This window comes from Brachyistius frenatus, unplaced genomic scaffold, assembly GCF_029030835.1.
Source record: "Brachyistius frenatus isolate BFR_SWC_R1_liver_20210118 unplaced genomic scaffold, ASM2903083v1 Contig_139, whole genome shotgun sequence".
Lineage (NCBI taxonomy): Eukaryota > Metazoa > Chordata > Actinopteri > Embiotocidae > Brachyistius > Brachyistius frenatus.
This window is the reverse complement of record NW_027210738.1, coordinates 90,971-151,918: the sequence shown is the minus strand read 5'-3', so window position 1 is coordinate 151,918 and position 60,948 is coordinate 90,971. Positions and strand designations below refer to the sequence as shown.

Below are 60,948 nucleotides of genomic sequence, written 5' to 3'. Positions count from 1 at the left end.
GGCTGTCATGGACCAGCTGATTAAGCGAGCCGCTAACGAAGCGCGCTTGAGACTCCCCGTGGAAAAAATCTACGACATTAGCTCGAGGCTCACCGCCAAACTCTTGGCCAAAATCGAAGGTAGAGATCTTTACATCCCTCCCAAGAAGCTTAAAAAGCTCAACGAGGACATTTACAAGAAGCTTCACGTGATGTTCGACGGTCCAGGGAAGTCCATGTTTTTCTTGGGGTGCGACAATCCGGTGGTCGACGATAAAGTCACTTCTTCCATCCAAAAACATCTGATGGGGATCTTGTTGAAGAAAATGCCGGAAGAGCATCCGAGAACGAAGGAAGCAAAATTCAAACTGGGTCTGAATTGTCTTTGTCAGAGTTTCGCCATGCGGGTCGCCAACCAAGCAAGTTTATGCCTCCGCATCGACGAAATCGACGACATCAGTTTGCGGCTGTTTAACAAACTCTGGGCTAAAATCGAGGGCGAAGATTTTCACATCCCGCCAGAGAAGTTTCAAAACCTAGAAAAGGCCATGTACAAGGCTCTCAAAAAGGTTTTCGGCTCCCCGGAAATGCTTCTGCGTTTATTGAAGTCCGACGACGCCGCGAGCGAAGAGATGATCAATTGTATCATCAGACAGCTCCTGAAGACCGAACAAAAGGAACCCGGTCCCTTCGGGAGCTTCTTCTCGTCTCTGGGGGAAGCAGTTCGCAAGCCCTTCGGCCGCGGGGATCGAGTGGCCGTTGTGTAGGATAAACAACAACGGTCTCGGTCATCTCGGTGGACATCGCTGCTTGTCTGCTCCGGTTTCCTCCCACATTTAACTGACCGCTCATATCGCCATTGACAGGAAAGATGTTTGTATAACTCATGTATAATAACTCTTTTGTCCTTTTTACAGGACCACTCTGAACTTTGAATAAAACTGAAAAAAATTGCATTCAACGAGTTTAGATTTAATTTTGTTTTTGTTTTGGTGCGTTCGCTTGTACCCCAAAAAATGTTTCTCGCCAGTTAATCTGACACCAGGTATTTTTTTTCTAAGCATTACACGACTTTTCTAGTCTTTTGAAACGTGCTGCTGGAATTTAAAAATGAGCATATGTTGTTGTTTTGTTAAATAATACAATAAAATGTATTAATTTTAGTTTTCAGACTAGTTTCAATCAAAAAAAAAAAGGGGGCTTACAATATTTGCAAATCATCGTAATTGGTTCTTGTTTACATTTTACACAGCATCCTGACTTTTTGGAAAACAGGGTTGTGAATAAAAAGACCAATTGAATTTTAAAATAGCTTAATTAACAGGATTGACCTGAAAAGTTGAGCTTTTTGGCCTGTAAAAAAAAAAAAAAAAAAGAAGAATAAATTGTTATCTTTACATTTAAAATAGATAATACTTCCCCCTCAGTGTTAATCATTTCCGGGATTTAATTATGAGTTAAATTTTTTTTTTTTTTTAAATCTTTATCTAGTACGTTTATTATCTAAAAATCTTGAAACACGCTTGTGGGTGTGAGGCTGTATTTGCTTCAATGTTCTTCCGGTCCGTTGTCATCGCTACCGCCCCTCAGAAGAGGCCGCTGATTGGTCCCCACTGCAGCCCACCACCCCCTCCTCCCTCCTCCCCTCTCCAACAGCCCGCTCCGTGACAGCGACCCCTCCTTCACCATTCAACCGGACGGTCTTCACCGACGTCGCCGCCGTTTAACCGGATCAAACGGCCGTTATTTCTTCACGGTAAACGGTGGTTTCATTTCGCCGGCCCATTTTTTGTTTGTTTTTTTGAATACGTGTCGAGCGAAAGCCTGCCCTTTTTTTTTTTTCTTTTTTTTTTCCGCATTCAGGCACTCGGTCGGAGGGCAGACGCCAGAGAATAACAAGCCTTTTGTGTGTGTTTTTTTGTTTTTTTTGAACAAGCTCGTTAACTTTTGAGGACTTTTATAAAATAAATTAAGTAAATTAAAAGCTAAGCCGCGCGCGCCACACACACAAAAAACCCCAACAACCATAAAAAGTCGTGAGAGCGCGTGTCGGCGTGTTGTTGCCAAGTAACGTGTGCTCGGTCGATAATGGTGACTTTCTCGCTGGCAGTCAGACCTCTGGTTTCCCACCTCCACCGACAGCTCGTCCGACACCGGATAACGCCCGCCAGAAGATGCAACCTCACGGCGTGCTCCAGCAAATATGTGCTGTCTCAGAGTGAGTACATTTTTGACAAAAAAACAAACAACAAAAAAGAACCGAGTGTTGGCTGTGCGATCAGGTAAGGTTGCGGAGGCAGCTGCTAATTTTGTTGTTGTTGTTGTTGTCATACAGCTTCATAAGAGATGATTTTAATAATCGCAGACAGTTTCCGCAACTCTTGTGTTTGTGCACGTGCAATCGGCGTGACGGTGTCGCGGGTGTGTTTTCACGGTGGGATCACTTTTGTTGTCATCTGAACAACGTGTGCGCGGAGCGGTGGAAAGCTCGGACTGGGTTTCGGATCTGGGTCAATCCGTTTTTCTGTTGTTTCAGCTCTTTTCCAGCTCCAGGATTTCCAAACAAGTGTTAATACCCCTCCCCCCCCCTCTTTACCCCCCCTCTCCCCCTCCCCCTTGATCAATGCAAACAAGGGGCCCATCTGAAGCCCTTTGACCTCCATAGTTAGTGCTACCAGTCCAGGCTGGAGTGGTTCCAGGTCTGATGTGGTCCAGATTGGTACAAAATCAGTGAAATCTCACTCTTTTCTTAATTTTACCAAATAGAATTAAGGTTTTGCAAATCAACAGCTAGTTTTTTTTTTTTTTTTTTTTTTTTACATTTTTGAGCCTCTTTAGGATAATCAAGTTCAGGTTTTATCATGTCGTCCATCTCCAAGACGTCGAAATGTCTTTTTTTTTTGGGGGGGGGGTTACTTTTGCTAAAGGTTTTATATTATAAAGATTTAGGCTCTCTAGGATAATGTAGTACATGTTTAGTACAGTAGTTTTAGATCTAAACGAGGCCCAAGTGGTCTAAATGTAAATGTCAGGAAATGGTTCTGTTAAACCACAACCTTTTATTGTCTTTTATTTTATTGTCTTTTATTTTGGGCCTTTCATTGTCCCACCTCGTCAGCACAGTGTACGACCGTAACGAGGTCTGTTACATCATCATGGTATTAACATTATGTAACCTGTGGCAATATATCGCATGCAATTTCTTTTGAGTTTTCTTTTGAGTTTATGATGATTTGAGCTGATGTGGCCACGGAGTATATTCGAGACACCCAAACCGGTTCGACGAGTCCGAAAAACGTCCTCGCCGCGCCCGGTAATGTCGACAATCTCGATCAACTTGTCTCGCCGAATCAAAACAAACAAACATTTGGAATCAGGAAATGTGTTCTTTTTATGCTCGGCCGTGACAATTAAAAAAGTTTATATTTAACTTTAACTAGCTTGCTGTGCCCGGCTCGATCAGCCACAAAGCATTATGAGAAGGCGTTTTTTTTTTTTTTTTTGGTTTGTCTTGTGGTCCAATAGATGTTTTGTGATGTATTTGTTGAGACATTTCTACTTCTTCAGGTAAAAAAAAAACCCCACCTGACTCAAGGAAGTGATGACTTCTTTAGAAGTAGGGAGCCATACTGGTATCATTGCAACATGCACTATTCCCCGAGTGCAGCCTCGCAGGCACAACTTCAGACCGCGTACAAATTCCACCTCCCTCAGTGTTGTTTGTTAGAACCAGACGCACGGTCGGCCCAAAACACCGACCGTCTGTAATCCAACTCTGTGACTATAAAAGTTTTATGTAGAGTTCGTCAAGAGATGCCACAAACGCTGCCTGACAACCCAAATTCAGGGACCAATCCGCTCTCTGAGGCCTTTACCCGAATGTGACCTTTTTAATACAGAAAGTTTCAAGTTTCTCTTGAGGTTTTAAGATATTTTTTAATCCCAAAAACAGTTTTTGTTGGAACAGTTGTTTTTTTTTTTCCAGTGAAAACATGAGCAGGAATTAAAAACCCAATAACAAGAGATTCACATCAAAGAGCAATATATAATTTGATATTCCTGTAGTGAAATACCTTCATTTTACCTGGTACTATTTTTTGGTGTTGTCTTGGCGACCTGCCTCGCACATCTGACAAAGTACGCCTCTATTTATTTATTTATTTTTCTGTGAGCCCTTAAACTGTGATGCGTCTTCCTAACAAGATATTGGACATTTTCTACTGTTCCATCACATTTTTAGGTGCTTGCTTGTCTTCTGTGCTTCAACTCTTTATCAGTGATTTGTTGTAAAAAAATAAATAAAAAAAAAATTGTTTTTAAAAAGCGCCGTTTACCAGAGAATTGAAGGTTTTTCATTATTTCGTCCTGCGGTAAACGAGTGAAGCTCCACAGCAACGTCAGCATCTTTGCTGTAAAAGGGCAACACCTCCGCAGGTCCGACGGCTTTTTAATCCGGGGAATCGACCCCGCGATCAGGGTGACTTCCCGATGTCCCAGATGTCCGATAACCTCCAGGCATTTTTTTGTTGTTTTTTTTGGTCAGGAGCGACGCCGCGACAAAATCGGAAACGACCTCGCAGCCTCGCAATTACACCCCGAACGGCTTTCACGAGGCAGTAATTGCGTGTCCGTGCAAATAACAGAGTCAGGCGGCCGACTTCCCGCTGAAACCTTTGACGAAGATGAAGGTCATCTCCCAGTCAGACCTGTTCGACTTGGCTCTCAGCGGGAAAAAAAGAAAACTTTTGGCCTCGTTGCTGGATGAATGAAGAGCCAAAAGAACAATAGCTGCTTTTGTGTCCTCTTCACAGCTGCACTTTTCTTTCACCTGTAGATCTCAAACCATCTTTTTCAAGTCCAGTAAACAATTTAATGTTTGTTTTTTGGGGTGGATTTTTAAAGGCACACGAGCAAAGAAAAGGGAAAAGAGCAGAGTTGTTTTTTTTGGCGTAATTAGAAGTCAGGTCCGTTTGACAGACGTTGGCCCGAGTCAGCGGTTTTGACCGGCCAGAGGTCCCCGGTCTTGGTTCTCCTGCTGCGGAGGGGGAGCTGGGGGCGTGCCAGGACATTCCACTGTGTCACTTTCTGTACAGCCGGCCCACTTCTCTCTTATTTAGTAATATAAGGAAAGAAAAAAAAAAAAAGAGTCCGAGGGCTAGAAGGAAGTGCCGTCTCTCCTTTTTTCATTCAGTCGCTTCTAACAGCTCGAGGGAGAGGAAGGATTATTTTTTTTCCGTGTGGATTTTATTTTTCAAATTTTCTCATTACAAAATGAACTGTCTAACAATGCAGGAAGCAGCTGAGTGCAATATGAAGAGTAGGTGTCAGCATCTTTTTTTCTTTTTCTTGTCTTTTTCCCTTCACAGTGGACACGAGAACAGGAACTACGATTTAACTCTGAAATCTCTTTGACTTTTCTCTCTGGATTTCCTCCCTCTTCTTCTCCTCCTCCTCCTCCTCTTTCCTCTCTCCTCACCTCCAGTGCATCCCATGTGGCAGGGACCCCTCGCGATACCGGGAGGCGACCGCCAGTCGCCCGTCGACATCGTCGTGCGGAAGAGCGTCTTCGACTCGGAGCTGAAGCCTCTGGTCATCGACTACGACCCGCAGACGTGCCAGCAGATCTGGAACAACGGCTACTCCTTTCTGGTCGAGTACGACGACACCACGGACAAGTCCAGTAAGTCCTCAAGTCCATATATATATATATATATATATATATATATATTTAAACACAATGAAAATCTACCAGTAAATTACCCCAAAAGAAATGTAGAAGTTAAAATTCCTCATTGCGAACTACTAGGCTGGAAACTTTCAATCCAGAGAGGGGGAAACCTCAGTGGGGAGAATTTATGTTTTCATCTACACAAAAGGATTATCCCCCACCTCCCTTTCCCTCCCTTCCCGCCCCCTTTAAGAGCCTATGTGGGAGAATTCAGTCATCAATCCTCCACTCAAGAGTGCCACGTGGAGACGGTGTGACTCGCGTGACCTCATCCACAAAACCTACGACCCAGATGGTCTTTTTTTTGTGTCCGGAATAATTACTGGTCTTCACCGCCCAAAAAATAAGAAATAAAACCTTATGTCGGTAGAATTAAAAATGTACAAAGCAGCAGAAATAACCAGTTTATAGGTGCAACATGTTTTTTTTGTTTTGTTTTTTTCATTATGAGCTTAGTGTGTCACTGGGAGAACAAAAACAGCTTCATAGCAGTGAAATGTGGAGGATTTTATTTCCTTATAATACAAAGAAAGAAGCAATGATGTGGTGAATTCAATTTTCAGCCTTTTTAATTGCTTTTATTATTTTTTTTAAGTAAAAAAACATTTAGTTCCAGAATATATAGATAAAGAGGAGACCTTATCAGTTGGCAGTATTACCGGCATTGATAAGCAGTTTATGGTGGCGATAAAAACAAGATAAACTTTTTGGCTGTAACGGTTTCATGTTTTTGGTTTCGTTACGGTCCGAACAACCTGATCTTCAACAAGACGCTCTCTATGGGCGTCATTTCCTCTTTTTAAGGAGGACACAAATACTAGACAGAAAAAGGGATATGAGCTGGGGTTTTTTGTGTTTTTTTTATTCATTCAGTAAAACAGTAAAAATTGAAGTCAGAGTATGATGCATGTCCTTTCATTTTCCGGAGCAGCGCTGAAAGGGGGCCCCGTGCGAGATCAATTCAGGCTCTGTCAGTTCCACTTCCACTGGGGCGAGACCAACGCCTGGGGGTCGGAGCACACCGTGGACAGGAGGCTGTTCCCCGCCGAGGTACCGCGTCACGCTAACAACATGGAAACACGTAAACACAAAAAAACACAAACAGGAAGCTTGAATAAGGCTAGCAGGGGGAGCCAAACCGGCGTCGCATTGAACCACTCAATCAACACTGAATCTGTGGAATATCACGGATTAGATTATCATTTGCGCCGAGTCATGGAATATGATATTTACATTTTTGTTGCCATTTATCAAAATGTCATTTTCTTTTTTTTAAATTTATTTCACATTCCCTGTATTTCGTGATGCCTTCAAAGACCAGGCGTGAAGACTAGATGACAGTGGAAAAAAGCAAATTTTTAACTTTGGCCTGATGAAGATCGTTGGGCTTTCAGGACACGGAAGAAATAAGAGAATTATTTCTGTAATATCGTCAGGAAACATTAAGAAGGGGGCGGGGAAACTTTTTACACGTCCAGAGGCGATAGTGAGTCGCTGTTGCGTTCAGGTACGCTGTCCTCAGTTTGGTTGAATCGGATGTTTTAGTACCTGCCCTTTGTTAGTAGTTGAGTTGTTTTTTTTAAGTTGAAAATTATAAAGTTCGATTGAAAAAAATTAAATAAAAAAAGGCGTTAACCGATTAAGCCTTTAGTTAACGTAAAAATCTCTATCTTTATTATTTATCATTAGTTTCACTGAAGATCCTTTTTTAATTGTCTAAATGAGGTCAGTGAGCATGTCAAGTAAACACGATCATGAATCATATGTGAAGCTGATATTAAGAACACATTACAGTTGTATTTAAAGAGATAATAAATAAAACAAGGGCAGATCAAAGTGCTCCATCGAGGCCAAGAATTATACAAGACATCAAAATTTACATATTTCATTTACTGCAAAAGCAAACAAACGGAGCTCAAAGCACCAGCAGCAGCACCGGACCTCCCTGCTGCTGGATTAATGTAGCGTGCTCGGTACAGCAGCACCGCAGTCGTGTGTGTGTGTGTGTGTGTGTGTGTGTGTGTGTGTGTGTGTGTGTGTGTGTGTGTGTGTGTGTGTGTGTGTGTTATTGTGTAACTAAGCCACTGAATGGAAAAACAGTCAGATATGCAGCGCTCAAGAAAGCTCAGATTACAGTTTGCTCAAGTTCACAGCGACGTCCTACGAAACACAAACCGAGACACGAACGCCTACGTCCTGCAGAAGGGGTTCAATAGAGGCGGAAAAATATGCGACTAAATGAGTTATACGATGCAGCAAGTAGGTTTTGTTGTAAAAGAAATAAATAAATAAAAACTGCAGTTAGCTTTGGCTTTGGTTCGTGAGCGTCCGTTATGAAGCCTCGGATTTTTGGTCGCCGCCATCTTTGCTATTTCGGAGCGGCTTTGGAGCAGGAAGTGACCATATTTGGACGAGATGATGGGGAGGGGAAGGGGGGGTGGATCTGATTGGAAATCCGACGATACTACTTCCCCGCCCATCGATCAAGTAACCTAACTGCACCACAGGCCTGTCAATCAAATAGACACGCCCCCACAAAAACAGGTCTTTTTGAATCTTATTTTATAATAAATGACGGGATTATTTTCAGATGGACCTCCAGAAAACTAATAAGAAGGAGCGACTTTAATGAACAACACCGAGATAACTGATGGAGAAACTTTATTGACTGAGAATTTTATGAGAAGCTGAATGGGAGACCTCTAGTGGCCATCGGTGGTATTGCAGATTAAGGCACTTTCGCATCGGAATCATTTTTCAGAGCCGGAAGCTACGAACACTTTTATTTACAGCCTGTGGTTGTAATAAAATAGACTCCTCTTTACAGGTGGCACATTTAAAGCCTGTAAACCAGAGCGGCATCTTATTGAGAGCTTATAAAGAGCAGCTGACCAGAGTGTGTTCCAGAGTCTGCTCGGGTTTCTGTGCTGATTAAACGAAACATTATGAAGCTTTAAACAGACGAATGTCAAACCAGGCCGATGCAGAACGACGCGTTTAAGGGGTTAAAAGAAGAAACAAACAAACTGCTCTGTTGCAACAGGACAAATGTTCCCTTTTCCTTCTTTTAACTCCACTTTTATTGGTGCAGAACCGGCTTTGATCGGGTCCAGCCTCTGTTATGGTTTCATATATTTGGACGCAGTCTGTTGGTTTGGCATCATTGTGTTTTTTTTTTGTTGAAACTTTCATGTGGGAAAGTCTCTTTAAATTGAATTGTAAAGCCGGTTTCAGGCGTCCTTTGATCCGGCTGCGTTTCTACATGTCTTTTTATATCTTCAAAGCCGGACTCAAACTTTTAAGGGTGTGTTTTGCCTTTTTTTGAGATCGGTCCAGTCGTCGGGCTTCACGTTTGACCGCAGAACATCTATTTTCATGTTGTTCCATTACCTTCAGGCACGCTTATGTAACAAGTGTGTGTGTGTGTGTGTGTGTGTGTGTGTGTGTGTGTGTGTGTGTGTGTGTGTGTGTGTGTGTGTCCATCAGCTCCACTTGGTCCACTGGAACTCGGACAAGTACAGTCTGTTTGAGGAGGCGGTGATGGAGGACAACGGGCTGGCTGTGATTGGAGTTTTTCTCAAGGTACAAAGCGCGCACACACACACACACACACACACACACACACACACACACACACACACACACACACACACACACACACACACACCACTGATTTGTTCGTTAAAGATAGCGCTGTGTACATCACAGTCTCTTGAGCTTGATACGCACATCTGCCGCGTGACTACAAACCAGATTAAACGTCTTAATCCTTGTGTAGGTGGGAAAGAGACATGAGGGGCTGCAGAAGTTGGTCGACGCTCTGCCTGCAATCAGACACAAGGTCAGTCACGCACACACACACACACACACTTCTTAAGAAAGCTGTATTATACCCCCTCCACCCCACACAAAGACCATCACAAACCCCCCTTTTTAAAAGCTGCTGCTTTGTAGGAAGGTGGCGCCCTCTTGTGGTAGGAGTACCGACGAGCCTGTGGTAGCAGTAATAATAATAGTAATAAACTTTATTTTTAAAGCACCTTTCATACAAGAAATGCAGCTCAAAGTGATTCACAGCAAGAAAATGACACGCAGTGTTTCACATAAAAACAGATATAAAGGAACATTTAAAAATATAGAAAAGAAATGAGATGCATAAGAACAGATCAAATACATAAGATTAAACACAAATAGAGTTAAAATATAAAACAATCAGGTTCAGAAGCTCGGTGCATTAAAAAGCATGAAGACGAAGTCAAGAAGTTCTGAAGACGAGATGTGACTGGAAGGATTTATTGGTTTTAATTCCTAATGAAAACTTTTTTTTAAGATGATATCTTTGGGTTTTTATAGACAACAGTCTTTAGAGTTCAGAGAAAAGTTAAAGAAAAAAAAAAAGACATAGCCGAGCTACAGGTGGAAAAAAGAAGAGGATGGAGTACAAAAAGATTGATGTCAACAACAAGAACCTGACAGACTCCCAAAGATGTTTTTTTTTTAATGAAATCAGGTCATTTTTATGTTTATTTATGTGGTACATTGAATATATTGAAGCCATTAAAGACAAAATAAGTGATTAAAACATACTAAAAAAGAAATTAAAGATGTGCAAAGGATGTAAGAGCAGTGAATAAAAATATTTAATGCTAATATTAATACTTCAATACACAGAAGCACTTAGATGAGACCTTAAATTATCAACCTTTCATTTGTGAAGACATCCTGGGACATCCTTTTTTTTTTTTTAAAGGGGGTCATACCGTTCGATAGCGGCTGATTTGGAGGTCATAATTTCACATCATATCATATATAACTAATTATAAGATAAGATAAGACTTTTTGGGTTAATTTAGTCATTAAGTTTAATAATGTCTGATAAGGTTGGGGTTTGATATGTGCCACTTGTGATATAACGCTTATCGGAGAGATTACGCGCCGAATAAGGATCGTCTTACGATGGTTGTAGTATTAAAAATGAACGACACCGAAGCTCGTCACCGTTTTGGATTTTAGAAAAGAAAATTGTCGTAAAATTATGTTAATTTTTATAACGTGCTTTTTTTCGTGTTTTTCTCTGAACATTAAAAAAATAATCCAACATCGGTGCGGCTCGTTTTGAATACGTGTTTTGATGCCGCGTCAGCAGGACAGCGTCGTGGAGTTCTCCCGGTTCGACCCCGGCTGCCTGCTGCCGCCCAACATCGACGACTACTGGACGTACCACGGCTCTCTGACCACGCCCCCTCTGACCGAGTCCGTCACCTGGATCATCATGAAGCAGCACATCGAAGTCAGCCACGACCAGGTCTGTCCGTGATCCTCCACTTTCATCGGGGCGTGTTTTTAATTTTGTAAACAGGCACCTGCATGCTAACATGCCAACTATGAATATTATGGGAATTATTACGCCAATGCTGAAGTGCCTAAAAGTGCAATACCAATGAGGGCCACTAGTTGAAAAACAAAGTGTCCTTATGGTGTGATTCATTAAATTCCATCCTTGCAGATCTGCTGTGTAAGTGCGACTCCAGAACGACCACAAGAGGGCGCCTGTTGTCCTTTTGTTTTCCTTCAGTTGTGAAACTGGTTCTAGAACCAGTGTTTTTTTTGTAATGAACCTGACCTGACTCAGCCTGTGAAGAGGTTTGAATTAAACCTTTTTAACCCCCATTCAGCTGGCCGTCTTCCGGAGCCTCCTGTTCACCTCGGCCGAGGAGGAAGTCCAGAAGAGCATGGTGAACAACTTCCGCGTGCAGCAGCCTCTCCGCGGCCGCACCGTGCGCTCCTCCTTCAGTCCCTTCCTGCAGGAGGCGCCGTCGGCCGAGGGCGACAACAACCACTGATGCTGCAGGAGCCAGTACACACACACACACACACACACACACACACACACACACACACACACACACACACACACACACACACACACACACACACACACACACACACACACACACACACACACACTCTGTCCTGACTCACTGATCATGTTTCCCTCTGAGGAACTCCAGTCGTTCCCTTTCATAAACATGATTATTATTTTCATATTACAAACGGGGAACAACTTTACGCGAACGGTTGCTAGGGGCGACTCATAGTTGAGATTTCTTTATTTTTCACAGTTTTGGTTTCGACAAAACCAAAAAAAAACAACACAATAAGGGATTGTTGTTGCTGTGGAGGAAAAAAAAAAGATCAGTTTTATTAGTTTTTAATTAGCAGGAATGGTATTTATTGTATATTCAGAGTTTATGCAGATGCTGTATGGAGCAGTGTGCTGCTCTGATCTCCTTGTAAGGAGGCCGCTGTCAAAAGTTTACAGCACAACGCCCTCAATACAGAAAAATCCCAGAGGGATTTATACCACTATCATAAATCACAAATCTTCTCGTTGGATTTATTGTAAATTTTATGCCATTTTACACGTTTTTAAAAGGAAAAACAGAATGTATGTATTTTTTCCCCTTCATCTATTACAAAGAGATTTCATTTTTAACTTTTACATCTGACATTCAGAAAGCCTTCGAGTTTCTTTTTTTTTTTTTTTTTTTTTTAAATGCTAAAAACGCACAAACGTCGTATTTTTTTTTTTTTTTAGTTTTCTTTTCATCGTAGCACAAAGATTTATTCTGACTGAAACGAGCAGCTTCTGTTCTGTTCAGTCACCTCGAAGAACTCCCCGACCGAGGTGCCTTAAACGTTTCGGAAACTATCTCCGTCTTCCTTCGGGGCGGCGGCTCGTGTGCAGCAGGTGCTGCCGGATCAGCTGGCAGAGCAACTTCAACAGGGCTTGTTTTGTTTTTTTGTAGGTTTCCTTGGAGGCAGCAGATTTTTCTTTTTTTTCTTCTTTTTCTTTGGGGCCTAATTTTGGCCTCGAAATCTTTAAAATGCTTCCTTTAAAAAAATAAAATAAATAAAAGATAACAAAGGTGTTACCACGGTGATGGAAACCCTGTTTGAAGACGTCCTTCAGTGTCGGCGTTGTTCCGCATCTTAAAATCTGCAGTAAATCGAGCCGCCGACTCGGCAATTTAACGAGCGAGCTGACGCCGACGTTGCATCATCTGAAGCCCCCACCCCCACCACCCCCACCCCCCGACCCCGAGTTGCAACGCTGTGAAAGAGAGCCAGGAGGAGGCGTTTTTTTAGGGCTTTTAAGATAAAACGTCGGCACCGTGTCATCTCAGGGTTACTTCTTAATTCTTCCTCTGCCAACGTACAGCTGCGTCGAGGTCGTCGGGAGGGGTCAAAGGTCACGGTTGTCTCTGCAATTCTGACACTTCCCACACGACTTTTTTTTTTTCTCATTATATGACACTAACACGGAGACCCGGTTCTGCCTTCGTCCGGTACATCTGCATCCTTATTCACGCATTTGGAACCGACGTCTGCCTTCATATTTCATGTCGTCTTACTTCTTTTGTTCGTTTTTTTCATGGCTACAAAAAAAAAAGAAGAAATGCAGATTATTTTTCTGCATCACAGCTTTAGTTTACAGGAGTTTAAAATATTTTTCCGACTCGTCTTCACCGTCTATCTTTTATTTTTTTATTTTATTTTTTTCACTCCCGTAGCTCAGCGTGATGTTTGAGCAGGTGTACGTTGTGTGTACCGTCCACTGTGTATGTGCAGTGCATATTTTCACTGTTTATCTGTCCAGTGTGCGGCCCCACATTCTTGCCCCCCCTCCCTCCCCCTCTTTACAACGATGTAAATATGATTTTTAAAGATAATAACAGAGGATGTATAACAATAAAGTAATATGTGACGTACAAAAATAATGTGCTGTCTGTACTTTTATTTTGAAAACATACCCCTCCCCCCCCCCTTCTTGTTCCCGGAGCCGTCCCACCTGACCCAACTCCTCTCTGAGCCCCCCGAACCAGGTCAGGAGCACGCTTTCCAAAATAAAAACCGCTTCTAACTGCCTCGATCTGTCCCAGAACCGGTACCTTTGAAGCCCTCCTGACACAGATGAAGTTTGGTGGCCCCCGCCCAGACGCCTGGGGTCCTCCGGGGTGGGGTGTTTACATTGCGTCGGTGTGATCTGGTTCTCCATCTGATTCAAAACCAAAGAGAAGGCAATTTAAAAAAAATATATATATATATTTTAAGACGGCCTCTCAGAGGGTGTTTATTGTGCTTGGGAGGGAGGGGGAGAGGTTCGGGAGGGGGGGTCTGCTTGGGACACACCAGTCGGTCTCTGCTGGGCTTCCCCTGATTGTATGAACCTGGACAGACTGACTGGAGACCTCGGGGTGTGTGTGTGTGTGTGTGTGTGTGTGTGTGTGTGTGTGTGTGTGTGTGTGTGTGTGTGTGTGTGTGTGTGTGACTGGCGTCTCGTCTTTGAAGCGGCTGAATGAGAAAACTTTTTTTTATATAACCGCTGAATTAAAAACTCACCGAACTCTTTTTTTGTTTTTTTTCCTTTTGTTTTTACGAAAAACCTTTACAGAAAAAAATCTCATCGAAAAAAAAAAAAAAAGGGTTTCCTACGGTGGTTTAGAGACATTAAAAACATGAAATAGAAATTTCCCCTCGGGGATTAATAAAGTAAATACCAAACCAAACCCAACACTTTTGGTTTTTTACTTTTTTTATTTGTACCCCCCCTCACCCGCACTTCAGAGTTAATAAATAAAAATGCACCAACTGTTGTGTCAGCTGATCTTCGCAGGTGAAGCCGCCAGATCCGTTTCGCATTTATTGTGAAATGTTTTTCTTTTCTATTTGTGTTTTCTATTATTATTTATTAAAAATTTTACCCACCGATGTCATTTTGTTTCCTTTAGTTTTCAGCCCCGAGATCATTTTTTTTCTAACGATTTCATGTCTTGGTTTCCTTTGCGGAGACGCCGGTCGGCCGCCAATCGACGGCAGAAGAGCGATGAAGAGGAAGACGAGGAAGGTTTTCCTGCCGTCCTTCTGTTCTCTGCTCCTTTCTTTTTTCTTTTTTTAAATCAACACCCCTCCGCTTTCTCCACACAGATATAAACAGGAACATCCATCCAGAGGCCCTCCTCCCTCTGAACTCCACGCCAGCTGCTCTTCCTCCTGGTCTTCCTCACCTCCGAGCTCCTCTGATGTGTTTTGTTTGGTGTTTCAGAGATTCCAGACAAAAGGGGCCTCCGTCCGAGCAGATTCCTGTTTTGAGTCGAAAATGCGGCCCGAACTGGTTTCAGTCGGAGATGAAAAGTGAGTGCGACTCTTTCGGTGTCACGTTTCAGGCTGCGCTGAGAAAAAACGGTCAAATCTTGTGCCGCTTCTTTTTCTTTTTTTTTTCCAGAGATGATTAATCGTGTCATAAAATACACGTGACAGAAGTTGAAGCTGATAAAAACAAAATACAAAACAAACATAATTAAAAGTTCTTCATTCTTTAAAAAAAAAAAAATGGACACTAAATAAATGAATAAAATAGTGATTGAAATGAAGGAAATGAAGCATTAAAAGTGATGTTTTGCTTCCTTATAATTCAGGTCAACCACTTGACTTGATTTGATGTCCCGCCCTCCGAAAGCAGAAACCTTGACTGCACCACAGGCCTGTCAATCAAAGTGACACGCTCCCAAAAACACAGCATTTTGAGGCCTTGATATCTAATTAATGACGGGATTATTTTTATAAGGACCACCAGGAAACAACGACTTGAAGTAATGACACCATAAGAACTTGTGGAAGTAACTCTGTATTTCACGAGAACTTGAATAGGAGTTTATAGAGCCGGAGCCCCCTACTGGCACTTGGTAGTATTGCAGTTTTCTCCACTTTCGCATTGACGTAATTTTTTTTTAAGACCTGGACGTGACGTCTGCTTTTATATTCAGCAATAATTTTAATCAAAATTCATTGATTTAGTATTGGATCGGTTGATGATATTGACACCCTACAGTACTACAAAAACGATGAGCGGCACCGACCGGTCCGGACCAGATGTATATCGGGAGCTCGCGGGTCGTTGATATGTTTTGGGGCATTTGAGGGATTTCATTGGTCGGCCTTCATGCAGATTCCCTGGACGGGAAGTCTCCCACACCCCCGCTCCTCAGTATCACGTCTTTGTTTACGGAAACTTTTTTCTGTGAATCCCCCACCCTGTACCCACCTCCCCCCCACCACCACCACCACCCCACCACTCCCTCCACAGACACACACACACAACTTCCCAAAAAAATCAAATCCTTTCACTCCTTCGAAGTAGGCGGTCAGATGAATCATTTTTATTCACATTGAAACATTACAGTTATTCATAATGTGACCGTAAGGTCAAGAGCGATCAGGAAAAAAACTGCTGATGCTAAACATCCACAACAGCGAGTGTGTTTTCTGTATCATAAAGTAACAAAATCAAGACTGTTTCACATCGCGGCCTTGGTTTCTCGACAACTCGTGGCGCTTACTCAAGAGCCGGCTCTATATCAGCATAATATCTCCGCCGTCATTTTGCAAGAAGCATGTCAGTAATTTCACCACTTTGTTGGCAGCCATCGAGTGTTTTCGCGCACATGCTCGGACGCCACAAATGCAGACTCGAATACGAGCTGTTATACGAGCCTCCCATAAAAAAATAATTAAAAAAACCTAGAGGATTCAACAATGAACTAAAGTTATATATTTGAATGTGAATAAAAAGCAAATATGACGCTCTATGTAGTGTTGTAGAGATATTTTAAAGATTTTAAAAGATGTCCCTTTGCGGGTCAATAAAGTATATCTATTATCTATCTATTATCTATCTATCTATAGATGCCGCGTTCACGTTTACCAAGTTGTCGTAATGGAGAAAAGAAGCTGCGCCAGCCGTCTCGAACTACAAAACTCCGATTTCAATCGTCAGTTTTCTTCACGAGTTTTTTTTTTTTTTTTTTTTTTTTTTTCTCTCCGTGTTTCTTTAAACTAACGACATTCGTCAAAACCCGAAACACCTGATGTTAACGGATTCGAGGATATCGGCCGGAGAAGACTTCTGCATGTTCCCATGTCTCTTGGGGGGGTCTGTCTGTGGGGGGGAGCCGTTGCTAGGGGTAACCGAGGATGGCAGACTGGAGGTGGATTAAGGTGTATTTGCGATGCGGCCCGACCGGAGACGAGGATTCCCGCAATTCTTTCGGGCTTCGAGCGGACGGACGGAGACGATGTGAGCGCCGGACCTTCAGGCTGGAGTCGGCCAATAAACGCAGGTCGTGTCCACCTCCTCTGGGGAACAGGAAATTGTCTGTCTGCGGCCTCGAGTCGGTGGACGAGCTGCATGCATCGTAAGTATTGTAATGTTTTTATCTCACTCGGGGGAGGGGGGGGAGGGCCGGGGAGTCAGATTTATTTGTGTGTGTGTGTGTGTGTGCGACTGTCCTGGATGAACTCCCAGTGCTTTTTAGTTTCCAGATGCTCCGTTGTGACACGGCCGACTCCGACCGGCTGGTTTCTATATTTAAAGTTGTAACACTTGTTTGCGAAGCCGCGCTCCGGTCGGTCCACGTAAAAAAATAAAAAATAAAAAATACCACACCCTCCTCCGTCTCCTCCATTGCGTAATCAGTCTGGTTGGGGTGCAGCGTCTACAAGCGCAGTTTGTGGTTTACAGTCTGGCAGGCGATCTGCATTTTAACATAATTGTGATTGGCACGGGCGTGTAATATTTTTCTCGTGCGCACGAAGGTTCACATTTTGCGAATGCTGCTAACTTCTTGTCCATTTTCCAAAGAGGTCAAACTTGAGAAAAGAAAACTGACGTCACGATGTCAACGAGGGTTGCAACGATTGACGAGGAACAACTTATAGACTGAGTAAAAGTGGACGTCGTTTCCGGGTCTGAAAAATGAAGCCGATACTGAAGCGCCTTAAAGCTGCAATACCACCGAGCGCCACTAGAGGTCGGCACAAACAAAAAAAAAAAGCACCATAGACTCCCATTCAACTTCTCTCATAAAGGTCTAAGTCAATATATTTTTTCCACACGTTTTTTTTTTTTTTTTGTCGCCTAAAGTCGCTTCTTGTTGTGTTTTTGGGGGCGTGTCTGTTTGATTGACAGGTCTGTGGTGCAGTCAGGTTTCCGCTAACTACCGCCGCTTGGAGCAACGTCATCGGGCAAAACAAATGATCATTTCCCAGCATACCTTCTGACCCGGTAACTGAAAAGAAACAAGTCAAAGTGACCGGTAGAAATAATATCTTATTTATGTTGGGTTTTTTTTTTTTTTTTTTTAAATAAAAACATCTTTAGCAACATATCAATAAAGATATATGAAGATTTATATAAAATACACAATGACTCAAAACCATGTATTTTACACACTGAGGTGGGAAGGTTGCCACCCGTTGCTTATAATATCTTTCAGTGTATGCACACGGCATATGTCTCCCCTGAAACCTTTTATAGTGTGATGAAGCTTTGAACTCCATGAATGTCAAATAATAAACGCTTTTAAGTGTTGACTGTTTTGAACGTGAAAGAGTTTCAAACCCCCTCCCCCTCCCCCTCCTATTCCCTGCCTCCCCCCTGGGGTCTATTTTAAGAGCCTCTCTCTGAGATTACAACACCATGACGCCGGTCCAACAGGTTTGGGAGCTCGGCTTTGTACCAGCCGATACTGCACAGTAGCAGGCGGTATGACTTCGGGAAAATTCAAAAAAGGAACAAATCCCTTTGTTGTTTTATGCCGATGGTGACGAGTACACATGTCAAGAGAGGATGCTCGTTGCTCGGATGGATTACTGAACCGGTGTCCCGTTGCAGGAGCCTCTTTCTCTGAGGAGACGGTTAACATTTCTCGTTGGCAAGTTGTATCCAAACAACCACCAAAGAGACACAAAACAGCACTGGGGACGCGGACACTGCAAAAAGTTTCAACAACAAAAGAAAAAAGACGCAGTCAGCGAAACGAGAGATGTAAAAAAAAAAAAACGTAGATGCACAAAATGACCAGAAAGAGATTTAAAACTGGGTGAAAGAGAAGCGACTAAAAAGAGACGCAGGATGAACTCAGAGATGCTGATTTAATGCAGAGATAAAAAGAAACTTTAAGAGTCATTGAAGGGCCGACATCTAAAATGGCTGCAAAACGATGCAAAAAGAAACGGAGACGCAGAACGACGAAACGAGAGATACACGATGATCGGAAAGTGAAAACTTACAAAATAAAACAGATGCAAACCTTAAAAGACAAGCAAAACAACAACAAAGAGTCAAAACAACAACAGATCTGTTTGTCTCCTTCAGTCCGAGACACTTTAATGTGTCCACAAAGTCTGTATCCGTCCCCGATCTGGTCCCTCGAAGTCTGTACGGATGTAGGGAGGGGGCGCGGTGTAGTACCGGACCTCCGCCGCTAGAGGGCGGACGATAAACAAGAATGGACACGGGTATTAGGAGGCGCGATTGGAGGAGGGCCGGACTTGGAGGAGGAGGAGGTCCGTCGTGATGTCAATCTCCGTAGTTCCTTTGTACACTGACAGACTAGAGATACGAGGAGGCACGCTGCTCTGACTCACAGCAGCTCACACACGGAGAGGACTCCTCGTGGCTGAGCCCGGCCCCGAGCACCAGAGCTCCTCAAGCGGCACCGAGAGGCGGACCATCAAACCCCGGTGACAAGAGGGAGCGAGGGAGGGAGAGACGGAGAGGAGACGCGGGCCGAAGCCTTGAGGAAAAGAGGAAAATAATAATAATAATAATAAATAATAAAAAAAGAGGAAACAAGTCGGTCATGTCAGTGGTGAAGAAGAGGAACTCCAACTCTTCGGCGGACAGGGAGGAGGACAAGCAGGTCACGGAGAGGATGCTGTCCCCGGAGAAGGGGGGCTTCGACCGGGGCGATGCGGCGGGGGGCGACGTGAAGAGCCCCAACAGTGACGCCGCCGCCGCCGCCGCAGGGAAGGGAGAGGAGGACGGGGTCGCCCTGAAGAGGACCATCACCTTGCTGAACGGCGTGGCCATCATCGTGGGCACCATCATCGGCTCGGGCATCTTCGTCACCCCGACCGGCGTGGTGAGGGAGGCCGGCTCGGTGGGTCTGTCCCTGGTCGTGTGGGCGGTGTGCGGGGTCTTCTCCACGGTGGGAGCCCTGTGCTACGCGGAGCTGGGCACCACCATCAGCAAGTCCGGCGGGGACTATGCCTACATCCTGGAGGTGTACGGCCCCCTGCTGGCTTTCCTCAAACTCTGGATCGAGCTGCTCATCATCCGGCCGTCCTCCCAGTACATCGTCGCCTACGTGTTCGCCACGTACCTCCTCAAGCCCATATTCCCGGTGTGCCCGGTGCCGGAGTCCGGTGCCAAGGTGGTGGCCTGCCTCTGCATCCGTGAGTACCCGAGCCGGGCCGGTCCGGGCTTAGCCACGCTTTCCCCCTGCCGAGGATGATGCAACTACTTTAGGCGGTGTCGTTTTTTCTTTTGTTGTTGTTGTTGTTTTTTTTTCTTCTTCTTTTCTTTTTTCTATGTGTTTAAATATTTCACTTCCTGTGTTGAAAAACGGAGCACACCTGTGTGGGTCGAAGGGGCGCGCGAGCATACACACCGTATCCCACATACATCTTACGCACCACGTGCGATGCCGCAAACACACACACACACACACACACGCACGCGCGCGCGCGCGCGCACGAGTACAAAAGCATTCACGCCCGCAGCTTTAAAGACAGCGGTGACAAATGCCGCGATATTACATCAGCTGTTTAATGTTCAGTGAACATGTTTGGTTTTTAATTTCTTCGTTGTAACAATTTATTTAATTTTGCCACTTAAAAAATATATAAAAAAAAAAACATGCCGATATTAGCACATTTATTCTGAATTTGAAAGCATATAAAATCCATAATATTACTAAATATAAATATTTTAATACATTCAAATGAACTTAATTAGACGAGTTCAACTGTTACATTTGTGGTATTTGATCCTTAGTTATAAATTTAAGGATTTGCATGTTTTTTTTTGTTTTTACTGTTAATTTTTGCAGCATATTCGATATTCACCTTAAAATACGATCAATTTGAATGATTTTCAAAAACACGTGTTTTTGTCTTTTCTTTTCTTTTCTGCGCTTTGTTTTGGAGTTTTAACCAGATTAACTTCATACATGTTGCATCTGACATACAAGCCCCCCCCCTTCCCCCCCCACACACACAAACAAACATATCTTCAACTCTGCTTTAATACATGATTTCACATGACGGTGTGTGTGTGTGTGTGTGTGTGTGTGTGTGTGTGTGTGTGTGTGTGTGTGCGGCTACCAACTCTGGTGGCTAATCTTCAGGATGACTGGAGGCTAAATCCTGACTGAGACCACATGACAGAGCTGTGCGGTGTGAGGCTCAGTTATCTGTGTGTGTGTGTGTGTGTGTGCCTGTGTTGGGGTGGTCAGGGTCGCTATGGACCTCCGAGCCAGCTCCACACACACACACACACACACACACACACACACACACACACACACACACACACACACACACACACACACACACACACAGACCATTAAGTCTATTTCGGTGCAGCTCTTTGTTGCATCTGACCTGCTTCTGTGGGAATTTGTGCGATTCAGATCAGCGTGTGTCCCTTCGATTAAGTTTATGCACACGGCACGCCTTTTAATTGCCCAAGTATTAGCCACTTGTGTGTGTGTGTGTGTGTGTGTGTGTGTGTGTGTGTGTGTGTGTGTGTGTGTGTGTGTGTGTGTGTGTGTGTGTGTGTGTGTGTGTCCAGCCCTTCTTACTGTACTCTCTCTCTTTGTCCTTTTCGAACACAGAGCCTCATTGTGCCGTCTCGTCTTTTCTGTTGTGGCGCCGACCTGATTTAGGAGCTTTGCAAGAACCTGCTGCTTTAGTTAATCACTTTTAATGGGGTCCCGGGTTTTAATGGCCACTTCAGCGACTCTGGTGTGTGTGTGTGTGTGTGTGTGTGTGTGTGTGTGTGTGTGTGTGTGTGTGTGTGTGTGTGTGTGTGTGTGTGTGTGTGTGTGTGTGTGCGTGTGTGTGTGTGTGTGTGTGTGTGTGTGTGTGTGTGTGTGTGTGTGTGTGTGTGTGTGCGTGTGCAGGACCAGCACTGCGTATGAGCGTTTAAAAAAAGTTTTGTACAATTTTTTTTCATGTTTTCGGGGAGGACGGGACGAAGAAATAAACTTTCTAATCCACAATGTGACTTTACAAAAAGTCGAGAACCAGAAGCTCCAAAACGTTAAAAAAAAAAAAAAAAGTGTTTGATTATTGTAAAGATTAAAAAAACCAACATCTGCGGTAGAAACGAATGCTCCTTCTTAAAGTGCCCGCCTCTCTCTTGCCTCCGTCTCCACAGTGCTGCTGACCTTCGTGAACTGCTACAGCGTGAAGGCGGCCACCAGAGTGCAGGACTTCTTCGCCGCCGCCAAGCTGCTGGCGCTCGGGCTCATCATCATCATCGGCTTCATCAAGATCGGCCAAGGTACCGCAGATAGACTAACTCACTCAGTGTGTGTGTGTCGCACGGCCGCTCTGGAGGGGCGGACCAATCAGCGAGCGGTGTCGCTGGTTAACCTGCGTTTGTCCCGCCCCCTTTCCTTCACTGTGATTGGACGGCTGGCGACGAGCGGAGCGGCGATATTTTTAATTTCTTGTTGACCGGTAAAAAAAATAAAAATAAAAAATAAAATAAAATCGGTAAACGCTGAGCACCTGGTCAAGAGTTAAAACAATTTTAATAAATATGCTGTACTCAGGAAAAAAACACACTTTGATGGGAGGTGTCGAGTTTCGGCGCGTGCTGATTGGTTCAAATTAAACCGAGGTCGACGCCCACTTGGACGAACGACTGCAAACCGGAGGGTTGTTGGTATTCAAGCGGTGAAAGTGTGTTCTCGTTCACACCGGGTTAAATCCATAAATTCACACGCCAGGCTGATGTTAACATGAAAAGACGAGCATTATGGTTTTTGTTTTTGTCAAAGACTTTTAGATGAATAAAAGAAGCTCTTTGAAGTTGCGTCAAAGTCACATCATCGTTAGTTTGAGGAATCCACCTCGACAGGAAACGATTCAAAACTTGAAACTCTGAAAAGAAACAGTCGTTATTTCATAACTTTTGGGTTTTCAAATGACAAATTTGGACGTTTTGCAAGTTGCAAACGTGTTTCCTGTCAAAGTCATACATTCATGTAAAAAAGCGTTTTTCATGATCATTCAGTGTTCCTCTTTTGTTTATTCAAATGCAAATAAAATACAAATACAAAAACATGCAAAGCTGCCTTGCACATAGGACACTCAGTAGATTCAGTAGCACGCGCAGGAAACACCAGCTGAAACAGGAAGTGGTTAGCTCAACTGAGAGCTGCTGGCACCGCCTCCCTTTTATCCTCTTTTACGGAGCTTCAGTTGGTGAATTTGATTATTTAATTTCTCTGTGACATCCAGTTTCTAGTTGCTGCGCAGGAAGACTAAATGTTTAGTATTTGTTTGTTCTGATAAACAACAAACAAAATCAAATTATAATTTTCTTGGTGCGGCCTCAATCACACACACACACACACATTCAATTTTCTTTTTCTTTTTTAATCTCTTTGATCCGATGCGATCGCACCACATCCTCATTATGGCCGCGAGACGCAGGCAGAGGGGAAAAAAAACAAAAACCAGCACAATGACTCCTCAGTCGAGTTCGTTTTGGCCGTAGACGTCCACTCGTTAGCGACGTCTGGACGAACCCGTCGGCCCGAATTCGCTCTCTGAAAGGTGCGTCGTTAACACGGGCCGGCGGGAAGCGAGCTGCTGCCGTCTGCAGCTCTACCCGTCGAAGGTGGCGTGAAACCCATCTGCTTCCTGTCTGAACAGAAAACAAAGAGGTACATTAGAGTTGGGAGGTTTTTTTTCCCGCTCATAAAAAAAGAAGAAAACTAAAACAGGAACCTGACCTGCTCCCTCCAGCTGTGTTTTTTTTTTTTTCCTCTTCTATCCGGAGCGCTGAAACATGACCTCTGACCTCTCCGACCCCGACAACCGGACTTGAACTTTTAGCCGAAGGTTCGACTTTTGCTGACTCCGCATTTTATCGTCGTAGTCTTAACAAGAACACCAAACGGATAAATTAACCAAACTGTCTGAAATTTCAAATAACTGTAAAAAAAACAACAAAAAAAACAGTTTTGAGGTCTTTTTTTTTTTGTTTTGGTGATTTACGTACATTTCCCTTCATGAAGTAGATTGTTTTGTTCGTAAGGAATTAGAATTTCAGATCACAACAGCAAAGAGACAAAAGTAGGGACTTGCTTTAGCTTTTATTACATTCAATTTATATGCAAATAATCGATAATAAATATATATATTTTATAAGAGCCCGACATTTACAAGTAGAGTTTTGAAGCGTTAACGGACGGTGGGCGGAGACTTTTGAAGCCCCGCCTCCCGCCCAATCAAAAAATGTGAGCAAAATCAGACAAAGTAGATTTAAAAATGAAAAAAATAAAACAATTTTTATTTTTTTTATTTAAACATTTTTTTAATGTAGTTTTGAATTGACTCAGAAATGTTTTTTTTATAGTGTTTGCGTTAAAATTTCACCCTTAAAAAGTACGAACTGTTTGCAGGTAGTATGTAAACATGCTATTTCATCATAAAAAGAAAAAGGACGTGATTTGGACCGAGTACGCTTTCTTCTTCTTCTTCTTCTTCTTCTTCTTCTTCTTCTTCTTCTTCTTCTTCTTCCTTTTTGTGGGCGGAGCTTCAGGGCCACCGACTGCCTAGTCGACTCGGCCGATGTGAACCTATCGTCCGCCGCGCAAAGGATTGTGGGTCAGAACAGCCAGAGCAGCACGCTCGGCCTGCATACGGCAAAAATACGAGCGGATGTAGTAGGAACATCCTGGTACTTTTACGTTTAACATACTGGGACGTATTAAACCCAGACACACTGGAAAACCTGTAAAGCATCATATTTAGGACGCTTCTGCATCGGTTATCCAACCTTGAAAGGTCCGTTTGAGGGTTAAGGATGTCAGCGAGTATCCGTGTGTGTGTGTGTGTGTGTGTGTGTGTGTGTGTGTGTGTGTGTGTGTGTGTGTGTGTGTGTGTGTGTGTGTGTGTGTGTGTGTGTGTGTGTGTGTGTGTTCGCTTCATAAGGTCAAAGCCTGCCGGTGTCTCAGATTAGAGAGCGGTGTAATCTGATTAGCTCCAGTAAGGCTCCCGCTCCCTCAACCTTCATCCCGTCACTCTTCATCTGTAACAACAGCGTCGCCCTCCCTCCTTCTCTCGTCTTCATCTTCCTACACACACCTTGTTGTCTGTTAGCGGTTGAAGGTGAATCACCGCCACCTTCTGGCGGTAGAAGCGCATTACTTTAAGTCGCCGGTAAAAACAAGAGAAATGACACCGATACGATCATTGCATCAACTGTGATTTTTTTTTTATGACTTTTTGAGAATTATGACCCGTTTAATTTTTTTTTAATTTGTAGTTAGCAGTTTACGCTGCTTTTATGATTGTTTCCGAAGTGCTTTAAAACTGCAATACCACCGAGTACCACCAGAGGGTCAGCTCCAAAAAGCTCCATAGACTCCCATTCAATTTCTCTCATGAAATACAAAGTCATTCTTTCTGATTTAATTTTCTGTTGGTTCATCTGGGGAAAAAAAAAATAATTCGATGAAGAAGAGGTATGTTTGGGGGGTGTCTGTTTGATTGACAGGCCTGTGGTGCAGTCAGGTTTCTGCTATAGGTGGGCGGGGCATTCGTGTCCTGATTCACTGCATGCTCCGTCCCCAGCTCGTCCAAATATGGTCACGTCTGGCTCCAAAATAGCAAAGATGACGACGTCACGGTCGATTAGAACGACTTCAACTTCATTGCACGAGTCCCTGATCGATGCGCCCGCTTCAGAGTGTTTTTACTTTTCTGAAAAGATGAAGAATTTCATTCATTTCAGTCTGAATGTTCTCACTGAATCCTCATCAGACTCCTTTTAATGGCCGAATCCTTCAAGTTCACTTCGGTTTATTCAGTCCATGTTGGCATGTGTGCACTCGTGTGTGTGTGTGTGTGTGTGTGTGTGTGTGTGTGTGTGTGTGTGTGTGTGTGTGTGTGTGTGTGTGTGTGTGTGATATTTCATTGTGTGTGTGTGTGTGTGTGTGTGTGTGTGTGTGTGTGTGTGTGTGTGTGTGTGTGTGTGTGTGTGTGTGTGTGTGTGTCTCACTTTCACTGCCTGGCACCGGTGTCATGTGACCGGCCGATGCGTGGTGGAAAGTAATGAGGCGAAGGAAGAAACAAAGCAGATTTAAAAGAGTGGAGTTAGAAAAAAGAAAAAAAAGAAACATATTTGTGAACTTTAGAGGTTTCTCCGCATCGCTGGCAAACACGAGGAAGTCTGGTCTTAATCCGGCGAAACAAAACACATCTCGCTGAATGAAGGAGCTCGTTCCGTGTTTTCTTGTTAATGAGAGTGCGAAAGAGTCAATAAAGATGCAGCTGAATTCGTTTTTATTTCCTCCTGAAGAAATGAAGTGCCTGTAAGACTTTTCTCTAAAACACTTGTGTTACCACCGACAGATCAAACAGACACGCCCCTCAAAAACAGGTTTTTTTTTTTAAGCTTATTTTCTAATGAATGAGGGATTATTTTTAGTTCGACCTCGAGAAAACTAAAAAGAAGGAACGCCTTTAGCTAACAACACCGAAACAAAGTTATTGACTTTGTATTTCATGAGAAGTTGAATGGGAGTTCTCTCCCTGTTCTCATCCAACCTCAATGACCTCACCTACCGGGTAACTTGGAGAGGATCTGTGTCTGAACCTTGTCCTCTCACTACTGGTGTCCCTCAAGGCTCCGTCCTGGGTCCCCTCCTCTTCTCTCTACACCGACTCTCTCGGCTCTGTCATTCACTCACATGTCTTTTCCTACCACAGCTATGCTGATGACACCCAACTGATCCTCTCTTTTCCAGATCTGAAACACAGGTAGCAGCATGAATCTCTGCCTGTCTGACTGACATATATCAATGGATGTCCTCACACCACCTGAAAATCAACCTCCACAAGACTGAACTGCTCTTCCTTCCAGGGAAAGACTCTCCCACCCTCGACCTGACTACGACCTTCAACAACTCTGTTATCCCGACCCTGACTGATAAGAACCTCGGAGACACTCGACAGTCAACTCTCTCTTACTGCCAACATCACTGCAACAACACGTTCCTGTAGATACATGCTGCACAACATCAGGAGAATTTTTGGAGCAAAAGCTACGTTCACTTTTGATATCCACTCAACGGTAACATGGACTACTGCCCTGCCTGAACAAGTCAGGAACAGGTTATTGACAACATGTGTGTCAATTAATGTAACAGAAGACTAAATTACACTTAACTACACCTGCCATGCCAGTAGAGCAATGTTACACCTGCACACACACGTCGACTGAATGCTACAACAAATTTGCCCTCAATGCAGAAACCTCCCATCTGAGAATAAAGGAACTGATGAGTCGTTGATGAGTCAGACTTAACCTAAATGTTAAAGTAGGTGAAGTCTTCACCGAAGCTGCAGGAGGAACAGGATATTTGACGAGCAAAGACGAGGGCAAACGAGGCCAGAGGTGGAACGAGGTCACGTTTTATTGGGATGTGTGGTTTCTCAACTGGTTTCGAAAAAAATACGATTTTTTTTTTTTATTTAAAAAAAAAAAAAAAGCAGCACCATCCTTTTCGCAGATATTCTTCAGTAAAGCACATTTTCCTGACCTGGAGAATAACCAGTGGATTGATATACAGTTTACCATCTCAGCTAACCCTTATTCACACAACACACACCATGCCATGTATTTTTAAATTAAGTCTTTAATTTGCAGATTCATGATTTTGTATTCATGGTTTTGATTTCGAAATAGCAGGATGACGACGGACAACATCCGAAGTCGTTGTTGGTTTGCCGCTTGGTTTGGTCGCAGAAAGACACGTGTCAGTGCTGCCATGTCGTATATTTAATTATCAGTTTATCGCTGGTTGATTAATCCATAAGAACCGGATAAATTCAACGGGGTTCAACCACAACTGACAAATAAATGTTGTACGGTAAAAACATCTGGAGTTGAGGTTATAGACTGTAAATAAAAGTAGCTTCCGGGTCTGAGAAATGAGGCCGATGTGGAAGTGTTTTAAGCTGCAGTACCACCGAGGGCCAGTAGAGGTCGGCTCCAAAAACAACAAGAGATTTAAAAACCCGGACCCGGCGCAGCACCCCCGCCAGGCCGGTACGCAGACCACGCAGGACAAACCCATCTGTCTGGTCGTAGGTATGAACACGTGAGACGGTCCGGGCAGACAGACAGCCAAGTAATCTGTTTTTTTTTTTTTTTTTTCCCACACTGCACGGCGGCTTATTGCTAAAACCCTCCCAGTACCAACAGAGCCCGGGGATGTTGGTTTAGCAACCGTCGCCGTGTCTGAGAATGTGCGTGCACGTCGCCGGGAGCAGGAATGTTGAACAGATCCACAAAAACCGGCAGAAAAACCCGGTGGTCGGAGGAGAAGCCGGTCCCGTAAATCCTCGCAAAACAGTCCCGAGTATTCTCCGTCCTCCTCCACCGACGTCGGCGTACCTTTCAACCTCCTTTCGGACTTCTTCACACCGCGGGAACGAAATCGCTCAATGACCAAATAGCAAAAGTCTGCATCATAACAAGTGCGACTTTAAAGATTTATTAGCGTCTTGAAAACTGTTAATCTGTGAAATTAGAAGTGTAGAAGTGCTACTGTTGTTTTGTAGTTTATAAAATCATCCTGCAAACTTCCCTTTCGACTTTGTTACGTACGGAGGCCCCGAGGGGTCAAAAAGCATTTCAGAAAACAGTGTTGGTGAAATAATGTCACGGCCATTTAAAGGCATTCAAAGTCTCTTGAAACGTTTTCCTTTTCCAATGAATAAAACTTTAAAGCTTCATGACGGTGTTGATATGCATAAGAAGATATTTTAGTGGTTTTAAGCACCGAAACAAATATTGTTTTACATTTATTTTATTTATTTTTTGAAGCTTTTCTTTGGAGCTCTACCAACAGCAGCCTGTCGGTTTCTTTAAGACGTCTCTTCTGATTGGCTGACTCTCTTCTGATTGACGCTTGCCCAGTTCAACCGCAGACTTTTTATTTTACGGTCTCGTTGGTCAACAGGACATTTGACAAGAGTGTTGAGTTTGTGACATCACAAACTTATGGGAGTCCCACACGGCCTTTTGACACTTTATGTTCATACAGTGCTTAGACCTGTTTTAATTTAGACATGGGACCTTTAAGCAAATTCAAAATAAAAAGTCAGGTACAGCTACTTAAAGAATAAATTAAAGGATATATTTCCGGTTTATCATCGAGGGTCGAGCTCGAGCTCCCTGAAGCTTTTTCCCAAAAAAACAAACGTTTAAATTAATTCATGTAAAAACAAAACAAAACAAAAACATTTTTCTGGAAAGTTCGTGCTTCCTTTTTACACCGTTTGCTCGCTGTCTTGTTGCGTCTCCTCAAACACAGATTCCACGTGAACAGAAAATATGAGGTTATATTAAAAAACAAACTGTAATGATCCTTTAATGAAGACTTTTTCTCTCTCGATGCCTCGGGTCGGTCTGCGTTTCTTATTATTGACCGTCTTAACTCCAGCGATTCTCCAGACCGGCACTGATCCGCATACCAAGATGGATTTAAGGAGGAATATTCGTCTTTCCCTCTGTGGGCTTTTTTGTTGTTGTTGTTGTTGTTGTTGTTGTTGTTGTTTTCTGTGTTGTTTCATTTATTGTCTGGCAGGTTGGATCCGTATTTATTTATTTATTTGTCTCTTTTTATCCATTTCTTCTTCTTCTCCTCCTCCAGGCGGCACGGACGGACTTCTCCCGGAGAATTCCTTCAAGGGCTCCAAGTATGAGTTCGGCAGCCTCGGCCTGGCGCTCTACAGCGGCCTGTTCGCCTACGGTGGCTGGTGAGTTCAACATCAGGACCAACCAGAGTCCCTCAATCAAAATGGATGGAAATGGATTACGCTTTGGTGTAAATTAGTAGCGTGACATCATCTTATCATGATAAGTTTCCGCTGAAATTGAAATAGTCGTTTAACTCCTTTTATTTTCGCTCTAAAAACGCGAAGAACGTCTTTCTTTGTCTACAATAGTCTAATATCGGGTCAAAAAGATTCCTCTTTGTTCTGAGTTTTTTTTAGTTTTTTTTTTTTAATTCTTGGACATATACAGACCGATAATACAATATTTAATACCTTTTAATACGAGCCCCAAAAGTGCTTCACATCAGAGCAACATAAAATAAAAAAATAAAAAATCTTACAAACAGAACAATAAGTTAAAAAAAAAATGAATAAGGTAAAACTAAGTTAAATCAAAATTAAGGATTTAAAACCGCAACAATAAAACCACGATTTTAAGAATCAAATAAATAAAACTCAGGAAAAAAACAAAAAACACCAGGGATGGAAACAATAATTTACAGTTTCATATCGGGATGATAAACATCACTAGAAAGCCAAATTTGAAAGACAGGACTTTAGTTTTCTTTTAAAAAGAAGAGGAGGCGCTGTAACCGGACATGTTGTGGGACACCAGGAATATTTAAAAGAAATCTGGCAGGAAGATAAAACATCTGTTTTTATTCTGTAACCGGATCGGATTTTTTTTTGGCCTCTTCCAGGAACTACTTGAATTTCGTTACGGAGGAGATGATCGAACCTTACAAGTGAGTTCAAACCCTTTTAAAAACTGTCATATGTTTAAAGTACTGTGTGTTTTTACAGAAGGTTGATTGACAGGCGGCCATTGTTTTTTCCCCCCCTTCAGAAACCTTCCTCTAGCCATCATCATCTCTCTGCCCATCGTGACGGCCGTCTACGTTCTCACCAACCTGGCGTATTTCACCACGCTGTCGCCCGACCAGATGCTCAGCTCGGAGGCCGTCGCCGTGGTGAGCGCGCACTTTTGTATCAAATCAAATGAAATAAACAGTTTACCATCAACTCAACTTTAACTTTCCGTTGGCACGGCGACTGAAGGATTGAAATTCAACGTTTGTTTCCCGACCATAAACGTTGGCGTACTTGAGTGTAATTTTATGCAACTTTCTGTGTTTTGTGTTTTGTGTGTGCGTGCGTGCGTGTGTGTGTGTGTGTGTGTGTGTGTGTGTGTGTGTGTGTGCGTGTGCGTGTGTGCGTGTGCGTGTCCTGCAGGACTTCGGTAACGTCCACCTGGGTCCCATGGCGTGGATCATCCCCGTGTTTGTAGGTCTGTCCTGCTTCGGATCGGTCAACGGCTCGCTGTTCACGTCATCCAGGTAACACACACACACACACACACACACACACACACACACACACACACACACACACACACACACACACACACACACACACACACACACACACAAGGAAGCACCTCCAGAAACACCCAGAATCTCGTCTCAATATTATTATTATTATTATTATTATTATTATTATTATTATTATTAATAATGAGGTGTTGATGTGTCAGGTTGTTCTTCGTGGGCTCCCGGGAGGGTCACCTGCCCAGTCTGCTGTCCATGATCCACCCGACGCTGCTGACGCCGCTCCCCTCGCTCATATTCACCGTACGTGCTCCTTTTTTTTTTTCTAATCGTATATAAAATGATAATTAATTCAAATTAGAATCGCAGAGATCTTGGTTTTTGTTGTTATTGTTGTTCTCTTTGGCGACACCTGTGGCGATAAGCAGTCATTGCAGCTGTTTTTATTTTTTTTATTTTCTATTTCACTTGAGATGTTGTTTGTTTTTCTTTGGATTGCCACTTTTTTTTTTCCTTCATCCCCATCTTCTTCATCATCGTCATCTTTTTCTTGTTCTTCTTCATTATCTTCCTCTTCATCGTTATCTTCTTTTCTTCATCGTCATCTTCTACATCGTCATCTTCTTCATCGTCATCTTCTTCTTCATCGCCATCTTCTTCATCGTCATCTTCTTCTGCTTCATTGTCATCTTCGTCTTCATCGTTATTGTCTTCATCGTCATCTTTTTCATTATTTTCTTCATTGTCATCTTTTCGTCATCTTCATCGCCATCTTCTTCTTCATCGTCGTCTTCATCATCATCTTCTGCTTCATCTTCGTCTTCATCGTTATTTTCTTCATTGTCATCTTCGTCATCTTAATAATCGCCATCTTTTCATTTGTCATCTTATTTTCATCTTCATCTTCTTCTTCTTCTTCTTCTTCTTCTTCTTCTTCTCCTGAATAAATAAACATGAAATCATGAACATGACCTGACGTCGTCGATGATGAACGTCAGACAGGTGACCTGTGTGTGTTTCTGTGTTTCTTCCCTCCAGTGTCTGATGACGCTGCTCTACGCCTTCTCCAACGACATCTTCTCCGTCATCAACTTCTTCAGCTTCTTCAACTGGCTCTGCATCGCCTTGGCGATCGTCGGCATGATGTGGCTCCGTTATAAGAAGCCCGAGCTGGAGCGGCCGATCAAGGTGAGTCGGACGTCCCGTCACACACAGGAAAGGAATGAGATGCAGAATAAAACAAGATAAAATGCATAAAATTAAACACAAATACAGTTCAAATAAGCAATATGAGACAGCTGCTATAACAGGAGGCTTCTTCTGTGTGTGTGTGTGTGTGTGTGTGTGTGTGTGTGTGTGTGTGTGTGTGTGTGTGTGTGTGTGTGTGTGTGTGTGTGTGTGTGTGTGTGTGTGTGTGTGTGTGTGTCACTTATTGTTTTAATTGTCTAGCCGGCATGTGAGGCATTTAGGGGACGTCTGTTAATTGGAGCTCTCAAGTGAAAATAACCTGGGTGACACTCTCCCCCCTCTAAAGTGCATGGAAGCTGAAAGGCCTTAATGTTTAACGTAAAAAACAAAAAACAAAAGACCAAACTTCTTTCAAAGAACAGGATCGACATTCACGTCTCCGTTCGTTTGAGCTACTTTTGAGTCCTGAAACCGCGAGAAGGAATAAGGACGTGAAAGAGGGAGGAGAGCGAACTATGGAGGACGGACTTGGACTTTTTTTTTTTTTTTTTTGTCACCGCTGACTCCGGTTCGCTTCGGCAGACAAGAAAAACGTTGCCGGTCTGCCGGCCAAACAAAGATCCATTCAGATGAAAAGAGACTGATCGCTGATTAAAGGACAGAAGAGGAGCTGGATGCTTGTCAGCTGCTGTCGTTGTGTGTGTGTGTGTGTGTGTGTGTGTGTGTGTGTGTGTGTGTGTGTGTGTGTGTGTGTGTGTGTGTGTGTGTGTGTGTGTGTGTGTACTTGTAGTCCTTACGTTGTGGGGACTTGGATTTGTTTAGTCCTGTTTTTCTAGGGGAGGAAAATCAAGTAAAAAAAAAAAAAAAAAAGTCCTGTCAATCTTTACACTTTTGAAACAGGGAAGATAGATTTGTTGGTCCGTGTGTGTGTGTGTGTGTGTGTGTGTGTGTGTGTGTGTGTGTGTGTGTGTGTGTGTGTGTGTGTGTGTGTGTGTGTGTGTGTGTGTGTGTGTGTGTGTGAGACAGTGGTGGCTCTGTCTCTGTGCTGACCTCTCTCTCTCTCTCTCTCTCTCTCTCATTCACTCTCCCACTCTCTCTCTCTCTCTCTCCTTTTCTTTTCTTTGTCAGTCACATTCCTGCTGCTCAACAGAGCTGCACCAGAATCACACTTAGATTTATTAATTTATTAAAGAGCATCAGCAGCATTCATCGGCTCTCTGCTCTGAGATATATATATATATACGGTAGATATCTGCTCCATAACTTCTCTGTTTTTGGTTCCCTCTTTGCTCTCTGTATCTGCAAACAGAAAAGTTAGTGGCATGAAGGTTAAAAGCAGCTCATCCCACTCCTTTCCTGAAGGGGGCGCTGAGGAGCTCTTCACTCACTCTTCTTCCTCCTCCCCCCTGCAGGTGAACATCCTGCTGCCAGTGAGCTTCGTGCTGGCCTGCCTCTTCCTCATCGTCGTCTCCATCTGGAAGACCCCCATGGAGTGCGCCATCGGCTTCGGCATCATCGCCACCGGACTGCCCGTCTACTACGTCGGCGTGTACTGGAAGAACAAACCCAAGTGGATGCTGCGTGGAATCTGTGAGTACATCACGAAAAAAAACAAAAGACAAATATTTAATGAGAGAAGTTTGAATGGGAGTCTATGGAGCCCGAGTTTTTTTGTTGTTTTGTTTTGGTAGCCCACCTCCAGTGGCCGTCGGTGGTATTGCAGTTTAAGTCGCTTCCTTGTCGGCCTTCATGAAGCTACGTCCACTTGTATAGACAGATTTTATCCCCCAAGTATTTGAAACCATAGCGGATGGAAACCGGCTTTAATTCACTCGTTTCTTTTGGAGTATTTTCTTGAAGTTCATTTAAATGTTGTAAACACAACTCTCTCTCTCTCTCTCTCTCTCTCTCTCTCTCTCTCTCTCTCTCTCTCTCTCTCTCTCTCTCGTGTGTTTTGACAGTCTCCACCACGGTCTGGTGTCAGAAGGTGATGGAGGTCGTGCCTCAGAGGTGCTAGAAGGCCCCGCCCACTCACTTCAGCCAATGGCCAATCAAATTGCACCGACAGCGATCTCTGGGCTCTGACATCACAGCCGATGAAGCTTGACCTCCGTTAACCCACTTTCACCCTCTCTCTCTCTCTCTCTCTCTCTCTCTCTCTCTCCTACACACACACACACACACACACACACACACACACACACACACACACACACACACACACACACACACACACACACACACCCTGTCTGCAGGGTGCTGATATGGACCTGATGAAGGCGTCTGAAGCTCTTTAACCAGTTTTTCCTGTTGTTTCTCATGTTACTGACATTATTTGACTATTTTGTTTTAGTCTCTACCATTTGTAGTTACTGCGTTGTTGTTGTTGTTTTTTTTTTCCGTTTTTTGTTTCTACAATGCATTTTAATGAGTTGTTTAAACACAATTTTCACGTGAATACGTTCATGTGAAACATCCTCTCGTCAGAAAACCTGCTGTATTTTGTAGCAAGTTGTGCCTTACGTGGCAAAAACGAGGTCGAAACAGTCGACGACGTGCGACCGCAGTCTTAAAAAACCCGCTGTTTCGATAAATCAGAGGCGTCGCAAAGCGGGATTAACGACGTCACACGTTCGTGAAGATTCGAGGATTCGGGTCAGTCAGATTTCTTTTTTTATATATATATATATATATATATATATATATATATTCCATCACACGTAGTCTTGCTGCCGTGTTTGACTTCACAGCAGCTCGGTAAACTGAGCCAACTTTGCTTAACTAGAAGAGCCAGAAAAAAACAACAATTTTTTTTTTTTTTTTGCTTTTGTGGAAGCAAACGAGCGTATTATGTGCCGTCTACTGAAGTCGCCTCGCAGGATTTCGAGTCTTTTCTTTTTCAATCTCCGAGATGGGAAACTATTTTCAGTCCAAAAGTGGAACAAAATCGTGTTTCGGGGTCGGCGATGTCAGGATCAATATCTCGCCACACAACGAGCCCCGACGTCGCTGCAGCACAGAGAGTGTTTCAGGCTGATGAAGCCGACTGTAGCGCACACGTTTGTTTTGTTTGTTTTGTTTGTTTTGTTTGTTTTGCGTTGTGGATGTTTGTTCTGAAGTTTGTGTGTGTGTGTGGGGGGGGGAGGGGGGGGGGTTAGTTCTGGGACACACACACTTCCTCCGTATTATTTACTATGTACACTTTTGTCACCGTTCGACACCTCCGTTACGTTCTCCGCTGTGTTTCCAAGTGTTTTTGGGGCGTTTGAGGGGTGAAAGGTCAAAAGAGGATCACATGCTTTTGTTGTTCTTCTGTTTTGTTTTTAAGGTGGGGGGGCGGAGGGTGGGGTGGGGGGGGGTTGAAGTACACAAGGAGCACCTTCTCCGATCACATTACGAACCGTTGGTTTTTCATTTCTCATTTACACTGCGACAGTTACGACAACAACAATAAAGGTTTGTGATGTATTACTAATGTCAACACCCCCCTCCCCCCACACACACACACACCCCTCCTGGCAACGATGGACCAAAAGTACACGTTACCGTGGCGGCGCCGTCTCCGTGGAGACAGCGTGAGCGCGGCGGACGCCGGAGGGGTTAATGTGTACGTTGTTGTTGTTGTTGTTGTTGTTGTTTTTTTAGAGGTAGAACCTTTCTAACACTTCAGCCATCGCAGAGCCGGTGGGAAACTAACACGGATAGAACCGTAGAAAAGTTTATTTATTTATTTTTAGGAACGTTTGATGTTTTATTGTTATTTTAGTCCCTCTAATTTGTTTACAGCGCAATTTGTGAAAAGTGCTTTTCAAATAAATTTTGAGTTTTTTTTTTTTCCACTCTTGTGTTCTCTTGTGTTTGTTTTGATAGTTTCATGTTATTTCTTGATTTTTTTTCTTTCTTATTATTTAATCTCTTATTATTTATCATCTAATTTAAAATGAGTTTTTTTCGTGGATAAAGCTGCTAATCGATATTTTATATGAACGGTGGATGAAATGCCGCGAAAACAATGTGAAAGTCGTCAAGTCCGCAGTTCATTATCGACTCTGCTGCTCCCTTTAACTCTACAGAGCTCTTTATGGTCTTTCAGCTCCTTGTTTTGGTTCATCCTCACCTCTCTCAGCGACCAAGAAAAAAGCTTTTTGAGTTCAGTGAAAAAGTTCTGATAAACGTAGAGCTGCGAAGACAACGTTGGATGTGATGGAACGAAGTGGAGCATTTAGCAGTTAAAGACCAAAACAAAGCTGAAAGTACATCGTTACGTTTGCTGGGTGTTTAAAATAGGCAAATGTTTGCTGACGTGTTATTGTTGTGTTTGTAGTGCCCCCATGTGGACCAAAAAAATATAACGCAGGATTGAGGAAGATGACGGTGAATATTCGGTTCCAGCTCGTCCTTAATTTGACAGCGTTTACAAACGAAGGCTTCAAAGGCTCAAAATATACGCAGCGATTGTTGAATACGTATTAATTTTAAGTTAGCCGCAAGAAAAATAATAAAACGGGCTGCGAGTCTGAACCCAGCTCGGCCGTGAACCTTTTTTTTTTTTTTTTTTTTGAAGACGTTTTTAGGATCCGTGTTCATTTTAAAAAGCTTTCAGGTTGCGTTGTTTATCTGCGGTTCAAATTCAGACCAAGTCCAGTCGTGAGCCGCTCGGCGCCTTCGTCTCGGTATTCAGCTGCAGCTCTTCCAACTTTTCTGGTTTTGCCTCGTTCGGCTCTCGATGCAGAAGAGTAATCCTTCAGAGTGAAGCGAAGATTTGTTCCTTCGCTCGCGCTGCTCGACGTGACCGTCCGACCGAGTGCTTCTTTTCGAGCCTTCGTGCTCTTCTCGCTCCTCGGCGCTCCAGAAAGAAAAACAAAAGTGCCGACGCTCAAAGTTCTCCGAGCGTCCCATCAAACGGTTTTTCTTTTCAAGTAGCCGCAAATTCCTGCTTCCTACTTCTGTTCCCGGGGTTTTAGGCTACAGTTGAATGGATGTGGGAGTCTTAAAGCCTTTTTTGGGGAGGGTGGGGGGGGTGGGAGGGGGGGGCGTGCTTTGTTGCAGCTGCAGTCATTGTGATGGGACACTCGGACGCTTTCAGACCAAACAGAGGAACGACTCTCGAGTTGTTTCTTTTACCTTCGGAAACTCGGGTTTGGGAAGGACATCACACCTCCTAGCGTGGCGTTTACCAGATTCAAAACTCACCGGGAGAATATATATATATATATTTATATATATATACTCACATATATTTATTTATTTATTTATAACAAGACTATGTTGACAGAGATGAGATTTGAACCACAGTTGAGCTTCAGATGAAGGAAGATTAAACCTGAAAGATGAAATTAACATCAACAAAAACATCAAATAAGAAGTTTGTGTTAAAATATAAGTGACGTAGTTTGAGTAGATAAAAAGCAGCATTACAACTGTTGATGTGCGCTCGTGTTTGCCCGGCCAATAGGAACGCTGGAGCGATGAAAGATGGTGATGAGCTGGTGGTTGCCATGGCAACATTACTTCTGCCCCCCCCCCCCCCCGTCGTGAAACAACGAAAACAAAGACGTTCTCTGAGTCTATTTATTTTATTTTTATTTTGTTTAAGGATAACTGCTGATGCTGTTGTTTACGCGGAAAACATTTTACAGTGTTTTTTGTTTTGTTTTTGTTTGTTTTGTTTTTTTTAAATGGCGGTTGTTGGCGCTGTTCAACGTCTCGTGCTGAAGTTGCAGCTAAAAAAGTCCCTCATAAAAATATCATAATATAATCTAGACACCAAAAAAAAAAAAAACGGCGCTTCCTCGAACAGTTATTCGAACAACTCGAAGCGCTTGTTTCTTCTTTGTCGCGTCTCAGTTTGATGCGTTTAAATGCCGTTAGAAATGCCAACTTTTACTTTGAGCATCAGCTGTTTTCTGGACGACGCCGGAGAAGAGCTTGAGGACGGAGCGACCTTTTAACCACCGTGCTGCCGCTGCCGCCGTCTTCATGGTCTTTCCCTCTTGACATTTGTATGATTTTTTTTGTATTTCCTGTTTTTATTCAAGAGAAAAAAATAAATAAAAGTGTTTCTCTCGTAACCTCTTCGAAAGTACATGTTCACGTTCACTAACATTTCGACGGAGTTTAAAAAACAAATCGGGTAAAAAAAAAAAATGTACTCAGGTTTTAAAATACAAACGAAAGCCGGTTGGTTTTTGAGGTCACGGCCGATGAATGTTCGCCGGACCGAAGGAGCTTTAATCCTCTCGGGTATTTGGAGCATTCGATTGGACGACTGATCCGAGGCCGAGTTCGCGGTCTCGTGGTGAACGTAAGCTACGATGGCGACAAAACTAAAACGGTTTCACTTCAAACGTGCAGAAGATCTTTGCGATCCATCATTTCATCCCACGATGTCGGACCGCAAGTCCGTTCAATAGCTTTCAGTCACATTACATGATCTTCATCAGCAGTTAAATTAAAAGCAGAAATGTGGGTTTAAAATTTCTTTTGAAGTTAATTTAATAATCTTAGATTTATACAACGGATTTGAACGAATGAATTTAATGCAACATTTAAAAGAGGCCTCGGTTGACCTTCGGGGGCGTTTAGATTGAGAGATTTGTCTTTTTTACTGAATCCATCTGTCGTCGTTTTTGGTTTCATTTGCGTTACAAAGAGTTTTTGGAGTTTTGGTGAAGTTGGAAAACACCGTACGAGCTGTGATGGAAAACGTCTGGCGCCAAAAGTTTTGTTAATTTTAATAAAATAGGTAAATGAAAAACAAAAATTTAGAACTGAATTTTTTTTTAAATCGATTTCCTTCTTCAAAATAATTTCAGAATTGAATCGAAATTATATTCAAATGTTTATATTAAATTCTTTTAGTTTAAATACACTGTTGGAGTATGATATTCACTGACAAAATATTATTTTCCCGGCAAAAACCTCGGCTCCTTCAAGATAATATCCCCCTTTTTTTAAATTTTAGAAATGTTCATGGTGAACGTTTTGGCACTTGTTTAAGTTTCGGGAAAGACGATCTTGTTTAACACAGAAAAAAAAAAGTCTACAACTGTTTACAATGAACTAAAAGCACAATCATTCCCTCACAAACAAAATGTTTTTGTTGCCAAAACATTTTGCATCACAAGATAAGACGTTTGCTTGATACGTCTGCTGGGAACCGTAAGAACAGTACGTTTCATCAAGAACAGCTTATCACCACGAAGACACTGTTTCCAACAGCTGTTGTTAAAGAAGTGTAACTACCACACAACAGTCATAGAAACCAGTCATGAGTTTATGAGTTTAAAACTAGCTCAATGATTGATGTTCGATTATAGATAAAGAGTTATATGTTTTAAGGCACAATTAATTATTGACTAGATCGTAACCTATAAGTTTTCTTCAGATTCAGGTCCAATTGATTTGTTTGCGCTGGACTAACCGGGCATAAACTCAGCTTAATAATTAGACAAATGCATATTTGCAGTAGCGCACGATAAAGACCTCATAATGAAAAAGTTCAGAGGCAACAAGTTTTGAAATATAAATGCATCGTTTTATGTACAGTTTTATAATCTGCTTTTCTTTTTTTTTTTTTGTGGAGGGATCCGTCTTCACTTCCTGAGGTTCCTTCCATGTTTTTGATGTGCGGAATAAAGGAGTTATTTTTCATTGTAAGTAAATACGTTCTTTATTCTAATAAGACTGAGCAATTCTTCAAGGTGATATCGTTAAAGTGTGGAACCGAGGTTTTAAACTGGGTCTGTTTGGACCGTTCGGTTGTGAACATCCTCAGAAATGAACAAGGTGCAATATACAAGATGGCCTGTAGGGGCAGTGTGGAGACGGGACAGAGTCAAGGACCTGCTAAACTAGATGGAAACAAGTTCTTTTTTTTCTTGTTCAGTTTGTTTTGCAGTTGTTGTTTTTTTTTCTTTTCTCCCACAGTCTGCTGCAGCTGCTGATAAAAGCCGTGCGAGAGGAAACTAGACTGCAGTACAACAAACAGTCTGCATCCACACGGACAGGTGTGAGCTCTGATTTTCACTTCCCTTAATAAACACACACACACACACACACACACACACACACACACACACACACACACACACACACACACACACACACACACACACACACACACACACACACACACACACACACACACACACACACACACACGGATGCTGGGTGGAGCGCTGGGATCAAACAGTCACTTGTTTACTTGTGTTTGTCTTTCTCTATTGTTTGTGAGGATTAAAGCAGCAGCAGAGGACCTGAAACACAACATGAAGTTCGGGTTTGTTGCTGATTAGATTCAAACAAAACTTTATTCTCATCAATTCCAGTCAACTATATGTATATCAACTGTTGCTTGATCAATATGTACGTGTGCGAACAAGGTTTTAACAAATTGAAGTGCTGAGAGAAGGATGAAGGACTGATGACTAAAATACTTTGCATTTTCTTGTATGATTCCTTTTCAAATTCGATAATCCTACGAACCACCGCATTATCAGGACTCTGTGTGTGCAGGGACAAATTTAAATAAATATAAAAATTAATTATACAAATATTTTTGGAGTCTGAATACAACTTAATTCTTATAGATTTGGTATCAGGTCACATGAAGGAAATAAATATTGTACTGTATAACGAACAGTGATAAAAAAAGATGTGTGCGTTTGCTTAAATTTCTGAATTTCATTGTTTCAGGAGGATGATATCCGTTTTCCACGATGGTCTGTGAGTTGTGTGTTCCTGCTGCCATGTTTGTGTGCGTGCAGCAGCTGCACCGGCGTCTATTTAAACAAACCTTTCTCATCCCGCTGGGGGTAATTTCCGATTTCTTTTTCAAGTGTCAACATCTCCGTCTCATCTCGTCGCCTCTTTTCCGTTATTCCCTCCCTGCAGCGTCAGTCACAACCAGACGTCCAGGCTAACAGGCGAGACGGCACGATGCCGAGGGCAGTATTGACGCAACCTCGCTGAGTCACAACAGCATTAGTGTGTGTGTGTGTGTGTGTGTGTGTGTGTGTGTGTGTGTGTGTGTGTGTGTGTGTGTGTGTGTGTGTGTGTGTGTGTGTGTGTGTGTGTGTGTGTGTGTTAATGCCGAGGGACACAGGTGCGACCATCTGCTCTGATGTGATCATCAGATAAAACATCGTTTGTTCAGAGAAGATGTCCGTGTTCCCATTTCGACTCTCCGACTGACCTGCAGCTCTAAAAGCACCCGCGTTCAGAAGTCCAGTTAAATGATCCCGAATTAAGTCCAATCAGATGTCAAGCGAAGCCGAGTCATTTTAAAAGTACGTCGAGTCAACCTGCGTCATATCGGTTCGAGACGAGAGCGGCCGTCGAAAGTCGAAGTGAACGACGAGCTAAAAACAACTAACATGAAAAACAATCACCGTAGAAACATCAACTAAAAACCAAATCAGTTCAAATCCAACAAACTCAAATCAAGTCCGATTTCATCAAATCAACATGTCACCTCAACAAACTGAAGTTGAGTCGGATCAACGCAAGAGAAAAAAAAAAAATCAGAAACTCAAACCAAACAGCACAAAGTCAAGTTCAGTTAATGGAGTCGAGTCGAGTTATAATAAATTAGTTCAAGTCGATGAGTCGAGTTCAGACGAAAATAAGTAAAATCAAACAAACTAAAAAACAATCAGTTGAATTGAGTCAAGTTGAGTCGACTAAAATAAGTCAGTTCAAGTCAATTTCAAATTCACTTTAGTTTAATCGACTAAAATCGAACAAACTCCGTTGAAGTAAATCAAATCTGTTCCAGACAAAATTAAGTAAAATCAAACGGACACAAACGAGCTGATTTGAACTCGGGCAGGTTGAGAGTCAACTAAAACAAGTAGTTCAAGTCTGCTTAAGTTCCGGTTAATAAAAATAAAAATAACGAACTCAACTTTTGTTAAGTAAATTAAATCAAGTCAGGTTAAATCAAAATAAGTCAGTTCAAGTCATCTCAAGTGGAAACAACTGAACAAACCCAACGAGGAATTCAACTAAATTCAAACAAACCAATCAATTCAGCTCGATCAGAGTCGAGTGAAATCAACAAAGTCATCAACACAAAGTCACGTCAAGGCAATGAAGGCAAAATGAGTCCACAAAAATCAAACAAACTGAGGTCAAGTCAACTAAATAAAGTCCGATCAATGAAGTGAGGTCAACTCAAATCAAACAAACTGACGTCAAAGTCAAATTTAGTCGAGTCAAGCCAACGAACGCCAAATAAACTCAAACCAAGTGAATCAAATTCGGTCATTTCAAGTCCAGTTTCAGAGGAATTCAATTCAGACAGCACTCGATTGTTCAGCTTCAAAATGTGGCTGAACTTCAAAATCCTCTCGGCACGCGTTTCCTTTAAAGAAACGCCGACTGTCCCTTTATCTCGGCCGAAGAATTTCACTCGCAGGCATCCGAAGCTGCAAACACAAATAGCCAGTTATCATTACAAAGACACGTCCACACGACCGCCGGCGCTTGTGATCGCGGCGTTTACGACCGGTCGGAGGCTCGACGTGTCTGCTGATCAACACTTCCCGACGCCTCGCGGACGTTCGTGCCTTTCGGGCACCGAGAGGCGGTCCGGCTCTCAATCTCACAATGGCCGCTGTCTCACGGATCCCCACGTGACTCCTGGGAAAGCGCTGCAGTCGGTCCGCCTCCCGGGACCGAAGGCAAGCGTGTTAATCGGGACTTTAAAACAACTCTAATTTGTGTTTATTTATTTATTTTACCCAGCGGCGACGTCACCCGTCGGTTTGTGAACGTCCGTTATGAAGCCTCGAGTTCGGATTTTGTCCGGCGCCGCCTTTGGTAGTTCGGAGCGGTTGTGACCATATTTGGACGAGCTTGAGGGGGCGGGGGGATCTGATTGGAAACTTGACGATACCACGTCCCGCCCACCGATAGCTGTAACCTGACAGGCCTGTCAATCAAACAGACACGCCCCCAAAAACAGGTCTTCTTGAATCTTCTTTTCTAATGAATGAGGGATTATTTTCAGATGGACCTCCAGAAAACTAAGAAGAAGGAGTGACTTTAGCTAACAACACCGAGATAACTGATGGACACATTTTATTCACTTTGGATTTGATGAGAGAAGTTGAATGGGAGTCTATGGAGCCGGAGGCTTTTTGGAGCCGACCTCTAGTGGCACTCGCTGGTATTGCAGCTGAAGACACTTCTGGATCAGAACCATTTTACAGACCTGAAGCTACGAACTCTTTTATGTAAAATCTGTGGTTTTAATGTTCACTTTTCTGTTTTTGCATCGGCCTGAGGTGGAGATGATCAACATGTGGTCCCTCGGGCTCTCTGCTAACCTTCCTGTCTGAACAGACTGTGTTTTATTATATTCACTAACGGCACACACACACACACACACACACACACACACACACACACACACACACACACACACACACACACACACACACACACACACACACACACACACACACACACACACACACACACACACACACACACAGAGACAGAGGAAAGATTATATCAAATATGAATGGAAATATAAATTTATCCCACATTTCGACCTTTCACTCCGTGAGTCGCACACGCAAGTTAGCAGTCAGGAGTGAGTTGTGGGCAGAGAAGTCACGTGTTGTGTGTGTTTTTTTTTAGTCAGCTGAGACCAGCGTGTGTGTGTGTGTGTGTGTGTGTGTGTGTGTGTGTGTGTGTGTGTGTGTGTGTGTGTGTGTGTGTGTGTGTGTGTGTGTGTGTGTGGATGCTGGGGAGGAAAATGAATATCACAATATGCTGATAGATGTCCGGAAAGAGCTGATAGCCACGGCAGAAAAAAAGAAGTGGCCTTGGGAAATGAATATGTCGCGTCTAAAAACATTGCGGCCTCCGTTTTTAATCACAGTGAAGAGATATGAAACAATCAGGAGGGATAACGAGTGGGCTGATGCATTCAAAGGAGCGGAGGGCAATATATATATATATCAGTTATCATTTAATCCTGCGGCAGGTAATATCCTCACCACTCAATACCCACATATTGCTTTAATCTGAGTCTTTATCTCTCTTCAGGTGTTAGACAATCAAATATTTCTGTACCTGTAAAGATCTGTAAAAGGAGAAGTAAACACACAGCTGCCCTCTTGTGGTCATAATTTGTACTGTCATTCATTTACGAAGCATCTCAGTTTGCAGGATTTCTGGTGTGTGCAATTAAAAAAAACCAACTAATTCTCCACTCAAACCAGAAAATCTTTATTGAAAATCTTTATTGAATCAATGTTTTGTGTGCATTCAATAACAGGGACAATAATAATAATAATAATAATAATAATAAACTTCATTTTTAGAGCTCCGTTTGTACCTGAAATGCAGCTCAAAGTGCTTTACAGCAAGATAATTACTTAAAAACAGATATAAAGGAGCATCCAACTTTTAAAAAATGTTATTTGAAAACAAAAATAAATTGCATAAGAACAGGTGACTGAAACACAAGCCTTTACATTGATTAAATAAAATACGGTTAAAATATAAAATAAAGCAAAATGCATTTTAAAAAGCGCACTATAGTTCATAACTGCAAGTGCAAGGGAGCAAGAAAACTATTTTTAAAAAGGGCAATCGCAGCAGTAAAGTGGCTTCCTGATCTTGCATTTTCATATCTGTTCAACAGAGTTCAAAAGTTCCCCCATGTTGGTTTATTTTAAATGAACTAACTTTACATTTGAAGCTACAGTCAACAAGAAGCCTCGCCGCCGCCGTGTGAGTTCAACGCGGGTCACGAGGGGTTTTAGTGAAAAACAAAAATGCTTTATCAAGGTGTCAAAGATGCTTTGCGTCTGACTAGCATCTGTCTGTTTGTCTCTGTGACATTCAACACACACCGAAGACAAACAGACACGTGCATTCAAACATGCTGACCACTCTTTACTGCCATGCACGAGGACACGAAGCGAGGTCGTGGCCATGGAGTTAAAACGAGCATCTCAAGTATCACTAAATGACTTGAAATGATTTGATGTCAATCAATATCTCGTCTGCAGAATCCCCCATAACTTAATTTAACGTGTTCTAAAGGCACACGTGAAGTTTCCATCGTGAATATGTTTAATTAAACTACAAAAAATATATACATGAGTCTCAAAGAGCATGCTGGGAAGTCTAAGCTACTTTTGCTTCTTTACAATTTGTATTTAATAAGCTTTGTGCATTTTCAACAGTGTATTCATTCAGGTCATTCAATTCAAATAGCTTAAGTCAGAATAACTCATGTTTATATGCTGTAAGGTAAAAAAATAGAAACTAAATATTTTAAGTTAAATTTACCTGAAATTAACAAATGTCTTTATTTAACCAAAAAAGATTAGTTGGCTCTACTTAATTCTTACGACGACTATTTCCCCACCAGCATGTTTGTATGTTTGTTTGCAAGTGTGTCAAAAATGAGCTGAGTAAGCATGATCAGTTTGCATGTTTAGGGTGCAATGAAGGACTCTTTAATTATTATATATTATAATAATATATTATTTAAATACACATTCATTAATTCATAAATAAATTTACTTGAAGATGTAGTTTTAAAAAGACAAATAAATAACTGGATTCATAAATGTAAAACTAACAATATCACCTACGTCCTCCGAGGCGGCAGAGGGCGCTGGCCGCGTTCACCGCAACCCGGTGACGTCACGTGTTGTTGCCGGAAGTAAATCTGACTCGTCGAGGGTAAAAGCGCCGAGATTTCGGGCATGCGAGCGTGTTTGTGTTTTCCGTGTGTCTCGGAATTCATCGGAATTAAACCGGGAAATTAAAGTAGAGCAGTTGTCCGTGAAATTACCGGCAGACAAAATGGGGAAAAAAGGCAAGAAGGAGAAGAAGGTGAAGGGAGCCGAGAAGACGGCGGCCAAGATGGAGAAAAAGGTTTCAAAGATGTCCAAACGAGAAGAGGTGAACTCTTCATGTTTCAATATTAGACGTTAATATTTGCTAAATAGTTGTTTTCTTCCCCCTCCATGACGTAATGTGTGTTCGTTTTTGCATATATTAATACTAACGCAAGCTATCACAACGGTCTTGAAAATAAAACCCACTGAAAGTCAATGAAAGTCAAACACGGAGGTAAAACGGTTAAAAGTCACCTTTAATTATTATATTGATTTTTTTCTACAATTTATATTCACCCGCTTTATTTACCAGCTGTTACTAACAAGGTTAAAACACCTGCAGCCTGTCCTGACTGCGGTTTAAGGTTTGTAATTGGGGAGCAGAACAGGAACAAAATGCTAATTTAAAGAAATTGTGCCACAATAACTGAAACAAGATGCTTAAAAAAAAATAATAAAATAAATAAAAATCCATCTGGTTTTTGTGTTGTTGTTTTTTTGTCCTTCTCGCTTCGTGTTTCTCTGCAGGAGGATTTGGAGTCTCTGATTGCCGAGTTTCAGAATCTGGATGCAAAGACGACGCAGGTCGTCGAGACGACGTGTTCGCCTCCAGCGCCGAGGTGAAAGACTTCGATATCCATCTAAAACAAAACAAAAAGAAGCACATACAGATGTGAGCGTAAAGTCATCGTCGTCATCATCATCATCATCCACGGACAGATAACCGAATCAACCGATCGATCGATCGATCTCTCCAGGAGACAAACAACGACCGCACAATAGAGACAAAAGATCGCAGAGACAGAATGACCGAAATGAGAAAAAAAAAGACGAAGGGAGACACAAATCGACCAAAATAAGACATAAAATGACCACAAAGATGAAAAACTACCTTTAAAAAGATTCAGAATGACACAAAAAGCCCCAGAAACGAATAGAAAGAGAAACACGATCACCAATATTGGACATTAAATGACATTAATAAACACAGACTTTTACTATAAAGAGCTACAAAGAAACAAATGATGCAAAACATCTTTTTATTTTTATTTTATTTTGGGTTTTACAGTTTGGGCGTCTCGTCAGTAGAAGTCACCTGTTTTTATATTTGAAAGTTTGCCAGCTGAGCTTTTTTTTTTTTAACTCCCGTCTTTACTGTGTCAAGAGACTTTTTTCCACTTCAACTTTTTTCCTCTAAACCAGATTCAACAGATTTTTAAATTTCTAGTCCGTCCGAATAAATCGTCCTCAAAAACTACAAGGTGAGAAAAAAGTGAATCACCGCAAAGTCATCGAGGCAACGTCTGTCCAAGACGTAACAGCAGTTTCATTTGACGGCTGTTTTTGACACATTATTTTAATCTGGACTCATTAAAACCACGACGACCGTTAATCTAGATTTTTCTCTCCACGCAGACTGAACGCGTCGCTGTCGGCTCATCCGGAGAAAGACGAGCTCGTCCTGTTCGGAGGAGAATTCTTCAACGGAAAGAAGGTGATTTAAAAAAAAAATTAAATAAAATACTCTCAACTTTTTAACTTTGGAAGATAGACTTTCCAGGTTTTGTCTTCTGGAGATGAAGACATGAACGAGATGGTTCAACATCTTTTAATCTTTAATCTTTGTGAGTTTGTAACAGCAGCTTTCTTTTTTCCTGCCGACATTTTCAACTCTCAGCGTCGATTTGATCGTTTATTTATTTATTTTTAACAGTCAAATCAGAACTGAGCGTCATTTATTTATCTACGTTAAATCATTCCTTGTATTTATTGTACATTTTGTATATTTAAGTCTCAATTATTTATTTTTTTTAATCTCTAGTCAAGGAAGGGTTTATTTATATAGATCATTTCAACAACAGAGAAATTAAGTGATTTACATAAAACCTAAAAAATGCATTAAAATAGAAGTTCAAAAGAAAATGAGATTTTATGATGTAAACAGACAAGACCAATATAACAGCTGTACTTTCTGTATACTTTATATTTGCAATTTTGTTTTATTTCTTATTTTTTTTTTACACAGATTAGCATTCACATCCACTTTTACTTTGTTGTTTGTCTCGTCGTATCTTCTGAAATTGCTTTGACCTCTTTATTAGTTTTGCTTGCTGTTTTTCTGCCGTCGTTATGACATCTTGTGCTGTTGTTGGTTTTTCAATGCGTCGAGCTTCTTGTTTTTTTTTGCAGACGTATCTGTACAACGACCTGTTTTTCTACAACATCAAGAAGAACAGCTGGGTGAAGTCGGAGATCCCCAACCCTCCTCCGCCGCGCTGCTCCCACCAGGTACTCACCACATTTTGTAGGATCCGACGGTATTTCATTTAGTTTTTTTTGTTGTCGTTTTTTTAAAAAATCTTCTCTTATATGTGTTTTCATGTGAAACGCTGCATTTCCTATAGACGTTAAATTTTTCTATCATTATAAAAAAATATTTTTACATGTTGGTAACGCAGCTCCACTGGGACAGTCAACAGAACACGAGGTGATGAGTTCTGCGATTCATCATTTCAGCCACAAGGGGGCAGACTGCTGCAGCACCAGATAGATGGATGGATGGATGGATGGATGGATGGATGGATGGATGGATGGATGGATGGATGGATAGATAGATAGATAGATAGATAGATAGATAGATAGATAGATAGATAGATAGATAGATAGATAGATAGATAGATAGATAGATAGATAGATAGATAATATACTTTTTTTTTAAATGCACAGTAAATTCAAATAACAGAATAAAATAAAATGATTTTCCTTTTTTTCTTTCTTTTTTTTTATATTAAACAACAGTGCAACAGTGTTAATGGTGAAACTTATCATCAATGTCATCGCAGCAGACGGCCTGAAAACCAATTACACCCCGAGGACATCAAACCTCCTTATCTGGCTGTGTTTATGCCTCCCCTCCCTCCCTCCTCTCTACCCCCACCCCCACCCCCACAGGCGGTGGTCGTTCCCCAGGGCGGCGGCCAGCTCTGGGTGTTCGGGGGGGAGTTCGCCTCTCCGAACGGGGAGCAGTTCTACCACTACAAGGACCTGTGGGTGCTGCACCTGGCGACGCACACCTGGGAGAACATCAAGTACGAGCGGACGTTTTTTTTTATATAAAAATGGAAGGAAAATAATCACGACTCGAGATAAGAGATCAACTGTTGTTGTGGGTTTATTTTCCTGCAGGGCGCCCGGAGGGCCGTCGGGCCGCAGCGGCCACCGGATGGTCCTCAGCAAGAGGCAGCTGCTGGTGTTCGGAGGTTTCCATGAGAGCACCAGGTAAACAGAGGATCACCCAATAAATATTAATGATCCATGTAACGGACGAAAGGTGAAAAACAATTATAGTCAGTGTGCAAGAAGTTATATGTCAGATTCATTTAAGTAATACACAATATGCAAATGAACTGGCGTCTATAAAAGTGTCCTCGGCGAGTAATTCGCGGTGAACGGCCCCCTTCTGTGTTTTATCGTGATTTTTATGAGCCTTCTTAGGGGTACTATTAAAAAACATTCAATGCAAAACAGCAAATGTTCACAGAAGCACCTTTATTTTTATTTTTTAAAGAAACCCTTTAATTATATATTGAAGGGTGACATGCGATCGTTAAACTCTAAATTATTATGGAATAATATCGCTTAGTGCTGCTTCAAATTTTGTAAAAAAAAAAATTACGAATAGGTGTTTGAAAGTCACCTCACTCTCTCCCGCAGAGATTTTATCTACTACAACGACGTCTACTCTTTCTCCCTGGACTCCTTCTCCTGGTCTCGCCTCGCTCCGTCAGGCTCCGCCCCCTGCCCACGCTCCGCCTGCCAGATGACCTCCACTCCGGACGGGACGGGCGTCATCATCTACGGCGGATACTCCAAAGTGGTGCGTGTTTTTGGTCCACGAGCCCCTTTTGTATTCATGTCGCCAATGACAACGTGGTCTGACTGAACTGTGTGTGTGTGTGTGTGTGTGTGTGTGTGTGTGTGTGTGTGTGTGTTTGTTTGTTTGTTTGTCCAGAGAGTCAAGAAGGATGTTGAGAAGGGGACGATCCACTCTGACATGTTCCTGCTGAAGCGAGGCGGTAAAGACGGCCAAGGTACGACAGCGTCTCCTCTCGGAGCTTCACGTCCTTTCCTGGGAGATTTTTTTTTTTTTTTTGTGACTCATCTCAAACGTTTTTTGTTTTTTTCCTGTCCGGTCAGAGAAGTGGTCGTGGTCCAGAGTGAGCCCGTCCGGTAGTAAGCCCCCTCCTCGCTCCGGGTTCTCCCTGGCGGTGGGTCCGGCGGGGCGGGCGGTGCTGTTTGGCGGGGTTTGCGACGAGGAAGAGGAGGAGACGCTGGAGGGCGACTTCTACAACGACCTCCACCTGTACGATACGGTGAAGAACCGCTGGTTCCCCGGACTGCTGAGGGTACGTTAGCTCCAACACGAGGTCCTCTGGTGGCACACGGGGGTATTGCAGCTGAAGGCACTTCTGCATCAACCTCATTTTTTAGACCCGGAAGCTACGAACACTTTCATATACAGTCTGTCACTATAGCGTCTCACTGTCGCCTCCTTAGGTACAACATGGTATTACAAGATTAAATCCCACATACTGCACCTTTAACTTTTTTTTTTGAGTCCTATTTGTTATTGTTATTGTTTTTGTTTCTGTGCGTCCGTCCAGGGAAACAAAACAGAGAAGAAGAAACGCCGGAGGGGGAAGAAGGCTGGAGCGGAGAAGGAGGAGGGGGAGGAGGAGGAGGAGGGGAGGGGGCACCTCGGGGACCCACCGAGGTCGTCAAGGAGATCGTCACCGAGGACGGCACAGTGATGACCATCAAGGAAGTGATCCCCGGTCCCCAGGAGGAGGAGGAGGAGGAAGAAGAGGACGATGAAGGCAAGATTACACACACACACACACACACACACACACACACACACACACACACACACACACACACACACACACACACACACACACACACAGACACACTAAATGAGTTCACATTTATTACGTGTTGCTGATTTCTGACTCGGATCTCGTTTCCCCGTCAGGTTCGGCCTCGGCGCCTCTGGTGGAGCCGTGCCCGAGGTCCAGCGCCATGGCAACGGCGCGTCAGGGCAAGCTCTTCCTGTACGGAGGGATGTTCGAGGTGGGCGACCGCCAGTTCACCCTGAACGACTTCTACTGCCTGGACCTGCACAAGATGGAGCGCTGGGAGGTTCTGGTGGAGATGGACCCGAGTGAGTCGCGCTGAATAAAACATCGGACCTCCGACGAGACGGGAGAGAAGAGAGCGAAGGTTTCATTTGGATTTATGATTCTCTCTCCGCAGAGACGCAGGAGTGGCTGGAAGAGTCTGAGTCAGAGTCAGAGGAGGAGGAGGAGGAAGAGGAGGAGGCGAAAGGAGCAGCAGGCGAGGAAGAGGAGTCTGAAGAGGAGAGCGAGGAGGAGGAAGGCAAGAGAAAGTCAATCTGACACGTATCTGTCTGTGTCTGTTGTTTTTCACTCGTAAGGAGCAACAAGTCCAGATTACATTAAAACAGATGTTCATAAAAACACCCGTCAAACTTTAGAGACGATGATGTTGAGTTTTGAGTGAAGTATTTTTCTAATATAATTATCGCCGTGTCGTCTTTATAACTTATTTGTATATATTTTATGTGTTTTTCTCGCTTTGCGGGTCAGAAATTCTGCTTTTTAAAGTCGTGTAAACCCGTGTAGAATATTTATTAAGAGACACAATCAGTCCCGTCCAAAAAAAACAACACTTTTAATAACAGACCGTTTAAAATAGCAACTTCCATCTAATAATCTCAACACTATAATTCTTTTTTTTAATTCAACCGACCTTTATATGGTTTCATTTATGATGAAAGGAAGTTAAAATAACAATAACAGTAAAAAAAACAAAAAAACAACAACAACATCCTAACAAAGATAAAGGAAAAAAAACAAATGTAAAGTAAGATATAGTTAGAGTATGAGGTATAAATACATAATTAATGAATAAAAAAAACAATAATTGTGAGCAAACTAATCTGAGCAGTTAGAAATGCTCAATATTCAAGGATGTTTACAGCGGGAGTTTTTTGTTGTTGTTGTTGTTGTTGGATGTTCTTTTCTTAAAAGCAGGATAACGTTATAAGAATATTACCACAAAACGACAAGAACACGGCGTAACATTCGGAGAACGTCGGCTCGCCGTTCATCGGGTCAGATTTAAGAGGGATATTAATTTAGATGTATCTTTTTAAATGCACGACCTTTAACCTCGCGACCCGTCTGCGTTCCCAGATGATGATGATGATGATGATGACGGTGATGGTGAAGAGGAGCAGCGGCACCCCGCCGTGCAGCAGGGCGAGACGCTGGCGGACTACCAGACCCGTACGGAGCGGTACTGGATCGGAGTGGCGCGCGCCAACATGGGCGCCGACGCCAAGGACAAAAAAGTGGCAAAGGTCGCCGTCGCCATGGCGAAGGTCTTCCACGACGACCAGTAGCGTGGGACGACGCAGGGCTGTCTGAGTGACTGTGAGTGTGCAGTTTGTGCGAATGTTTGTTATGGATTCGACCTTTTTTTTTTATAAAAACGTCACTTCAACTTTTCTGCAAATAATTCAGCGGTGAAAGTATAAAAATTAATTCAGATTTTTTTAAAAAAACTTTTTTTTATGACGCTCAACAGTTTCCATTCATTTTAAATAAAGTAACTTTTATTCGTTGACTTCACTAGAATATATTTAACGCCGAGAGTTTATACAGCTGCTGTCGGTTTAGAGACCAGAGTGATCAAATTAAGCGGCCGTTGCGTAACGTTACGGTTACCATGGTAGCAAACAGCGGCTGAAAGTCACCCATCCGACATACATGGAGGAAACACAACATCCATTTAAAGATGTGTTTGTGTCCACTTGAGAATATTAACTCCCCCGATCGCTCCACCACGTCGTCCCGCTTGTTGCCAACGTAAACAAGTAGACGTACGAGACGTCGGTTTTAGTTGACGAGCAACTTGTTATTCTGGAAGTCATAACCGCAGATCCAACAAGTTCGGGACGCGAAGACTTTTTTTTTGTTTTGTTTTTTTCTTCTTCGTCTCGGACGCTCCTCCCGAACTACGGCGGTTCGGCGACGCCCCCTGCAGGCGGCTCGAAGCAACGCGACTGCACAACAAGCAAGAGAGAGAGAAAGAAAAGAGGAAGGTGAGCTGAGCTGGGGAACAACCATCATCGGAGGAGGAGGAGGAGGAGGAGGTAGACAGCGGGGATGAACGGGAGGGAGAAGAAGAGGAGGAAGAGGAAGAGGAGGGACGAGTGCACGACGTGTCAGGGAAAGACATCAGTCACCAGCACCAGCCTCTCCCTCGGTGACCTATTTTATCCTCCATCAGCATGCCGAACGAGGGATGAGAAGAGGCTGATGAATAATAGAGGAGGAGGAGAGATGGATGAAGAACGAGGCTGCGTTCACTTCTCCCTCCCCTCCTCCTCCTTCTTCTTCTTCTTCTTCTTCTTCTTTTTTTTTTTTTTTTTCCTCCTTTTCCGACCCCTTTTTTTTAATTTTTTTTAATTTTAACTGCGGGACAAAAAAAGATTTTATAAATAACTAAAGAGATTTTTATTTTATTTTTCAGGTGTACTGACGTTGGGGGGCACGTAGAGTGTAATCGTCAGACATACGTCAGTCGTGTGTGTGTGTGTGTGTGTGTGTGTGTGTGTGTGTGTGTGTGTGTGTGTGTGTGTGTGTGTGTGTGTGTGTGTGTGAGACAGAAACATGCTCACATCAGGTTTGAGGCAGAAGGAGTATTTCCAGCTTTTTTTTTTTCCTGATCTTGTTGTACATTAAATCCTAAAAATAGACCTGCAGAGAAATCAGAGTTTGGAAACACAACTTCCTTTTAAAGCTTTTCGTTTCGATCGTGACGATTTAGTTTGTTTTTTTTTTTTGGGGGGGGGTTGTAATTATTGGCCGCTCGGGAGGAAGCGCTCTCGTCGATTCCTCCGAGGACGACGACGACGCTGTGTACAAACAGAGCGAGACGCTGAGCAAACACGGCGAGCTGCTACACGAGGAACACCGAGGACGGAAACGCACTCGCTCGCTGGTGGTTGTTCGGTCCGATGAGGAGGCGTCGGCCTTTTGACTTTCTTTAACGGTTGGAATAATAAAAAAAAAAAAAAAACGCTTCTATCCTGGAGTTGTTTCGCACAAACTAACGTCTTGCACGCTAAAAATAGAGTTTAAGAGGGTTTTTAAATTTGTATTTCAGTTTCAAAATGAGACCTCGTAAAGTTCGATCGACGACAACATTAAAACCACTGAAGCATCAAGAATCATCCATGAGGATTATTACGTTCAGGTTTTATTCTTCTATCGCTGTACGCTTATTGTTTTCTGATTTAAAAAGTTATAAATAACCTCTAGCTAGCTACTCAGCGACTTCTATTTCTCAGTAGATTGTTTTTGCTGTTGGCTTTTTATCGAGCGCCGGGCGGGAGGCTGGACATTAATATAAGAAATAAATATAAAAATAATAAGTCTTTCCTGCGCAGTCGTCACCTGTCGGTTCGTGAACGGCGGTTATAAAGCCTCCAGTTCCGATTCTGGCGGTTTGGGTCAGGAAGTGACCATATTTGGACGTGCTGAGGGGGGAGGAGCCAGCGAGCGGTGGGTCTGACTCGATCTGATTGGAAATGTCCCGCCCACCCGCAGCTGAAACCTTAGTGCACCACAGGCCTGTCAATCAAACAGACACGCCCCCAAAAACACGTATTTTTTTTAGGCTTAATTTCTAATTAAAGACGGGATTATTTTCAGATCAACTGCTGGAAAACTAATAAGAAGGAGCGACTTTAGCGAACAACACGCGCAAAAAGAAAAAAAAAAAGTAAATGCTTTGTATTTCATACACTCGATGGTATTGCACTTTATGGCACAGTCACATGCAGTCTGTGGTATCCATGGTTACCATATCCATGGTCAAACTTTCAACCGAGTGCCCGTCGTAGATACACATCTCATCGTAGTTTTACTCGCGTCATCGTTCGCCGCTGTGACACCATGTGACGTAACGGTCCAGTGATATTGTCCACGACTGAGTCACGGACTTCCTCCTTTTTCTCTCCGGTCAGATGACGTCATAGATTTGCGTGTGTGTTGCTGACTTCCTATAAACCCCCTTAATCCCATTGTTGTGGTCTGGAAATCACACTCACCCCCCTCCTCCTCCTCCCCCATCCTGCTCCCCATTCACCTGCTCACTTTGCTCCCCCTCCTCCTCCTCCTCCTCCCCCGTCCTATCTCTCTACTACCAGTGTGTTTAGAGGCCTAAACCTTAATCCGCGGCCTCGCAGTGATTTTATTACTGTAATCTGAGCTGGAATTGGCTTAACTCTCCCAGACAGCGGCGGGCGGGCGGAAGCACGAGGACGACAACAGCAACGGGGGGGAGGACGTAGAAAAAAAAGAAAAAGACCTGTGACACAGAAAGACAAACTTCGTAATGAGAGGAGGAGGAGGAGGAGGAAGAGGAGGAGGGAGCGATGGCAGAGTGGGTCAAAGGGCAGTTAATCCACATTAGGGCTTGATGTTATCGTTTCAATCCCTCGCCGAGGCCGCAACGGTTAAGTGATCCAGATTGGCACCAAAAAAAAAAAAAAAAAAAAAAGACTAGAAGTTTGGACAAGAAGGTCCAGATAGTGTTAAAGGCAGAGGACGCCTTTGAGCAAGGCAGTGAAAGGATTAAAGCCACGCTGGGTCTCACGGGGGCAGAAAAATGACAGCAAGCGAGCAAAGAAACGCCACCGATGTCACCGCAGCGTCGACCGATACTTAAAAGTAAAAACACAAAAATGAATAAAACGAGATTGAAGTTGCGTTTCGATTGCGCCCCGTTTAAAGTGCTTCCACCAACTTTTACTTTATTACGTAATCAGCGTGACCTAAATGGCGCGAACAGCTGACTGGCTCACAGCGAGCGAGCAGACGGGTGAGTCGTACCAACTCTGAATGTAACTGCAGCAAATATATTTACGATCCACGTTTCTGAGAAAGATAAATACATTTAGTGGAGACGCTTTTTTCTAATGTGACACAAATAAGCTTTTATCCGAGGACCAAGAAAAAGTCGGACACAATTATTTACACAATGTGTTTTGAAACCTAAACTTTAAAAAAAAAATTGTTTATCTACCAGCTCACTATAGTTAACATGTTAAATCTTGTTTATTTAATTGCAGTAACGTCCTTTAGTCCCGTTGTCATGCAAAGTTAACGTTTGCCTGTCTAAGCTAAGCTAACAGGCGGCTGGCAGCAGCTTCATATTTACCGTACAGAAAATGAGAAAAATGATCTTATTTGATTTAATTTAATACTTCCATTAAACAAGAGCTGTAAAAAGAAAAAAAAAAAAAATATTTCTTTATGCCATAATATGTTTAGTGATATGTTGAACACAGAAGCGTGTCTACAGAAATAAAGAAGGAGGCAGGAAAAGGACGCTAAACAATACGGCTGATAATAGAAAACAATAATGGGAGGCTGCGGTTATTGATAGCGAGTATAAAAACATATTGCCTCCCCGCTCGGCGACATATTAAAACTCCAGAACAAGATGATATAAGGTCGAATGCGAGCACGTATAGAGGAAGGCTGCGTAGTGAGGAAGGTGTAGTCGAGCTAAAAATAACAACAAATATGACACTGAACACAGAATATATTACAAGATATGAAGCAGGACCGAGACGGGCACTCGTTTCCGGGTTAATTATTCATCAGGCCTCCATTTGTTAAGCGATTAAAGATGAAACCCGCGATAACCAAAGTCATCTTAAGAAAATTCAGATTTGATTTAATCAACAGGATCCAGAATTGATTTGTTTTGATTCTCAATTTGAATTTGTTAATCCTGTGTTTCCACGAGGCACCTTTCACACCTAAAACGCTTCAGTGTCCTCGGTTATGACGCAAAGGCAACTTCCCCGCATGCATAAGAGAAGATAAGATGAGATAAGAGAAGATAAGACTCTATTAATCCCACAGTGAGGAAATTTAGTCGTCACAGCAGCATAGAAACGCAGTTAGGGGGAAAAAAATAAAGAAAAAAGGTGCACAATAAGAAAAAAATGACAAAATACGCATACGATCAAAATAAGATAAAGACATTTAAAAACAATTAAGAACAGGTGATTAAAACATTAAAAACAGTCATTAAAACATTAAACAAGCTAAAAAAAAATAAGGATAAAAAGTTGCAGTGCAGCTTAAAGAAATAAAATACAGAATAAAATGCAGAAATGGAAGAAATGAATGAACATCCTTAAATCTGGTTCAGTGTTTCTAAACCAGCAGCAGCATTTTAAAGTGGATTCTTTGTTTTGAGTCGACTGAAGATGAATGTTTTTCCAAATCCCGACGAGACATAAATCCTCTAATCCTCGATATATTCTTCAGGTGACAGTCGGCTGATTTTGTGATTGCCTCGACGTGGCCGCTCAGATTTCAGGTCTGAATCCTCCGACGGCACATTTCTGGCTCGGTTTGTGTTTTGTTTTTTCCACATCGGCCGATCGAAGCCGACTTTCAGTCGTTCGTCCTCGAGCACCGAAAACAACGACTTCTGTTTTATCTTCGTTTAATTGAAGAAAAATTCCGGCACATTCCACTCGTGTGATTTGTTCAATGCGTTTACAGCCCCTTTGTGTGGGATTATAATCCCCCCAGGCGATACAGTTATGTAAATGTGCGTGTCGTCTGCATAATTACGATAACACACTTTGTTGTTTTCCAAAATCTGAGCCGAAAAAAACCAACGCGCGAAGTTTAAAGCAAATAAACCGCATTAACATCAGGTACGAATACAAATGCAGAGACGGATCTCTTGAGTTTTTTTTTTTTTTTTTTTTTTTAAATAATCAATATTAAACCGTTTCGAGATCGTGACGTGATGGTTGGTCGAATTTCGGGCCGACGAGACGAAGAAAAACGAGAAAGGCCGAGCGAGAGATTAAAGAAGCTACAGGTGAGGGAGGGAGGGAGGGAGAAAGGGAGAAAGGGAGGGAGGGAGAAAAAAAAAAACAGGTTGACTTTGTGTTGAGTGTCTGTTGCTTTAAGAGCTGGAGCGTGCTATTGAGCTGGGGAGGAGGAAGAGGAGGAGGAGGAGGAGGAGGAGGGAGGTGGTTGGTTGGTTGGTTGGTCGGCTGCACTGGAACAGTCCTCTAATGAGCAGATTTTGTGAGACACACACACACACGCGCACACGCACACACACACACACACACACACACACACACACACACACACACACACACAGAGAGAGAGAGAGAGAGAGAGAGAGATCCAGTCGTAGGAGGAGAGAAGAAGAAGAGATTGTAAGAGCGAGACAGCAGCAGTGCTGTGCGTCAGCCCGGCGCTCCGTTGGGGGGAAACATGGAGACGAGCAGGAGATGCTGAAGAAAAGGACGGCGCGGCACCATTAACGTGGATCCTACCGATGGATGTTTATTTTCATCATAAAGCACCTGAAGGCAACCCACGCAGAGGATAAACCACTTATGGACGCAGTGGATTAAAGATCTACAGACGGACTGAGAGAGAGAGAGAGAGAGAGAGAGAGAGAGAGGAGAAATTAATCAATTCACTTGTTTATTTTCATTGTGTGTGTGTGTGTGTGTGTGTGTGTGTGTGTGTGTGTGTGTGTGTGCGTGCCTGCATGCAGTGTATGCGTGCATAAGGCAGGAGACTGCATTGCTGCTCTCCGGCACCACAGGACAGATACAAAAATAAAAAAAGAAGAAGAAGAAGCAGCAGCGAGAGAAAAGGCAGCAGATTACCTGGTGGTGTTGTTTCTGTCTCTCCCTCTATGCATGTGTGTGTCCAAAGCGCACAGTGTGTGTGTGTGTGTGTGTGTGTGTGTGTGTGTGTGTGAGTGTGTGTGAGTGTGTGTGTGAAGGCTGAGAATAAGAAGACGAAGTCTGACAAAGTCTGACTTTTTTTTTTTTTTTAAATGTCTTTTTACTGTCTGATCATCCAGACTTGAAAAAAACCACCATTTCCCAAGAGGAGAGTCCTTTATTTTTTTTTCTTCAATAATTTGTTCCGGTGTGTCTTCATCAGACGACATGTCACCGCTCCAGGTGGCGCCTCGGTGCTGATCCAGGGTGGCGTCTTATGCCGGAGGCTCGAAAGGTTTCGCAGGGCCCTCCACCGTGGGGGGAAACTTCTCGGCTCGCCGCCGCCGCCGCTGCTGCACCCCAGAGAGGTGGAGGCACCGTCAGGTAGGAGGCGGCAGAACGAGTGGGCCTGAGCGGAAAGGAGCGGGAGGAACAGAGTAGGAGGAGGACGAGTTTTTCCGGTCGTGTCGTAGACTTGAAGTGTAGGCAGGGCCGATGGCGGGCCGCCGGAGCCGCCCGACGCTTCCAGCCGCTGCCGGGAGAGGATAATGGCCGCTCGCCTCCTCGCTCGCCTCCTCGCTCGCCTGCACCTGTCACGGAGAAGCCCGGGAGCGCTAGCCCAAAGCTTCGGAAGAGAGCCCGCCTGCAGGATGGTGTGAACGGCGCACCTTTTTTCCCCCACCTGACACACCTGTGAGAGGGGGGAGGAGGGGCCACGACTTCTCCTTCACCTCGTTTCTCCTTCCTCCTCCTCCTCCTCCTCCTCCTCTTCCTCTTCTCCTTCTCCTTCGAGCTGCTTGAGAAACAAGAGGTGGCATTTCTTGATTTGTGTGGGAGTTCTCTCCCTCCCACTCTCTCCTCCTCCTCCTCCTCCTCCTCCTCCTCCTCTTCTTCCTCCTCACCCCTGACCTCCAGACTCGGCTCCGTGGTTCGGTCCTAGCACCAGCCCTGTCCGTCTTCTTCGTCCTCCCTTCGTTTTCTTTTCCTTTTCCTTTTTCTTTTTGTCGCGGCTTCAGGGGAATTGCCAAGACCTGTTTCATGCATGTCCACTGGCGGCAGGTTCAACTTTGACGATGGGGGGTCATACTGCGGCGGGTGGGAGGAGGGCAAGGCGCACGGCCACGGGATCTGCACGGGACCCAAGGGCCAGGGCGAGTACTGCGGCTCCTGGGCCCACGGCTTCGAGCTGCTGGGCGTCTACACGTGGCCCAGCGGCAACACCTACCAGGGCACCTGGGCTCAGGGCAAGAGACACGGCGTGGGCCTGGAGAACAAGGGCCGCTGGGTGTACAAGGGCGAGTGGACGCACGGCTTCAAAGGACGCTACGGCGTGCGGGAGAGCACGGGGACGAGCGGGAAGTACGAGGGCACGTGGAACAACGGGCTGCAGGACGGATACGGGACGGAGACGTACTCGGACGGAGGTAAGAGGGGAGGCGCAGATGCATTGTGGGTGTCGTGTTTGCGTGGTTGTTTTTTTTTTTTTTTTTTTCTGGTCGGGGGCGGTTGGTCGTCGGGCGCCGACAGAAGGCTCGTTTGAAACGAGCGGCGGCCCGTCGCCGGGCGACGTTGGACAAACCGGTCCTCCGCGAAACGAGCTCCTGGTGGACGGTGATGGACAGGCTGGTGGCAGATGTTCTGGAGGAGGAGGGTTGTTGTTGTTTTTTCTAGAGGTCTTCTCAGGTCATCGTTCCTGCTCAACACACACACACACACACACACACACACACACACACACACACACACACACACACACACACACACACACACACACACACACACACACATGCAGAGGCAGGAGGTTGTATCAGGACAGCCTTCGAAAACGAATCTCTTCTGTGATTTTTTTCGCTCTCCTCCTCCTTCCTCCTCCTCCTTCCTCCTCCTCCCTCCTCCTCCTCCCTTCTCCTCCTTCCTCCCAACACTCAACCCCTCAATTCAGCTGCTTGAGGACACGCTGTGTATTTTGGAGGCGTTCAATTCAGGCCATGCGGTCTTAAGGGGATGAGTAAAAGGTTGGAGGGACGGCAGCTCACAAACTAACAAG

General features: G+C 43.3%; 4 protein-coding genes across 5 annotated transcripts in view; all 4 read left to right on the top strand.

Moving 5' to 3' along the window:
* Positions 1 to 1,981: 1,981 nt before the first annotated feature.
* On the top strand, positions 1,982 to 13,487 carry ca5a (carbonic anhydrase Va). Of its 2 annotated transcripts, none has more exons than XM_069715160.1 (7): positions 1,982 to 2,196; positions 5,461 to 5,658; positions 6,638 to 6,756; positions 9,193 to 9,288; positions 9,485 to 9,547; positions 10,853 to 11,011; positions 11,382 to 13,487. In XM_069715160.1, exons 1-7 carry the CDS (start codon positions 2,067 to 2,069, stop codon positions 11,547 to 11,549), a joined length of 933 nt encoding a protein of 310 aa, XP_069571261.1. In that variant the 5' UTR covers positions 1,982 to 2,066; the 3' UTR covers positions 11,550 to 13,487. The 2 variants fall into 2 exon arrangements, with proteins under 2 accessions (XP_069571261.1, XP_069571262.1); XM_069715161.1 differs by lacking the exon at positions 1,982 to 2,196 and adding an exon at positions 5,201 to 5,295.
* Positions 13,488 to 18,957: 5,470 nt separating this feature from the next.
* On the top strand, positions 18,958 to 35,990 carry slc7a5 (solute carrier family 7 member 5). Its single transcript, XM_069715206.1, has 10 exons — positions 18,958 to 20,004; positions 21,992 to 22,117; positions 29,514 to 29,619; positions 30,339 to 30,383; positions 30,485 to 30,608; positions 30,871 to 30,974; positions 31,172 to 31,268; positions 32,004 to 32,153; positions 33,566 to 33,743; positions 34,115 to 35,990. Exons 1-10 carry the CDS (start codon positions 19,410 to 19,412, stop codon positions 34,168 to 34,170), a joined length of 1,581 nt encoding a protein of 526 aa, XP_069571307.1. The 5' UTR covers positions 18,958 to 19,409; the 3' UTR covers positions 34,171 to 35,990.
* Positions 35,991 to 45,851: 9,861 nt separating this feature from the next.
* On the top strand, positions 45,852 to 52,735 carry klhdc4 (kelch domain containing 4). Its single transcript, XM_069715207.1, is given in 14 exon segments — positions 45,852 to 46,088; positions 46,553 to 46,644; positions 47,441 to 47,519; positions 48,215 to 48,313; positions 48,977 to 49,113; positions 49,211 to 49,303; positions 49,739 to 49,901; positions 50,037 to 50,115; positions 50,222 to 50,430; positions 50,689 to 50,769; positions 50,772 to 50,901; positions 51,060 to 51,248; positions 51,341 to 51,463; positions 52,303 to 52,735. Coding segments are annotated over 14 exon segments (1,782 nt in total). The 5' UTR covers positions 45,852 to 45,989; the 3' UTR covers positions 52,512 to 52,735.
* A 6,349-nt stretch (positions 52,736 to 59,084) lies between these two features.
* Positions 59,085 to 60,948, top strand: part of jph3b (junctophilin 3b) — a 34,167-nt gene continuing 32,303 nt past the window's right edge. Inside the window, exon 1 of the mRNA XM_069715150.1 lies at positions 59,085 to 60,325. Within this exon, the coding sequence (XP_069571251.1) occupies positions 59,944 to 60,325 (382 nt within the window). The 5' untranslated portion in view covers positions 59,085 to 59,943. The remainder of the gene's footprint in view (positions 60,326 to 60,948) is intronic.

Excerpts from the sequence above, each read along its gene's own strand:
- ca5a (XM_069715160.1), top strand. The coding sequence starts at position 2,067 with ATGGTGACTTTCTCGCTGGCAGTCAGACCTCTGGTTTCCCACCTCCAC. Across the intron at positions 2,197-5,460 it reads CAAATATGTGCTGTCTCAGA|TGCATCCCATGTGGCAGGGA; the intron begins GTGAGTACATTT and ends CCTCACCTCCAG. Across the intron at positions 5,659-6,637 it reads CGACACCACGGACAAGTCCA|CGCTGAAAGGGGGCCCCGTG; the intron begins GTAAGTCCTCAA and ends TTTCCGGAGCAG.
- slc7a5 (XM_069715206.1), top strand. The coding sequence starts at position 19,410 with ATGTCAGTGGTGAAGAAGAGGAACTCCAACTCTTCGGCGGACAGGGAG. Across the intron at positions 22,118-29,513 it reads CTTCATCAAGATCGGCCAAG|GCGGCACGGACGGACTTCTC; the intron begins GTACCGCAGATA and ends CTCCTCCTCCAG. Across the intron at positions 31,269-32,003 it reads TCCCCTCGCTCATATTCACC|TGTCTGATGACGCTGCTCTA; the intron begins GTACGTGCTCCT and ends TCTTCCCTCCAG.